This window comes from Homo sapiens, chromosome X (genome assembly GCF_000001405.40).
Source record: "Homo sapiens chromosome X, GRCh38.p14 Primary Assembly".
Classification (NCBI taxonomy): Eukaryota; Metazoa; Chordata; class Mammalia; order Primates; family Hominidae; genus Homo; species Homo sapiens.
Window position 1 is genome coordinate 104,222,474 of NC_000023.11, and position 71,654 is coordinate 104,294,127.

Here is a 71,654-nt window from a genome sequence, read left to right on the forward strand (position 1 = left end):
GTTCACTCACTCTATTTAATGTCTCTTCTTTTTCATCGTTGTTTGGGCCTTAATTTTAGTCTAGTTAGTAAAGCTAACAGTGGAGAGGATTTTAGAGTAGCTCTTTCCACTGAAAGAGAATCTGTTGGTGAACTTATATTTTAATTTCTTGGCTTGCTTGACGTATTCTTTTCCATCTCTTTTCTTGGGTCTCCTGTTTACTCAATGCATATTTGACAAGGAATTGCTATAAATACCCAGAATTATCTGACTATAAAAAATCACTTTCAAATTATTTAATTGTTTGCATCTTTCTTGGTTGGTAGAAACATCCCAGAACACTTAGTAGTAAAGAGGGAAGAAGGAAGTTCCATTTTTCCATTTATCCATTTAAGATTTTTCTTTTCTTTTTGGTGGGGTAGATGGGCAGAAATAAAATATAATAAAGTATTAATAGTGAAAGGATAATAAAAAGAACACTGGTATTGTATATTCAGGTGACTTAAAATTCTCTGTTATAGAATTAATTTTATTCTTCAGGAAATTCTAGCAAGGTAGTAATAATGTGGATGAGATGATTCAAAAGGTACCCAAGGAACTGTCAGCGATGTCCTAAAGGTGGAGGATGTGAACCTGTTTTATTTTGGTGGAGAGAGTTGGAGGGGAGTTAGGAGGCAAAGAATTGCTATCAGGATTTCTAGACAGATGTTGTCATGTGTAATTAGTATGTCACCTATTTTTCTTTTCTTCACTATCAGTCAAATATTACTGAGTAACAACCAAGCACAAAATCTCAGTGAGACACAGTGATATGCTTATTTCTTTCTCTTTTTTTTTGGGAGGGAGGGGGGAAGACAGGGTCTCACTCTGTCACCCAGGCTGGAGTACAGTGGTGCAATCATGGCTTACTACAGCCTTGACCTCCCAGGGCTCAAGCGATCCTCCCACCTCAGCCTTCTGAGTAACTGGGAGTACACCACCATCCCTGGCTATTTTTTATAATTGTTTTTATAGATGAGGATCTCACTATGTTGCCCAGGCTTGTCTTAAACTCTTAGGTCCAAGCCATCCTACTGCCTCAGCCACGCAAATTGCTGGGATTACAAAAGTGAGCCACCATGCCAGGCCTAATTTATTATATATTAATTAAGCGTTGGCTGATCAAGGCAGCTTGGCCGGGCAGCCATGCTTCAAGCTATGGATCTGACTGGGGTTGGTTCACCACTGCTGGTTAGTTCTGATCTGCTCCAGGTGTGTTCATTCTGGGGCTCAGGATGAAGGTGCTCTGGCTACCCACGGAAAGCCCTTCTGGCCATGGCAGAGACACAGAAGTAAGTGAACAAAGGATCTCTTTAGACATTTGTCAAAAGACAATATACAAATGATCAATAAGGACATGAAAAATTGTTCAACATCACTAGTTATTACATAAATGCAAATCAAAACCACAATGAGATACCACTGCACACACACTAGGATGGCTATAATAAAAAAGTTAGATAGTACCAATTGTTGGTGAGCATGTGAAGAAATCATATACTGCTGCGGGAATGTAAAATAATACAACCACTTTAGAAAACTGTTTGATAAGTTCTTCAAATGGTTAAACATAGAGTTACCATATAACCCAAGAACTCCACTCCTAGATATATACTCAAGAGATCTGAAAACATACATCCACACAAAAACTTGTACACAAATGTTTAAGTAGCATTATTCATGATAGCCATGGAGATATAGAAACAACCCAAATGTTCATCAACTGACAAATGGATAAATAAAATGGGAAGTATCCATATTATAATGGAATATTATTTAGCCACAAAAGGAATTAAGTTCTGATTCATGCTACAACATGGATGAAACTTGAGTACACTGTGCCAGGTATTAAGAGGCCAGTCGTAAGGATTATGTATTGTGTGATTCTTTTTATATGAAATGTCCAGAATAGGCAAATCCATAGAGACAGAAAGTAAACTCCTGGTTACCAGAGGCCAGAGAGGGGAGTTGGAGAGAATGGGAAGTGGCTTCTAATAAGCATGAGGGGGTTCTGTTTGGGATGTTGAGAATAAAATTGATTGTGGTGATCATTATATGACTCTACTTTACTAAAAGCCACTGAATTATGTACTTTACATGGGTGAATTATATGTTATGTGAATATCTCAATAAAATTTATATACATACATACATACATATGTACATAGAGAAACATGCACTGACTCTTAAAGTCTGGTCTTGAAATTAGCACACTGTCACTTCTACTTGTATTCTAATGAGCAAAGTAAGTCACATGGCAGAGCCCAAAGTCAAGAAGTGGGGAAGTGCATTTGGCCTTTACTAGGAGGAACAGCAAAGTTACATGGCAAAATACATGGACACAAGGTGAGGTGAAGAATTGATGCCAATAATTTAATCTACCACACCACACTAATATTTTCCCTTTTTCTTCCTATTCATGTTCTAGGCCTCATTCAAAGACCACACAACAGCTGGCCATTACTGCTACTGTATTGAAATATTCAATATGGATACCTGAAAACAACACTTAAATAACTATAATTGTTTTTCTTTCCTTATAAAGATTGCATCAAGAATTGTGCTTCTTTAAAATGTTTTATTTGGACAATTTTTCCCCATACTTGGATTTTCTCTGCAACATCTGGTTAAAATGGGCTAAAATTTTCATATTCAAAAAGGATCATGCCCTTTTTTTTTTTTTTTTTTTTTTGAGATGGGGGTCTCACTCTGTCACCCAGGCTAGAGTGCAGTGGCGTGATCTCGGCTCACTGCAACCTCCACCTCCTGGGCTCTTGCAGTCCTCCCACCTCAGCCTCCTGAGTAGCTGGGAGTACAAGTGCGTGCCACCATGCCCGACTAATTTTTTGCATTTTTGACAAAGACGGGGTTTCACCATGTTGTCCCGGATGATCTCAAACTCCTGAGCTCAAGCCATCCCCCCACCTTGGCCTCCCAAAGTGCTGGGATTACAGGTGTACTCTGTGCCCAGCTAGGATTATGTACCCTGTGCCCAGCTAGGATTATGTTCTTAAGATACATCCTCCAGGGCAATACAAGCTTTCGTGAAATAAAAACAAGTGGAAATTACCTAATTACCTGCTTCTGTCTCTCTCTCTCTCTCTCTCTCTCTCTATATATATATATATATATATATGTATATATATATAGACACATAGAGACACTCTATATATATAGACACATAGAGACACTATATATATATAGACACATAGAGACACTATATATATACACACACACATACATATATATATATATAAAATAGTTACCTAATTACCTGCTACTTTCTCTCTATATATATATATATGTATATATACACATAGAGTGTAGGAGGTAATTCATATATATAAAATCTATATTGATAGATAGATAGAGTGAGTGAGTGAGTGAGTGAAGGTCTTTCTCTGTTACACATGCTGGAGTGCAGTGACATGATCGTAGCTCACTGCAGCCCTGAACTCCTGGGTTCAAGTGATCCGCCTGCCTCAGCCTCCCAAAGAGCTGGGATTACAGACATGAGTCACCACACCCAGCCCTGCTACAAAATATTTAAAACAACTTGGTTAACTCCAGTGCTGTTCATTGTAGTAGTTCAACTGGGACTTTCATCTGACACTTCAAATAAAAAAAATGTAAATACCCTTGCTGGACAGTAAGAGTAGATCCCAGGGAAACCCAAACTCTTTGACTGCAGTGAGATTTTATTTTTCTTTCAATAAGTATATGAGACTTAAACTCTTTGTGGGCATTTATTTTTCTATATAAAACATAAAAAAATTTTATTATTCATATTATTCAACTTAATACATACATCTCTGTGCCAAACTCTGATTATTGCACTGGGATAAATTTCTAGAAGTGGAATTGGCCAGGCATGATGGCTCACGTCTGTAATCCCAGCACTTTGGGAGGCTGAGGCAGGAGGATCATTTGAGCCCAGGAGTTTGAGACCAGCCTTGACAACACAGTGAAGATAGCATGTAGAAAAAAGTAATAACTTATTTCTAGCTTGTAGTACTTACAGTGGATTAGGTGGTACACATACAGATTTTATGGTGTATTCCTGCATTGCTTTTTTAAACAGGTAAACACAATTGCCCAAACATTAGATGAATACTTCTGATACTTGCTAATCTATATTTCTCTCTACAGTATCATGAGGAACCTCAGTGATACAGAAGAAGTGCTTTAAAAATAAAAGTTAATAGGCCGGGTATGGTGGCTTACACCTGTAATCCCAGCACTTTGGGAAGCCAAGGTGGGTGGATCACCTGAGGTCAGAAGTTCCAGACTAGCCTGGCCAATATGGTGAAACCCCATCTCTACTAAAAATACAAAAATTAGCCTGGCATGGTGGCACATGCTTGTAGTCCCAGCTACTTGAGAGGCTGAGGCTGGAGGATCACTTGATCCTGGGAGACAGAGTTTGCAGTGAGCTGAGGTTGCACCACTGCACTCCAGCCTGGGCAATAGAGCAAGACTCTGTCTCAAAAATAAATAAATAAATAAATAAATAAAAGGTAATAGAGATCAATTCTGAATTTTGTAAAACGTTTCAAGCTTTTGAAATGTTCATACCTTCCTATCCAGTAGTTCTACTTCTATTTTTTAAAATTTTTTGTAGAGACAGGTCTCACTATGTTGCCCAGTTAGGTCTTGGACTCCTGGGCTCAAATGATCCTTCTGTCTCAGCCTCCCAAAGTGCTAAGATTACAGACATGAGCCACCACACCTGGCCAATTCTACTTCTAGAAATTTATTCTAATGCAGTAATCAGAGTTTGGCATAGAGATGTATATATTAAGTTGAATAATATGAAATTGCTGATATTTGACCATTTTTCACCTTCAACAATGACAATTATATATGGTTTAATCTAATGCAAAGATGTTAATCACAGTGTTAATTATGATGTGGATAGCTAGGGATGAGTGAAATGTCCAACAATAAAGTATTGGTTTAATAAATTATGGCAACCGATATACTAGAATTCTATGAAGCCACTAAAAATTGTAATGATTGAAATGTATTTTTATTGTCACAGAATGAGGAGGTTCCTGATGTATTAGGAGAAAATGATATCATAAAACAGAATGTATAATAAGATCTAATTTTTATTTAAAATTATATAAACATATATTTAGATTAAAAAATTAGAATAATATACACCAAAATGTTCATGGTAATTATCTCTTAGTTGTAAGATTGTGATATGGTTTGACTCTGTGTCCGCACCCAAATCTCATCTTGAATGGTACCCCCATAATTCCCACATGTTGTGGGAGGGACCTGGTGGGAGATAATTGAATCATGGGGGCAGTTTTCTCCATACTGTCCTCTTGGTAGTTAATAAGTCTCATGAGATCTAATGGTTTTATCAGGGGTTTCCACTTTTGCATCTTCCTCTCTCTCTCTTTGCCTGCTGCCATCCATGTAAGACGTGACTTGCTCCTCCTTGCCATCTGCCATGATTGTGAGGCTTCCCCAGCCACATGGAACTATAAGTCCAATTAAACCTCTTTCTTTTGTAAATTGCCCAGTCTCGAGTATGTCTTTATCAGCAGTGTGAAAATGGACAAATACAGATTGCCTGTCATTTTTACAGTCTACATTAGGATTTCTGTTTTTTTTGTTTTTGTTTTTTGTTTTGTTTTGTTTTGAGACAGGGTCTCATTCTGACACCCAGGCTGGAGAGCAGTGGTGCAATCTCAGTTCACTGCAACCTCTGCCTACCGGGCTGAAGCAATCCTCCCACCTCGGCCTCCTGAGTAGCTAGGACTACAGGCATATGCCACCATGCTCAGCTAAATTTTTATATATTTTTTGTAGAGACAGAGTTTCACCATGTTTCCCAGGCTGATCTCAAACTCCTGGGCTCAAGTGATCCACCTGCTTCAGTCTCCCAAATTGCTGGGATTATACATGTGAGCCACCGTGCCTGGCCTGTATTTTCTAATTTTTGACAATAGAGTATAATTTTATTATATAAAAATCAATTCCATGAGAAAATAATAAGTCATGATCATCTGTGATAGGAAGAGACAGAAAGAATTTTGGCCCCATCTCTACAAAAAAGTTTTAAAATTCGCCAGGCCTAGTGGTGCAGGCCTGTAGTCCTAGCAGCTCAGGAGGCAAGAGGATCACTTGAGCCCATGAGGTTGAGAGTACAGTGAGCCATGATGGCAACATTGCACTCCAGCCTAGGCAACAGAGTGAGACTCTGTCTCAAAGGAAAAAAGAAAAGAGTTTTGGAATCTGTATGGTTGAACCCAGTATTATTTTAAAGTATGATGTACAATGAAAAAGGTTGCATTTAGGAAATCTTGTTTCTAGCTTATAGTACTTACAACAGGTTAGATGGTACACATACTTCTTAGCTAGGGATTCAGGCCACCCCAAAGTTGTATTATACGACACTGTTGCTTCCCAAATTCTGTTCCCACCCTCAACTTTGCTCTTCTTTTCTCCCAAACATACTCCAAATGGCCTCACCTCTGTTCCTTTGAGTAGGCTGCTCCTGCTACCGGAAATTTTCTGCCCACCTTCTCTGTTAGTTGAAATGTCATTTATCCTTCAAGGTTTAAGTAACTGTCACCTCTTCCCTGAAGCGTCCCCTAATCCCTCCATTCAAAAACGAACCACTTTTCTCCTCAATCCCTTCCAATAACATTCGTTAGCAACCGCTGGCACTTGCCTAATATCCCACTGGTTGCTGTCTGCTGCTGGAGGGCAGGGACTAGGTCTGAGCCATGTCTGTAGCTTCTAGAGTCTCCAGAACAGTGTCACGAACCCACTGGGCTCTCCAATTTGGGTCTGGCAAGGCTTGTATGATCTGGCTTTTGCCTGCTGCCTTAGCCTGATTTCTAGCCACCCTCCTCCTTTCTGCAGCTACACTGGCCTTTTGTCAGTTCCTCAAATGTGCCAAGTACTTTCCTCCCTTGGGGCTGTTGCCCACACTGTCCTCTCTGCCTGAAATGCTTTCTCATCCATTCTTCATCTTGTTAACTCTAACTCATCCTTCTCTCTCTGCTTAAAACATCACTTCTCAAGAAAGCCTGCCCTGACCTCTCAGAAAAAAACCTGCATAGTTATCACCCAGCCACAATCTCATAAGCTTGTAGTCATGGGAGAAGGGGTGAATGAGGGAAAGTGGAGGACTCCAAACAGACTCACCCACTCTCTCCACCACCATGACTAGGAGACGCACACTAAATGCCTGCCCTGTGGGCTGTCAGTCAGGAGGTTAACACAAGACCTGCTCCTTTTCTAGGATGCCCTATGCCTCCCAGCCTATTCCTTTGCTCCTTGGGGCATAATGATTTTTAAGACTCTCCCAAGCTTCTCTCATTCAGAAGAGCAGCAAAATGTGTCAGAAAGAAGGATCAGATCATGTGGGTCCTAAATCTTGATTTGCTGTGGAGAGGCCTCACATCTTGAAACCTTGTGAACTTTTGGTCCTTGGCGATCAGGAATTTGAGATTGGAACGAAGTAATGCAAGTGAAGAATAAAGTTATTGGAACTCAAAGGTAAGGGTGGAGAGTAGAGAAAAAGCACATACAGGAGCAGGACCTGTACTAAGGAATATTAGGGCAGAACGACGGCGTTCTAGTTTTGTTGGTTTTGGAAGGGCATCCCATGACATTCGACTGCTTCAGAGTTGTGAACATTGCCTAAAATTAGCCTCTTATGCAGAGGTTACAAATTGGCAATTGCAGGCAGAATCTGGTCCTCAGACTTGTTTTATTTTTTATATTTATTTATTTATTTATTTATTTATTTATTTATTTATTTTATTGAGATAGAGTCTCACTCTGTTGCCCAGGCTGGAGTGCAGTGGCACAATCTCAGCTCACAGCAACCTCCGCCTCCCGGGTTCAAGCGATTCTCGTGCCTCAAGCTCCCGAGTAGCTGGGATTACAGGCTCACTCCACCACGCCCAGCTATTTTTGTATTTTTAGTAGAGATGGGGTTTCATCATGTTGGCCAGGCTGGTCTCGAACTCCTGACCTCAAGTCATCTGCCACCCTCCTGGGCCTTCCAAAGTACTGGGATTATAGGCCTGAGCCACTGCGCCCGGACTTCAGATTTGTTTTAATTGGCTGGCACAGTGTTAATAAAACATATTTTAATTAGTCACCAACATTAAAGATTGGAAGATTTCATATAAAATGTTTTACTTCTGGCTTCTCTTGAAAAACCAAAAACTCTGGCACCCAGCTCCACATTCCCATCCAGGACAACATTCAGCTGGAGTTGAGTAGGGGCTGTTCATCACCCTTTTTTTTTTTTTTTTTTTTTTTTTTTTGAGATGGAGTCTCACTCTGTCACCCAGGCTGGAGTGCCGTGGCAGATCTCGGCTCACTGCAACCTCCACCTCCTGGTTTCAAACAACTCTCCTGCCTCAGCCTTCTGAGGAGCTGGAACTACAGGCGTATGCCACCACGCCCAGCTAATTTTTGTATTTTTAGTAGAGACAGAGTTTCACTATGTTGGCCAGGCTGGTCTCGAACTCCTGACCTCAGGTGATCCACCCGCCTTGGCCTCCTAAAGTGCTGGGATTACAAGTGTGAGCCACTGCACCCAGTCTGCTTCCCTTTTATGTTACCTGACTGGCTCTGTAGACATTTGGGTTTGAAACCCTTTATTTATTTATTTATTTTTTTTGAGATGGAGTTTCACTCTTGTTGCCCAGGCTGGAGTGCAGTGGCCAATCTCGACTCACTGCAACCTCTGCCACATGGGTCCAAGTGATTCTCCTGCCCTAGCCTCCCGTGTAGCTGGGATTATAGGTGTGCACCACCAAGCCCGGCTAATTTTGTATTTTTAGTAGAGATGGAGTTTCACTATGTTGGCCAAGCTGGTCTCGAACTCCTGACATCAGGTAATCAGCCCACCTCTGCCTCCCAAAGTGCTGGGATTACAGGTGTGAGCCACCATGTCCGTCAAAACCCTTGATTTTTTTTTTTGGAAGGGATTTGTTGTGGTGGTGGTGGTGGTGGTAGTTTTTTTGTTTGTTTGTTTGTTTGTTTTTGTTTTGACAAAGTCTTGCTCTGTCACCCAGTCTGGAGGGCAGTGGTGCAATCTAGGCTCATTCAAGTCTCGACCTCCCGGGCTCAGGCGATCCCTCCTACCTCAGCCTCTTAAGTAGCTGGGATGACAGGTGCACACCACATGCCTGGCTAATTTTTGTATTTTTTGTAGAGACAGGGTTTCACCATGTTGCGCAGGCTGGTCTCAAACTTCTGGGCTCAAGCAATATGCCCGCCGTAGCCTTCCAAAGTGCTCGGATTACAGGCGTAAGCCACCACACCCAACTTTAAGAGTTTTATTATGGGAAATATCAATCATACATTAAGGTTGAAAGAATGGTAAGATTAGCTCCCATGCATGCATCACCCTCTTTCAACAATACTCATTCATAGCCAATCTTATTTCATTAATACCCTCACCCATTCTCCAACTCCCCGTCTTCCCCCACCCTGTTATTTTGAAGCAAATCCAGACATCATATTATTTTATTAGCAAATATTTTAATATGTTTCTCTAAAAGATAGACCCTTTTAATGAACAGAATCACAGTATCATTATCACAGTTAAAACATGGCCAATTCTTTACTATTACCAAATATCCAGTCTGATCACTATTTAATTCTTCTCTATGTTATTCACCACATTTGATTTCATTTCTTTGAGGAAAAAGAAGTGGGAAAGGTAGGTCTGGGAAAGGGAAGTGGGAATAGAAATATGAATATGACACTTTGATCTCCAGAAGGCCATGGATGAAATGATTCCTTATGTCTGTACAATACGTTTAACTCTTTACACTTTTCTGATTTTTTGAAATATGTCTGATTTCACTTGATCCCTAGAACAACTTTGTATACACAGCGAAGAGTATTGTGCTTAAAATTTTGTCAGACAAAATAGATACAGTGGGTTAAGTGGTTTAACTTACAGAGATAGTAATAGAACTGTAACAAGAACCTAGACCACCTGACTCCTAATTAGGCCTCTTTCCATCTTGCCACATATGAAAGATGGCAGGAGAGGTTATGATGTGATGATAGGAGACAGTATGGAGAGATAGTAGTGAACATTTCTGGAGCACTTACTCTGTGGCTGGGGGTTATACTATCTACATTACGTATGTTATATCATTTATTCTTCTCATCCACTGTCTATGATTCCACTCTTATAGAGAAGGGCACTGAAGATATGGAGGTTAAAATGTTCCCGGGAACAAACAGCTGGGAGATGGCAGAGCTGGAATTGGCAGCCAGATCATTGTAATACTAGCATCACAGTGCATGACCACTATGTTACACTTGACAAAGCACAAGTTCTGGAGTCAGACGGACTTGACTTTGAATCCTGGCTTTTAGTCACTTTGTGACTGTGGGTAACAGCTTCCTCATCTTTAAATGGGATTCAGAGTACCTAACTCTTAATGTGAGGATCAAATAAGATCATCTGTGGGCCAGGTGCAGTGGCTCACGCCTGTAATCCCAGCACTTTGGGAGGCAGAGGCGGGCAGATCACTTGAGGTCAGGAGTTCGAGACCAGCCTGGCCAACAGCAATCCTCCCACCTTGGCCTCCCAAAGTGCTGGAATGAGCCACTGTGCCTGGCCCCCAGCTAACTTTTATTGGCCTCAGAGATGGGCTGGTTGCTTGAGGTCAGGAGTTCAAGACCAGCCTGGCCAACATCTCTCTAAAAATACAAAAATTAGCCAGGCATGGTAGCACACACCTGTAGTTCCAGTTACTCGGGAGGCTGAGGCATAAGAATCGCTTGAACCCAGCAGGCGGAGGTTGCAGTGAGCTGAGTTCGTACCACTGTACTCCAGACTGGGTGACAGAGCAAGATTCCATCTAACAAAGAAAGAAAGAAAGAAAGAAGAAAAAGAAAGAAAGAAAGAAAGAAGAAAAAGAAAGAAAGAAAGAAAGAAAGAAAGAAAGAAAGAAAGAAAGAAAGAAAGAAAGAAAGAAAGAAAGAAAGAATCACCCATGTAAATTATTTAGTACATCACCTGGCACAGAGTAAAGGCTCAATAAATGTAAGCTACCGAAAAAGGGAGGAGGGAGATTATAAAAGCACTATCTCCACCAATGTGTCCCAGCCAAAGGAAATTTATCTCCTTTCTGATCAGCCCCTTAAACTAGTCCCATCTCATATTATCCCAGCAATATGTGATTCATAATCAGCGTTTCTCTACATTTTTATACTTGGAATAAAATGACAGTATATTTTATACTTTGAAATTAAAGAGCGTTTTAATTCTAAGGATTTCTATTCTCAAAGGCACAATAGGTTTGCTGTGGAAATTCCAAATCCAGTCTGCTATAAGCTGCATGGGCTCTTGTCCTTTCATCTTATGAAACATTTGAAAACTAGTACCAAGTGATTCTGGGAAAACTTTTCTGTAGTTGAAGGAAAAGATGTATAACTGAGAAAGTCCTTGGATGGTGTGAAAATTGTACAAATTTCATAAATGTGGTGGGGGTGAGGGAGTAAAAGAAGTGTGATTTCCAGCTTCCCCTATTGCCCCCTATCTCTGAGCACCTACAGATTCCCAAGTATTTTAGGCAGGAAAGTAGGAGTACAAAAGTGGTTAGGCAGGACTGAACAAAAGTGGTGCAGCATGTACCAAGCAGAAGCAATTAATTTCCAGAAAGATGATTCCTATGTTCCAAGAGCCAAGAGCCAGAAGAGGCAGGGGCCATGGCCAGGTCTGTTAACTTTTTTTTTTTTTTGACAGAGTCTTACTCTGTCACCAAGGCTGGAGTGCAGTGGCATGATCACGGCTCACTATAGCCTCAACCCTCTGGGCTCAAGCAATCTTCCTACCCTAGCTTCCTGAGTAGCTGGGACCACAGGCGCTGCCACCATGCCCAACTAATTTTACATTTTTTGTAGAGATGGGTTCTCTCTCTGTTGCCCAGGCTGGTCTCGAACTACTGGGCTCAAGCGATCCTCCCACCTTGGCCTCCCAAAGTGCTGGGATTAGAGGAATGAGCCACTGTACCTGGCCTCCTGCTAACTTTTATTGGCCTCAGAGATAGGTTGAGGGCAGAGAGGAACAAGGTCAGTGAAAGAATAATCCTTTGCACAGCTTTTACTGAGCAAACGTATTAGTTTCCTGTAGCTGCTATAACATATTATCATAGATTTCATGGCTTAAAACATAAACTTATTTAGCATATGAGCCTGGGTATGCTGGCTCATGCCTGTAATCCCAACGCTTTGGGAGGCTGCAGTGGGAGGATCCCTTGAGGCCAGGAGTTTGAGACCAGCATGGGCAACAAAAAGAGATCCTGCCTCTACAAAAGATATAAAATTTGCTGGGTGTGGTGGACATGCCTGTAGTCCCAGCCTCTTGGGAGGCTGAGGCGGGAGGATGGTTTGAAATCCAAGAATTTGAGGCTGCAGTGAGCCATGATGGAATGATTGTACTCCAGCCTGGGTTAGAGTGGGACACTATTACTAAGTGCGGGGGGAAAGGTATCAGTGGCACCGCATTCACTTCTGGAGGCTCTTGGGGAGAAATTGTTTCCAGCCCAGCCCACATTCCTTGGCTCCTGGCCCCCTCCTCCATCTTCAAAGCTAGTAATTGTGAGTCTAGATTTTTCACATCTCATCATTCTGACCTAGCCACCTATTCTTCTTCCTTTCTCTTTTACTTTTAAGGACCCTTGTGCTTACATTAGGCCCACCTAGAGAATCTCTCTTTCTCTCTCTTTTTGACAGATGAGGTCTCATCTCTCACTCTCCATTCTCTCTCTCTCTCGTTTTTGTTTGTTTGTTTTGCTTTGTTTGTTTTTTACAGATAAAGTCTCATTGTGTCACCCAGGCTAGAGTGCAGTGGCGTGACCAAAGCTCACTGCAGCCTTGAACTCCTGGGCATAAGCCATCCTCCTGATGCTCCCGCCTCAATCTCCCAAGTAGCTGGGATTACAGGTACACACCATTGCGTCTGGCTCTCCCTATTTTGAGGACATCAGATTAACAATCTTAATTCTATATTCTACCTTAATTCTCCTTTGCTACGTAACATAACACATTCACAGGTTCCAGGGATTAGGACACAGACGTCCTTGGGAGACTGGGGTTATTATTCCACTTACCACAGCTGCTGAATGTTGCAGAGAATTGGCCCTTGTTACCAAAGGGAGAAAAGATTGTGGGCAATTGTGAGACTCCAGCAATACTGACAGAATATTTAGGTTTTAGGTATTATTTGTAAAATAGCTTGTTATTTATCTACTCTTGAATGGGAAGATAGCATATTTGTAAATACGGCAATTTGTGCCAAACAATTTTCTAATTTTAATACAACTTTAATTAAAATGGAAAAATAAGCAAGAAAACAAAATAATAATTTAAAGAGTAATAAGTACAGATTCATCTCACCACATATTAGAACAAGATACAAAGCAGTAATGCTTAAAACTGTGATACTGCCTCGAAAGTGAAGTATTTATCAATAGAATGAAGGCAAGAGGTTGGAAATAACTTTAAGCACATATGACATTAACAGATGTCAAACATGCACCATAACACAATGAGTGAAGTATTTAATATTAAGTGAGCACTTGAGAACAACTGAATAGTAATGTGGAAAAATAAATTTAGAACTACCTATTTCCTACTATAGGGCACAATAGATCTCAGTTGGGATTTTAACTGAGTTAAAAATCAAGTAAAATTAAATCTAAAGAATAGAATAGATAGCTCTTCATAAACTCAATTATTTGAGGAAGTATAAATCCAGCTGTGAGAGAAGGATAATTTTTAAAGGATTAAAGCAATAAAAAAAACCCAGAAAGCGGCTGGGTGCCGTGGCTCACGGCTGTAATCCCAGCATTTTGGGAGGCCGAGTCAGGCAGATCACTTGAGGTCAGGAGTTCGAGACCAGTCTGGCCAACATAGTGAAACCTGCCTCTACTAAAAATACAAAAAATTAGCCAAGCATGGTGGCACGCCTGTAAAAACAAACACAAACAAACAAAGAAAACGAAACAAAACAAAACTCAGAAAGGAAAATGTGGACCACAAAGCGAAGAAAAAAATTCTATCCCACAATAGAATGTGGGGAATAGTGTGATAAGTGACAGATAAGTATTAGTTATTTTAAACATGTTTAAAAACTTGGCCTGGCCCGGTGGCTCATGCCTGTAATCCCAGCACTTTGAGAGGCCCAGGCGGGTGGATCACTTGAGGACAGGAGTTAGAGACCAGCCTGGCCAACATGGTGAAACCCCATCTCTACCAAAAAGATTTTAAAAATTAGCTGGGCGTGGTGGTGGGTGCCTGTAATCTCAGCTACTCAGGAGGCTGAGGCAGGAGAATCGCTTGAGCCTGGGAGGCAGAGGTTGCACTGAACCAAGATCGCTCCACCACACTCCAACCTGAGCGACAGAGTGAGACTCCATCTAAAAAAAAAAAAAAAAACCCAAACAAACAAACAAACAAAAACAAAAAATGTACTGAACTCTGAAAGGATACCACAAAATCCTTGAAGGTAAAATGTTTTAAAAGTAAAAGAATGACAATTTGCAGAAAAAAAGGTACAAAAATTAAATACTTGAAAAATATGTAAACCTTATTATGCGACAAGGAAATACAAACACAAAAAAGTACTGTTTTTATACCTATTTAATCAACAAAAAACATTTCTTTTTATTTTTGAGACAGAGTCTGTCTAATTTAAAAAATTAGCCTGGCTAATTTTTTGTATTTTTTGGTAGAGATGAGATTTTGCCATGTTGCATAGGCTGATCTTGAACTCCTGTACTCAAGCCGTCCACCTGAGGCCAGGCACGGTGGCTCATGCCTGTAATCCCACCACTTTGGGAGGCAGAGGCAGGCAGATCACCTGAGGTCAGGAGTTTAAGACCAGTCTGGCCAACATGGCAAAACCCTATTTCTACTAAAAATACAAAAATTAGCGGGGCATGGTGGCACAGCCTGTAATCTCAGCTACTCAGGAGCCTAAGGCAGGAGAATCGCTTGAACCCGGGAGGCAGATGTTGCAGTGAGCCGAGATCGCTGCCACTGCACTCCATCTTGGGTGACACAGTGAGACTCCATCTCAAAAAAAAAAAATTGATAAAATCCAATGTTCATGAGGCTGTGGGGAAATATGTATGTTGGAAGTGAAAATCATAACAACAGTAACCAACACTGTGTCCACCTTCTTCATAACATTTCTGTGCAAGGGAACTATTATTTCTCCCATTTTATAAATGAGGTAACTGCGACTCAGACAGGTGATGTAACTAGTCCACCATCACGTGGCTAGTATGAGCAGAACCAGTCTAAAAAAACTTTGTTGAAGTCCAAACCCTGTTTTTTGTTTTTTGAGAGAGTCTCACTCTGTCGCCCGGGCTGGAGTGCAATGGCACGATCTTGGTTCACTGTAACCTCTGCCTCCCAGATTCAAGAGATTCTTCAGCCCACCACCACGCCCGTATAATTTTTGTATTTTTAGTAGAGACGGGGTTTCACCAGGTTGGCCAGGCTGGTCTCGAACTCCTGACCTCAAATGACCCGCCTGCCTTGGCCTCACAAAGTGCTGGGATTACAGGCGTGAGCCACCGTGCCCAGCCAACCCTGTGTTCTTAACCAAAGCTCTATACAGCTCTCTATGGCAATATGTAACAAGAACAATGAAGAGATTCATACATTTTGACTATTCTAGCCCCAGAAATTTATCCTAAGAAAATAATTTCAAAGCATAAATCTCTTTGTTCTTAGATATGTATAGATGTATGTATATATATTTACATATATACACAAAGATGTTTATTAATTTAACAAATATCTGTTTGCTCATTATCTACCATGAAATAATATAAACAAATTATAATATATGAATGCAGACATTAAAATAATCAGTGTGAAGAATACTATAAAATATGCAAAAATAGGCCAGGTGCAGTGGCTCACACCTGTAATCCCAGCACTTTGGGAGGCTGAGGTAGGAGGATTGCTTGAGGCCAGGTGTTTGAAACCATAGCGAGACACTGTCTCTACAAAAGAAAAATAAAGAATACTAGCTGAGCATGGTGATGCGCACCTGTGGTTCTAGCTATTCAGGAAGCTGAGGCAGAAGGATCGCTGGATTCTGGGAGGCAGAAGTTGCAGTGAGGTCTCTTCTCACCACTGCACTCCAGCCTGGGCAACAGAGCAAGACCCTGACCCAAGTAAATAAATAAATGGCAAAAATGGACATCCTATATGTAAAAACAATTAGTCACAGGGTGAGAGATCCAAGAGCTAAATTTAGGCAGAGAGGTTATGAGACTTGGGATGGGGGTTGGGGGAACTGTCTAATAACATTTTGAGGGGTGACCCCTACCACTTGACATTTTTGATGCCAGGGTATACACTTTCACCTCAATTGCCTATAAAAACAAACTTTGCAACAATGGGTGATCTATGCGACCTGCATTTGGTGGGTAAGTCCTTTAGTTCGTCAGAGAATACCCTCTCTCCCCGTCCCACGAGCAGTAAGATGCTCCTCTTGCCGGGTTTCCCTAGAGCAGCCTGTTTTTTGAATGGGAAGTAAGGGGAGGCCAGAGTCCACTGGCCGACAGGCTCAGGTGACCAGTGGAGTCGGGCTTTCGGAGGGCACCTCCTATGGAATTTCAGCCCAGCCCAGAGGAAGGAATTATTTTCATTTACAGTGACTACACTGATCCCTTCTCTGGAATTAATTTGTGTTATGAGCTACCAGGGCATTCGACTTCCATTAACTGCCCCTCTTGACAATCTGAGACCCTCCAAAGAGCAGGTGATGGCTGTCATTCAGTGCACCTTGGAAGGGTTCTGAGGATGGTATTGAGCAGGGGGAGTGGTGGGGAGAGCCCTTTCATAGGTAGTCCATTTGAATTTGTAGACCCTTTCCAATTATGCCACTAATTGTTTAAAAGGATTGCAAGACTAAAAAAAAGTTTTAAATCACTAATCTGTTATTGAAAGGTCTTTTAAAAGTTAATTTTCTTCCTGAATACTTCTTAGTCAATACAGACTTGCAGGCCAAGATACCCTGCTGGGGTGCTGGCTAACACCTGGCTCAGCAGGCTTTCTTCTCTGATAATGAATTCTTCTTGCTTTTTGTAGGAAGGAGTTTGATGATATTAGGCCACTAGATTTAGGAAATATTTCCAGAAGTCCTGTGTTAGCCAATTGGAATTTCTCATTGGAAAAACTCTGCCATCAACAGACAATTTTTTCTCATATGACCTCATCTGGGGGCAGCTTGACAGCTATATCTGCCAACAGGTGGAAATGATGTGGCTGGAGCTTGTTGAGGGCATTCTAATGACCAAAAGAAGGGCAGAAGGAAATGAACTGATGTGATCATTCCAGGATATTTTCAAGTTAAAGATCTGTTGTGTGCATGGCACACTTTTACCTATGTAACAAACCTGCACTTCCTACACATTTATCTTGGAACTTAAAATAAAATAAAATAAAATTTAAAAAAGATCTGGTGTGTGCATATGTGTGTGTGCACATATGCATGTGTATGTGTGGAAAAGGAAGAGGGAGTGGGAACAGCCCCAAATGCAGAGCTCGCCATGAGACTTGGGAGGAGCAACTGAGTGCTCTGCTGCATACTGGGTCCCCAGAGGAAGAGGTTGTGGGTTGACCATCCTAGAGGTCAATGCTTAGTGTGGGGAAGCTCATCTTCACTATCCAAAAAGGGGTGGAAATTGACGTAGTTCCAAAATTTGGCCAACAAACTGGATTTGAAAACACAGCCAAATGGACAGTGGTGTCACAGATTCCAAATAAAATTTAACAACTATAGATTCACATCTACTGGGTGAAAGGGGAGAAAATGGAAAAAAGTGAATTCAGACATAAGTAAGATACAGCCCTCTGGTCCTGCATTGCTTAATTCCAGTTTGTGATGTTTATAATTTGCAGCATTTAAGGTACAAAACTTTTGTTGTGGATATATTCAGAGATAAATGTGCTGCTTATTTGCTATTTCTTTTTTACAATTTGTTTATTTTATTTTTTTCTTTTTGAGACAGAGTCTTGCTCTGTTGCACAGACTGGAGTGCAGTGAGGTCATCATGGCTCAGTGAAGCCTTCGCCTCCCAGGCTCAAGTGATCCTCCCACCTCAGCCTCCCAAGTAGCTGGGACTACATGAGTGTGTCACCACACCCAGAGAATTTTAAAATTTTTTGTAGAGACAGGGTCTCACTATGTTGCTCAGGCTGGCATTTGCTATTTGAGAACAATGCAGACATATTAAATGTGGAAAGCTGGACATGGTGGCATGTGCTTGTAGTCCCAGCTACTCAGGAAACTGAGGGCAAGAGGCTCGCTTGAGCCCAGGAATTTGAGTTCAGCCTAGGCAACATAGCCAGACACGGTAGGTATCTCAAAAGAAAAAAAGAAAAGGCCCGGTGCAAAGGCTCACCCCTATAATCCTAGCACTTTGAGAGGCCAAGGTGGGTGGATTGCTTGAGCTCAGGAGTTCAAGACCAGCCTGGGGAACATGGCGAAACCCCTTCTCTACAAAAAATACAAAAATTAGCCAGGTGTGGTGGCATGCACCTGTAGTCCCAGCTACTCAGGAGGCTGAGGTGGGAGGATCACTTGGGAGGTCAAGGCTGCAGTGAGCCATCATCGCACCATTGCACTCCAGCCTGGGTGACAGAGTGAGACCCTGTCTCAAAAAAAAAAAAAAAAAAAAAAGGATTAAAATAGGAGAGAGTGTGTGAAAATGCCTTCCCTGTACTTGGTTCCATATATAAGGGCTTTTCAGGTACAGTGACCTTGGGGAGGTGGGAAAAAAGTAGGACTATGGCATTTGATACACTCAAGACAGTTTTCTTCAAAAATAAAAGAACAGGACTTCCTTTGAATACAGGAGTGTAGAATTGCAAGAAACGCTCCACAAACTACTTTTTCATTTAAAAAATTATGGTGAAATATACATAACATGAACGTTTCCATCTTAAATTAGCTGGGTGTGATGGTGCTTGCCTGCAGTTCCAGTGCCTGTGGTCCATTAACTACTTTCATAGCTATTGTCTGATAAACTTAAAAAAAAACAAAAAACAAAAAACACCGCCAGGCGCGGTGGCTCATGCTTGTAATTCCAGCACTTTGAGAGGAGGAGGTGGGCAGATCGCTTGAGCCCAGGAGTTTGAGACAAGCCTGGGCAGCATGGCAAAACCCCATCTCTACAAAAAATACAAAACTTAGCAGGGTATGGTGGTGCATGCCTATAGTCCCAGCTACTGGGGAGGCTGAGGTAAGAGAATTGCTTGATCCCGGGAGGTTGAGGCTGCAGCGAGCTGAGATCGCGTCACTGCACTCCAGCCTGGGTGACAAGGAGACACTCTGTCTGAAAAAACAAACAAACAAAAATCACCAAAAGAGACACCCTTTGATTCAAACAAGCAGAGTTGGCCATATTCATGACTCGTTTTACCTTTCTTTTGAAAATATGAAGCTTCCAGATTCCAATGATATGGTTTGTTCACAGTCTGTCCTCCATTCACCTAGAAAAGGGGAGATTGCTTTCTCTTTTAAAAAGGAAAGCTTAAAACAGAGAAAAGGTTCAGGTAGAGGAACAAATGAGATCAAAATTCCCAATTTGATACTCAATGATTTTAAATGCTGAGTTTTTATCCAGAAATATTGCATGATGATATATTAAAATAAATCCTTAATAGAACAGAATGCTCAAGAAATGGGGATTATTCTTTTTAATGGCACTTTCTGATGAACTGAAAATTAACAAGAAACCCATGTTTTGTCTATTTCTATCCTTTACGTTGAAAAAATTGTGAAAATATGCATTAGTCCATTTTCCTCTCAAATTTGAAGAGTCTAGCAAACAAAATTAAACCTTTGATTCAAAGTCTTTGGCTTGAATTCTATCATAGGCACTTATCAGCTGTGTGATTTCAGGTAGGTTATTTAATCTCTTTTGTCTTAATTTCCTCATCTGCAAAATAGCGATAGTTATTAATTCATGCATAATGCATAGCATGGTATTTGGCATATTGTAAGCCCTTAGCAAATTTTAGCTCTTACCATTATCACTATTTATTATTGTTAAATGTACAGCACCATCGTAGGTGCAATGGGGGAATAAGAAAAGTAGGAGAACCAGATGGAAATTCCAGGTGCTTACTGCGCAGGTAAGGTATACAAGAATTACATCCACAAAACAGTTTGGTTTTAGCGGGATGCTGTAAGTTATGAAGGTTCCTGTCAAATGAGTGATGCACACTTCAGGCCCACAGGGGTTCAGGGAGGGGAGAAAAGAGCTGGGAAGGTAAGGTTGAGAAAGGGAAGGAAGAGGAAGGAGGAGAGTTGAAAGGAGGAGGAAAAGGCATGACAGAAGCAAGCCCAGAATGATTCAGCTAGACGAGGAAGGAGGATGGAACAATACCAGCTAAGAAAGGTGTGGGTCAGAAATGAGCATGGCATATTCTGGAGGTCTGCTGTGTGGTTGCAGTGCCTCAGGGTCATCATTTTGGAGATCAAACGTCCTTGCTAGGACTGTAACTGAAAAAGAAGCGGACAATTGGATCGAATGGATGCTGACCCCTGGGACTTCTCTAAATGGTATACAAAGCACAACACAATGAAAACCACAGCAAAATAATTTTAAAAGACTTAAAAAGGAAAAAGGGATTAAAAGAAAAAAGACTTTCCTGGTGATTTACCTTACCCTGCAATAAATACACAATCCTGATGAACCAATGTTCTCTGCAAATATGATCCTATTTAATTGAGACATTGATATATAATTTTACAAGGCTTATCAGCTATGGGAGAGAACAAGCCACACTTGTGCAAAGATCCCTGAAATGTCAGGGAGTGGGGCTATGAATAGAGAAATTCAAAATGCCATTTGAACTTTGCCTGTGGGTTGAGACCTTCTCAGGGTTCCCCAGGGAGGAAATGATAAGGAGTAGTGTGAGGTGAACAGACCTTGATTTCTGGCCTAGGCTTTGCTTGTTACCCTTGTACAGGGACTTCATACTTGTGAAGATGACCTTCTTATCTTTTCATGTCCTGCCTGTTGACCATCACAATTGATGATCAGCCTTCTTGCTTCCTATTTAGAATGAATGGATTGAGCCCTCAAGCAGAGTTTTAAGACTATAGATGTTCATTTAATGGAAGAACAGGTTGGGCCATGGAGATGCCCTAAAGTCTAAGGCTCTATGTTAAATAAACACCAGAAGAACCAATTCAGTACCTTGCAATATTTCTGTGTGACTGTGACTCCCTGTTGGAATTGAGGTTTTGATATGGTAGGTGGGCCCATGAAATTCATTGGACATGCTTGGAAATTCCTTCTGGTTAAAGTGAAGAAATAGAACCATCCTGGGTATTTCTTGAGGTACTGGGGCTGGGCACCTTGGCCAGGGACAATCATATCATAGGACCCCCTCTCTATCCTGGTTTTCCCTCTTTCCTCATGAATATTTCAGTCCTGGAGAGGCCCCTTGGGATGATCAGTTGAGTTAATGAAAGGTAGGAATGAGAGGAAAAGAGAAAGGGTAGCCGCATTGCTTTGCCTTGTGATGGGGACTGGGGAAAGAGATACTAGGGACTGATTTGCATATGAACCTGTGTTCTGTTTTTCCTGTCTTCTCTTCTGTAAAGCCCTGCTGGCTAGAGCCACCTCCTTGAGCCCCACTGGCTACCTCCCAGAGACACTATACAGTTGGCAGTGCCAACTTACCACCTATCTCCCCACACCACAGCAACAGCTTGGTCCCCAGCCATGGACATGGCTTTCTTTCTCCCCTAGGTCACCACAGGCTGATTTCCTACTCCTGACTTCAAACATCTGCTTCATCTCTTTGTCTCTCTTGTTCAAAGGGAATTGGTCAGAGACTCTTCCTTGGTCTCTACTCTGCCTCTTATTTATTTCCTGAACCAAGATTCTTGAGCCTGGAATAGAAAATTGTGTTCCAACTCCACAGTTTTCATAGAGACCCTAGTTTTGTCTGGGGGCTGTGTTTCAGAAGGGTCCAGGTGTATCAATTATGCTGCCCATGCCTGTATGCCATCTCTTCAATCACTTGTGTCCCCTTGTTTGTGAAGCACAACAGAGTGTGCTTTCAGAAAGAGTCTTTTGTATTCCTAGAGTCTAAAAATATTTGCATGTAAATGTTGGGAATCCAGACAGTCTCCTTAAGATCTGTGCTTCTCATGGGGAGGCACACAGACCATTGGGGTGCATTTGAAAATTAAATTTACACAAATTGCACCTTGGGTCCCTGCCCCATAGTGCTGTGCTAACATCTGAGAAGGAGAGAGTGTGACATTGATCAAGGCAAAGCATAAATAACCACATTTCAAAATGAATACAAATTGCATAATGACAGTTTCCAAACTATTAGCCTACTTTACAAAAAAAGTTAATTCAACACAAGCCCAGAACTGGCTGTTGCTTATGTGCTGTGCTGCCAGTTGGCAGGCACAGCTTTGCAAGGGGATTGGGGGAAATGAGGATTATTGTAGTGGAAGCACACTCGGCCTTTTGTGAGGAGGGTACAAATTGCATCACTCTCTCAAGCCCCTGCTGTTCAGCCGTTCAAGAGTGGACACCAGGATACTGCATGCCTTCAGGGGAAGTTGCTTACTTTTCCTAGAGGTAAAATGGCCCAGTGCCGAGGCTTGGGGAGGAGCCCTGAGTTTATAGCCCCTTGAAGGAAAAAGGTCTGGGCAGCTGGAGGTGATACGCACTGAGGAGCTACACCTGCAATGGTATGTGCTGCCCCTAGCTGGGCAGTCCTGGGCACCAAGGGAGGCCATGGCGATACAGAAGCTGGCCTTCTCTGGGATGAACTCTGCATGCTATCTTGGGCAGACCATTCCGCTGCTCTGGGCCTGTGTCTCCTCATCTGTAAAATGAAGAGAGTGCACTGGATGGCTGTGAAAACCCCCTTCCGCTCGAAAAGAATGCCATGGTCTCTTCCTTTAAATTGCACGTCCCCTAGAAAGAGAAAGGCCCATTGCTTGGAAGAGTGGCATGAAATGATGGTATTGGTTCCTTGTGGTCGCCATACTTTTACTGCAGGACTCAGGAATGTTTGTTTCATTTGCAAAGGAACATGAGAAAGTGCCTGCTAGGAAAAAGGAGGTGTCTGGGGCAAAGGGTTCATTCTCTTTGGGTCACCCTACTGCCTTGACTAATTGGAAGGGAGCATTAGGAAAGTCCCAGATGAATTCCCCCAATTTCATGCAGCATTCTCAGAAAGACGAGTGTGTGATGAGGGTTATGCTATGATATGTACTGCCTCCAGAGAGCCTCCACTCAAGGTTTGAGAGCCCTGCTCCAGGATCTATGCACCACTTTGTACTAACTCCCCTACTTCCATCAGTAGGAGTCCCTGGGGTACAGAAATTTGAATTAGACAAAGTTGGATTTACCAATTAGGAAATTCAGTAAAGGACTCAATTTTTATTTAATCATTTATTTTTAGAGACAAGGTCTTGCTGTGTTGCCCAGGCTGGAGTGCAATGGTGTAATCATAGCTCGTTGCAGCCTCAAACTCTTGAGCTCAACCCATCCCCCTGCCCCAACCTTCCAAGTAGCTGGGACTACTGGATAAATTTTTTAAAAAAATTGTAGAAACAGAGTCTTGCTATGTTGCCCAGGAGGGTCTCAAGCACTTGGCCTCAAGCGATCCTCCGGCCTCAGCTTCCCAAAGTGTTGAAATTATAGACGTGAGTTGCTGCATCTGGCCAGGACTCTATTCAAGCACCATATTTTACCTTCAGGTTTTCAACAATTCCTAGAGCTACCAGCTCCAAATGATTGGGTAGAAAAACAGTACATCCATACATGCTCAGCACATGCCCAATTTTAAATATAACACCCCATGATCAAAATTCGGGCAAATGTCTGTTCTTTTGAAAAAAAGTCAAACCACTCTGTTCTTCTATTTTGTATATATTTACAGTAATTTCTCTCTTTGTTTAAGAAGTCACCTTTCACACCTATCTCAAGGGAGACCCTTGTATTCTCAGCTAAAGAATTATTTCTAGTCCCTTCTTTCTTTGCCCCTTTTTTCTAAGTACTTGTAGTCCAAGTAATGGCTTAGAATTTTGATTCTCAGGCACTTCCAAGTTATACCTCTAAGTTCTGATGACATCTATTTGAAACAAGATCCAAGTTATATAAATCTAGTTTTATTCAAAGAGGCTTCTTGTCCCCCTAAATAGCTCACCTTCTCCCTGCTTAATTTGACCATAAAAATTACTGTTGTGAAAGCTCCTTGGCATATGTTCTTCAATGTGAAACAATTTTAGAAAGCAATAGCATATCCAGAATTATTAGAGTACTGCACAATGCTGAAGCTCCTGCACCCCTCCTGAGATCACATTCATAACTTTTCAGCTAAAACTAACTTCTGCAAAGACCATCTATGAAAGGTAAATGTTATTTGCTGAGAGCTAATTTCTAAAGGCTTTTTATAAATTAATTTCCTTATATTACAATAATTCTTATCCATGTCTTAGGGAATTGGAAACACGCTTTAAGAGAAATGCTGTTTAGAAGCCAGGCGCAGTGGCTCGCACCTCTAATCCCCAAACATTGGGAGGCTAAAGTGGAAAGATTGCTTGATGCCAGGAGTTTGAGACCAGCCTGGGCAACAGAGTGCAACCTTGTCTTGACAAAAACAAACAAACAAAACAAAACAAAACAAAAAACAAATTAGCCTGGTGTGGTGACACGCGTTTGTAGTCCTAGCTACAGAGCGAGACCCTGTCCCTAAAAAGAGAGAGAGAGAGACATGCTTTTTCTGAGATTATTGTAGAAGACCTCCTCCTTTTAAAGCCTAGACTGAGAGGAAGGTTGTTTTTTGTTTTTGTTTTGTTTTGTTTTGGTGTTTATTTTTCTGTTGTTGTTTTTTGAGCCAGGGTCTGGCTCTGTCGCCCAAGCTGGAGTAAAGTGGTTCGATCATAGCTCACTGCAGCCTCAACCTCACAGGCTCAAGTGATCCTCCCACATCAACCTCCTGAGTAGGTGGGACTATAGGCATGTGCCAACATACCCAATTACATTTTTAAAATTTTTTGTAAAGATGGGATCTCACTATGTTATAGAGGCTGGTCTCTAACTGCTGGGCTCAAGTGATCCTCTCACCTTGTCTTCCCAAAGTGCTAGGATTGCAGGTGTGAGCCACCGCGCCTGGCCAAGAGGAAGTATTTATCTGCAGGAATGTTTTGCATATTTCCTGTCCCCATCCCACTATCCCTCCTTAAATCATCTGGAACCTGGAAGAAGTAGATATGACTTGAAAATAATATAAATGTCTCTTGAAGACTCTATTCATGTATGCAAAAGAATATTTGTATTTTTGCTTCTTCCAGGCTGCCTGAGATGAAAAAAAATGCTCTATGTTTGTGTGTGTCCAATTGGTTATGAATTAACTGTGGGATTCGTGTGCTGGATGCTGTTTGGCTTTGAGTCTCAGGGTGGCAAGGCTGGATGGGGTATTGGCACCTTTATTTGTACAGACCCTGTAGCTCCAAGAGGACTTAAAGCATTGAGAAACTAGATGTTAACAAAAGGGAAACAATGGGAAACAAGAAAGGCTGAGTTTCAAAATCACCCGGTGAGGTTGGCAATGGGCATCACAGATGCATTCCTGGATGTTTCTCACTCCCATCAGAGACTGGGACTCTTGGGGAGGTAATGACCTCCTTGCTGCAGAAATCTTAGATATAATCTAATCTAAGACTCTAACTGCTTTGCTAATGCTTGACATCCTTATGTGTGAAGGGAGAGAAGAAAGGAATAAAAAGTATCAGGCGGACCCGGTGTGGTGGCTCACGCCTGTAATCCCAGCACTTTGGGAGGCCGAGGGGGAGTGGATCACCTGAGGTCAGGAGTTCGAGACCAGCCTGGCCAAAGTGGTCAAAGCCCGTCTATACTAAAAATACAAAAAATTAGCCAGGCATGGTGGCAGGCGCCTGTAGTCCCAGCTATTCGGGAGGATGAGGCAGGAGAATCACTTGAGCCCGGGAGGCGAAAGTTGCAGTGAGCCGAGGTCTCTCCACGGCACTCCAGCCTGGGCAACAACAGCGAAACTCTGTCTTAAAAAAAAAAAGTATCAGGCAACACTGCAAAAAAAAGTATGCTTTTCTGAGAAAACAGAGCTGCCCTTCAAACTGGGAGCATGTAACTGCTGTGAAACTTGTCTTTGATAACCCCCTCAAGCCCGCCTCCTGTGAGAAGAAATTCTGGTATAACTATGACACCCTTATCTGAAGCCATTGTTATCATTTCATAGCATAAAATGTGTTCATAAAATTACTGCAAATGGCTAGAAATTGCTCAAAAGTAAAGGCTCTACGAAAAAGTTAAATGTTTAAAAAATAGTGGGCTTGGCCTCCTCCCACTCCCCCATTTTGGTTTTTGTTGCTTCCTACCGAGGCAGATTTGCATAAAGACTGCAGACATAGCAAAGGTCTGACCACTTCTTTTCAGTGAGTGATTATTCTGGAACACTGCTCAGGGACCATCTCTTGCTTTGAACTAAACCAAAAGGTTCCCTTTCAATTTAATTGGCAGGAACCAAGATTCTCTCAAAGATGTTGAAGGTGAAAAACACACTGGAAGGTGTGACTGCCCACTTCTTAGCTGGGGAAGCTACAGTAATAGGTTCTCCTGGCCTAATGGTGGAGAAAAGACAGAGCACCTCTTTCTGGTCTTGATGGAGCCCCTTCTTGTGTCTCCTTTGAAGTTGCAGAACCTCTGGGCCAGAATAGTTCCTATTCCTCTGTCTCCTCCACAAAGCAGAGGGCAGGCTGGGTGTAGTGGCTCACACCTGTAATCCCAGCACTTTGGGAGGCTGGAGGCAGGAGGATCGCTCAAGAACAGGAGTTTGAGACCAGCCTGGGCACTGCAATGAGACCCCTATCTCTACAAAATATACAACAGAAACTAGCTAGGCTTGGTGGTGCACCTGTAGTCCCAGCTACTCAGGAGGCTGAGGCAGGAGGATCGCTTGAGCCTAGGAGTTCGAGGGTGCAATGAGCTATGATCATGTAATTGCACTCCAGGCTGGGCGACAGAGACCTGTCTCAAAAGAAAAAAAAAAGGGGGCAGGGAGCAGAATTTGGAGAGTACTAGATGCACATTTGGCTGCCCCGTTCCCTCAGGGCTCTGTGAGTAGCGTCTTAGTAAGTTTCTCTTAGAGTCCATGATTTAGCCTGAGCTCCTTAGCATGAATGGAACGTGGCCCTCCCTGGAAACGCACTGTTCTCTTACTAGACTCCCATCCTGCACATTTATATGCTCCCAATGGGGCAGGGTAGAGGGGTGAGGATGGGGTGGGGGGAGGTGTGGAGGGAAAATGGGTGGGTCAATGTAAACCCATCATGGGCACTTGGCAAACTGTGATGTGCAGGACATATTGATGGTGACTCAGGGATATTACCTGATGAGAAGAGGTCTCTTCACCATTCTATTCAAATTGCATTCCCTTAGCAATTCCCATCCATATTCTACTGACCCCATTTGGCATACAAAACCAACGTACTATTAAGTCACATCTTTATTGAAAATACTACAATTATGTGGCCTACAAAAATAACAGGGCATTCGTTAACTTTGTTCACCTACCCACTTCATTTAACAAGCATCTAACGAATTACTTGATGCTGTGCTGTGCACAATTTCTATCTGGCAGGAAAGAACTTTGGAAAAACTGTTATGAATACCTTACTTTAGAAAAAGGGACATGCATAATAACTGTTGATGACAGGGGCCCATGTGATGTGTACAGGAGCCAGGCCAGTGTGAGGCACATGTGACCTGGGTGGCAGAGGCGCCATGGGCGGCCCGGGTGGCAGAGGCGCCATGGGCGGCCCGGGTGGCAGAGGCGCCATGGGCGGCCCGGGTGGCAGAGGCGCCATGGGCGGCCCGGGTGGCACACGCGCCATGGGCGGCCCGGGTGGCACACGCGCCATGGGCGGCCCGGGTGGCACAGGCGCCATGGGCGGCCCGGTTGGCACAGGCGCCATGGGCGGCCAGGGTGGCACAGGCGCCATGGGCGGCCAGGGTGGCACAGGCGCCATGCGTGGCCCGGGTGGCACAGGCGCCATGCGTGAGCCGGGTGGCACAGGCGCCATGGGTGGCATAGGTGCTATGGGTGGCCTGGGTGGCATAGGGACCATGGGTGGCCTGGGTGGCATAGGTGGCACAGGCAGCACAGGTGGTCTAGGTAGTTGTGGCACCAGATGAACACACAAAGCAGGATCCAGAGCAGGAGCAGCATAATAGGCCCCACCCAAGAACATGTCCAAAGGGTGGGCCAGGTCAGCAGTAGCAGTGTTTCTCAACATTAGCACCCTCTGATTTCGTTTCCACTTGGCTCTTCTGTTCTGAAACCAAACCTTCAGAGGGGAAAAATGAATTGGTTTAGTATTTTGAACAGTTAACGTCATAATAGAAAAAAACATAACATGGAATTCTATATGCCACTGAGACTTTAAACTGCAACAGGTGAAGCTATTTTCTTATTGCTGAAATATCTTAGAGGAGTGAGGGAGGGGCTCAGATGTGCTAGTGGTCACCCCTGCCTAAACATAACCAAAGCCAACAGATGGCAAATTTTGGTATGGGCCCATATTGGGTCTGCATTCTCAATACTGATTTCATAAAATAAGTCTACTATATTTGCAAAGAAAAGGAGGGGAGTGTCTATTAAAAGTGTCTTTGGGGGATATTCATGCTATAGAATTTGGAAATAGATGAGAACACTGTCATTTTTCCTTCTTTGTATTTTCTGGCTCTTTCTTCCTTCCTTCATAAATCCATTGAGAGGCCTATGCAAACCCTGGGAGGGAAAAAAGCAGCTCAGCAAACCTTTCTTCTTTTCCTCTGAGTTTACCTTGCTTCCCTGAGAAGGCAGAGGATACGTCATCCCAACCTGAGGCTATGGGCCCCTGGCATCAGGACTCCAGCATTCAGTGGTCTACTTTGTTGGGCTGCTTTTCCAGACATCACACCCACAGGCGTGCAGTGCAGTTCCATCACTACACTCACACACACACCCTGAGGCAAAGCTAATAAGCCCATTCTAACTTTTATTTATTTATTTTTTTGCAAATACTTCCTTGATGCAGCTATGGTCTTCTGTAATTTCAAACAGTCACCTTTTGATCCCATGACCTGCAAAATTAGTCATAACTGCCTGAGTAAATGAAAAGGTATTTTAAATCAACACAGGTAAGAATCTTGCCTGAACTGAGAGAACCCCCTAATCAATCAAATTCCAGAAAACCCACCTTTTCAAAATAATATCACCAAAAAGAATAAAACATCTAAGATGTTTTTTCTAAGGTGTTTACAAAAAAGCGAACATTCTCTTATGCATTTGGTAGTTTCATAAAGTTGAATTTGTGTGACATCTGCAATGCATGTGTTTGACTGTATACAATTCTTCTCTAATCTTTCCACCCTTCTTAGGTAAGGGAATTTTATTCAAATTCTTCTTTCTTTTTTTGTTTCATTTTTTAAAGACAGTTTTCCAAAGCTTACAAATGTTTTCCCCATTACCACTTAATTGAAATATGTTAGCAATGTTTTCAGGCTGACATCAAAATCTTCCCAAAAAATTAAAATTTAGGGCTGCCACTCCCTACTTTAGTACTGTGTTCTGTGTGTGAATTACTCCTTCACTCCAATGCCTAAATATAAATTCACTCATTTAGCTAAGTGCTTGTGCTAGGTTTTAAATATTTTAAATAATTTAGTACAGTGAACCTTCTTATAAAACTGAGCTATTCTGTGCATTAATTTGAATACTTCCGAGGTGAGACTGAGCCCCGAACATGACTCCATATAGAAGTAATCCTTTAGGGAAAACTAACATTCTCCCTAGAGGATACCAGTGTTAGAAGAAGGTTAATCTTATTTATTGGGATATATGTATGTATGTATGTGTATACATGTGCATATATGTGTACGTAAATGTGTATATGTACATATACATGTGCATACACTATATGGAGAGAAAGACAGATACAGATATAGAAGGAAGATGAAAACACATCTTTTTTTCCTTTAGGAAATCATATTTCCTCTGTTTATGAGCAATTTCCATAATCTGAAGTTTACACATCCTATTTTCTACCACTAAAGCCCCTACTGTTCAAAACTTATTTGTCAACCATGGAAAAGACAACAGAAAACACCAGCTTGAGAATGTCCAGGACAAAACCTAAAGCATGCTTTAGAATGGCTGTCCTGCCAAATTGCTTTTTCAAGATTTACTGACCTGCACTCTGTCTTCAGTCAAATTCAGGCGTGCTGCAAGTCTCTCTCTTAGGGGAGAAAATTACAAATATTCAGTATTTGGAGTTGTGGATAAAATGCAATAATATGAACGTGGCTCGGCTCAGCACTTTGGGAGGCCGAAGAGGTTGCTGAGGTCAGGAGTTGGAGACAAGCCTGGCCAGCATGGTGAAACCCTGTCTCTACTAAAAATACAAAAATTAGCCGGGCATGGTGGCACATGCCTGTAATCCCAGCTACTCGGGAGGCTGAGGCAGGAAAATCGTTTGAACCCGGGAGGTGGAGGCTGCAGCGAGAAGAGATCGCGCCACCGCTCTCCAGCCTGGGCGACAGAGTGAGTCTCAAAAAAAAAACATATATATATATATATATGAATGTACATTATTTCTCTCCCCCACCTCCCAGTGCAGTTTTCTGTAATACGGTTGGGACTCGCTTTAGGGAGGTTTTTCCCATTAACAACTTCGCTGTTAAATAAGATAGAAAAAGGAAACATATGTAAAAGCGCCCGATGGTTTGTTAGCTGAATATGACTCAATTCTTCTGTTTGTGAAACAGCAGAGAACAACCCTGGAAATCTTTCCTTGGGAAGTCCGTCCGTGAAAAAAAAAACAAAAAAAAATTAAATGCCAAAACACCTTTAAAGCGCTGTATTGAACCACAGTATTTCTGTTTATCGTAAAAAGGAGAGGTGAACTCTCAGGGAGGGAACTCCAAACCACATCGGCCAAGCGCGCCCTAGGGAAATTCTTTTTTGCTCTTTGCCGGGCGAAGGCTAAGTACAACGAAGCCAGAAAGGTCCCCTTAACCCTACTCTGACCTGTCCAGGTGCCCCCCGCCCCCCATTCCAGCCTGGCCAGAAAAGGCCTGCCCCTTCGTACACTACGGGTCGGTATGAGGAGGGCTCCGATGAGGCTAGCGAAGGAAAGGGGTCGCTGGCTACCGAAAGCTCAAAAGTCCGCCCCCTGGTTGTAAAAGTGCGCTCCACGTGGCAGGGCGGTTACTAGGGCGAAAAGAGTGAGGCGCTCGCCACGCGCGCACAATGTAAATGGCGCTAAAAAACTCGATAATCAAGACAAATAATATTTTAATGCAATATTAAAACGTATCAAAATTAATGCAAAAACAACCCATGGTGAGCAAATTGCCAAAATTTTAAATAAAGGCGGGATCCCACCCTGCCTCACTCGCTTTACCCTAGTCCCGCCCCAGTCTTTTACATCCTCCGCGCCCCGCCCACCACGTCCCCCAAAAACCAAGGGCGGAGGCAGCGCCCGTGAGCCCCCTACGTGGCTTTTAGCTCCGGTGAAAGGGTCCCGGGATGAACTGGGCGCCTCCGGGGCAAGCCACTTACCGCGCCACAACGTCGGGATATTGAGATTCATCGAAAAAGTTCTCTAGCTCCTGCAGCTGAAACTGCGTGAACGCGGTGCGGCGGCGGCGTTTCCTCTCTGGGGGCTGTGGTCCCTCAGCGGTTTGTGGCCCCTCCGCCGGCTGTGGCCCCTCCACGGTCGTCTGGGGCGGCTCCTCCTGCTCTTGCTTCAGCTCGAGCAGGGGCGGCTCCTCCTGCTGTTGCTCCGGCTTGGTCAGGGGCGGCTCCTCCTGCTGTTGCTCCGGCTCGTGGCCGCCGCCACCCTCACGGTCTTGGTCGTCCGAGGGGACGGACCCTTCCGTGCCAACGTTGTTTTCCGCTTCTGTTCCGTACTCAGGTTTGGACCGTGTATTCTCCTCGTCCTCTCCTCCCCTTGCCATCAGCGAGGTCACGGTAAGTTTCTCATCTGGGAAGGGAGGAAAGCAAAAGAGACACCAGGGCGTTGGAGCCCACGGCGCGTGGGCTGGAGGAGGCAGGGGACCCGCTATGGAAGAGCAACTGCGACAGCCGCGCAGCGTCTCCTCCGCTTGCCTCTCCCAGGGAAAAATTCCTCTTTTGGAGTTCGCGAAAGCTCCCGTCCCTGTCCAAGCACTAACCATTCACTTCCTCGATGTCCTCGCCGACTGCCAGGCTGCGGTAGCCAATATCACTGTGGGTGTACCCGCGAAGAGACTCCATGCTTCAAGCGCTGTCGATAAAGCTGTGCACTTCTGCAGACTCTGTGCGTGGTTCCGCGGCGATCCCGGGGTTGGAACTGGCTCTGGGACCAATGGCTCGGGCGAGCGCTTTTCTGGCGCCGGGACCTCTTTCTGGCGCCGTCTGGCACTTGCGCGCCCTATATAGCGGTACGGTGCCTTCCGCAGGTTCAAAGCGTATGCACACGCGTCGGTTAAACGCCCCCTATTAGCATTCACAGTACATCTAGTTGTGAGTGCGACCCCCGGGGGACGCATTCGTGTCCAGGGCGTACGAAAAATAGGGCGAGCGTGCGCAAGCATGGTGCAGGTAGTGAACATGCTTTGCGGGGAACAGTGGCCCCAAATTGCTGCTTAACTAACTACTCCCAACTTGAGCAGAGACCCAGATTGGAAAAAGCGGCTGGGTTGTGAAAGCCGATTTGGGGGCGAGGAGACGAGGGGGCGAGGGGGCGAGGGGGCGAGGGGGCGGGGTGAGACCTCGCACCAGCCCGTGGAGAGGTATTTTGGCAGTGTTCCTCCGCCCAACCGTCTTTACCCCGCAGCACTTGGGTGGAGCGATGCCCTTTGCTTCCCCCACGGAAAAGACCGAGAGATGGCGTTGAGGAAAGCGCGGAAAGTTCAGCAGCCCAAACATGCGAAAGTGAACTTGTTAGTCTACCATGCAATTGGGTTCTGAGCACGACTCTCCCCTGCTAGAAATTAGTGACAAATGGATAGGACTATCTAGTTCTGTACAGTTCGCGCCAAAGTCAGGATAGTGATAAGGTGCAATGATTGGCTAGAAGGCTGCTTGCTCTGGATTTTTGAATTCAGAACCCACCGTGCATTCCGGGAGCGGGAATTTGGGGCTGAATTTGAAGAGCAGTCCGCTGCTCAGGTGCACGCTGCAAGAAACCCAACGTGCTTTTTGAGAAAGCTCCAAGGACTTAAGCTTTTTAGTAATGAACTTATGTCAGAGTGCAAGTATAGAAATCTGCTAAGTGCATAGTGCATCCAAGAATGCTTACACTACGGGGGCCCCGTCTTTTGATGCGCGGCACTTGAAACGTCTGCTGTACTAGGTTCCTGCGCTTCTTATTGCAGCGCGCTTTGCAGAAGCCCGTTCTGCAGGCTCCTAAAGCGCGCGTATTCCCCGGGTTTGTGCTGTGGACCTGGGAGAGTTCCCGCCTTCCCCACTACCCCTTCTTCCTCCTCCCCCTCCCTTTTTCTAGAACTATCTTCCTGAATTCTTGCTCCATAGTGATGTATCACATTAAAAGTCCTGGGCTATGATTGAAGGCTGTATGGTTCTCCCTCCAATAAGTGTTTGCAGGTTCTCCAGGACGTGTTAATATCCGTAATATTATAAAAATAACTCTGTAGACTTAGTTACTAGGGAGGCTGAGGTGGGAGGATCGCTTGAGTCCGGGAGGTCAAGGCTGCAGTGAGCCATGATCAGGATACTGCACTCCAGCCTGGACGACAGTAGACCCTGTCTCAAAAAATAAAAAAATTAAAAAAATTTTTAAAAGCCTGCTAATAATTGGCCCTATGCTTGCCACTGTACACGATTTATCTTACTTTCGCCTTGATAACCACCATTATCATCCCCCCCCCTTTTTTTTTTTTTGAGACGGAGTCTCGCTCTGTCGCCCAGGCTGGAGTGCAGTGGCGCGATCTCGGCTCACTGCAAGCTCTGCCTCCCGGGTTCACGCCATTCTCCTGCCTCAGCCTCCCGAGTAGCTGGGACGACAGGCGTCCGCCACCGCGCCCGGCTAATTTTTTGTATTTTTAGTAGAGACGGGGTTTCACCGTGGTCTCGATCTCCTGACCTCGTGATCTGCCCGCCTTGGCCTCCCAAAGTGCTGGGATTACAGGCGTGAGCCACCGCGCCCGGCCTATCATCCCCCATTTTTTAAAAAAAATACAGAAGACTGGGGCCCAAAGAGCCAGGCAACTTGCCAATGGCAATACAAGCCAGTTTTAACTACAAAATGTGTGCATTTTTCACTATATTACGGCTGTCTTAATTCAAAGGAGTAAATAATAGTGGGATTTCAGGTAAGAGTAGAAGGAGGTGGCATTTGGGGGAGGCATAGTCTTTACAATTCCTGGGTGTGAGGGGTCTCCTCCTTCTCTTGCACACTAATTCAGGCCTCTTCCCCTTGCTTCAGGGCCTCAGCTGGATGTCCTTAAACCACAGGGTTGGGATCCAGCACTGCTGGGTTCCCGCAGCCCACCACTTCACGTTTGCTCAATACGGAGAGGATATTAACGGGCAGGATGCTGCATGCACTAGTTGCTGAGCTGGTGTCTGGAAGACCTGCTCAGGAGGCAGAGGTCATGAGGCTCACCCTCACTCTCACCCTCATGTCAGGGCCACATTATGACTTTCGTGGGCCCTAGGCATTTTTGCCTTCCTGGGCCCCTTCCTCCATTAAGAAAAAAAATATATATTTTACAGCTGTGTTGGTATAAGGATGAATATAATTTGGGATGGATTATATTAATTTTTTCTTATGATTTGAAAAGAAATTAAGACCTTTTCTTTTCTTTCTTTTCCTGAGATGGAGTCTCCGTCTGTCGCCCAGGCTGGAGTGCAGTGATGCCCTCAGGGCTTACGGCAGCTTTTATCTCCCACGCTCAAGTGATCCTCCCAAATAGCTGGTACTACAGGCTCGCGGGACACTGCTCTCTGCAAATTTTTTTGTTGTTGTTTTTAGTAGAGACGAGGTCTCTCTATGTAGTTCCAGCTGGTCTCTAACGCCTGGGCTCAAGCGGTCCTGCCTCCTCAGCCTCCCAAAGTGCTGGGATTACAGGCGTGAGCCACCGTGCCCAGTCAGTTAAGACATTTTCACAGGCCCCTAAAAGTGCGGTGGGCCTAGGGCACTTCGACTACAGTGCCTAATGAATAAGTCCTCCTGCCTCGTATTCACTTGCAAAAAGATTTCAAGGGTTACAACCCCACAGCCTTTCTGATTTTAAGCAAGACATTTCCTCCTAAGGCTGGCTCCTGCTGAGTCTGCAGGCCTTCTTCTCTTTGGGCTCCATACCCGGCGAACAATTTTTCCCTGGGATGTTATATCACACAAGAAATCCATACAGGGTTTAATCAAGGTGTGAAGTAGCCTACCTAGTATATTGGCAACAGTATGGGTGTGTTCTGTCACATCTTAGATTTCCACGGTTTACCAATGTTTTCTAAACCTCAGTCGTTCATGTGTCCCTTTGCAAGTTTTGCCATATCTGGGTACCAGAGAGGACGGTATTTACTTAACACCCTTACTTAAATTGATTTACTTTTTGAAAACCTTAAATACCTAATTAAATCTCATCCTAGGCAAAAATAGCTACGAATTCAAGATTTATGAATGCCAGATTTATGTATACCAGATTTATGTCAAGCACAGCAATAGTTGAGAAATAGGGACCCTGAAGCCAGACTGCTGGCTTTGCTTGCCACTTGTTAAATAACTAACTTGGTGAGTTGCATAATCTCCTTGTGCCTTGGTTTTCTCATCTGTAAAATGGAAATAATGAAAAACACCTACTTCATGGAATTGTTGTGAGGATTAATTGAAATGATAATAGCTAACACTTAGCTAATTCTTACTATTCAATATATACTGTTAATATATACAAAGGGCTGTTCAAAGTAAGATTAAATATTAACACATTTAACCCTCATAACCCTATGGAGGTAAATACTCTAATCCGCATTTTACAGATGATGTTACTGAGTCACAGAGAGGTTAATTTACCTAAAGGCATGCAGCTTGTATGTATTGGACCTTGGATTTGAGCCTAGCTTCTTAGAATGATGCTTTGTAGAGAGAACATGCTGTGGAATGGTAACTATTATGATTTTTAAAAATTAAGTGTGCTATTCAGTGATTTCTAGTATAGTCACAATGCTGTACAACCATCACAATTATCTAATTTCCGAACATTTTCAACACCTTATGAAGGAAGCCTGTAAAACCAATAGCAGTCATTCCTCATTCTCTCCCTCTCTGTAGGCCCTGGTAACCAGTAATGTACTAGTTCTATGGATTTTCCTATTCTGGATATTTCATGTAAATGGAATCATACAGTATGTGTCCAATTATGTCTGGCTTCTTTCACTTAGCATAGTGTTTTTGAGGTTCATTCATATTGTAGCATGTGTCAGCACTTCACTCCTTTTTATGGCTGAATAAAAATCCATTGTATAAGCTGTACCACATTTTGGTTATAGATCCATCAACTGATGGGCATTTGTGTTGTTTTCACCTTTTGGTGATTGTGAGTAGTGCTGCTCTGAGCATTTACATACAAGTTTTGTTTGAATATCTGTTTTTCAATCTTTGGGGCATATACCTAGGAGCAGAAGGGCCGAATCATACCGAAATTCTATGTTGAAATTTCTGAGGAAATACCACATTGTTTTCCACAGCAGCTGTACCATTTTATGTTCCCACCAGCAGTACAGGAGATTTACAATTTCTTCACATCCTTGCCAACACTTATTTTCCAGGTTTTGTTTTTATTAAATCCATCCTAGTAGGTACGAAGTGGTGTCTCATTATTGTTTTGATTTGCATTATTCTAATGACTAATGATATTGAGCTATTGAGCTTTTTTTTTTTTTTTTTTTGAGACACTCTTGTCGTCCAGGCTGGAGAGCAGTGGCGCGATCTCAGCTCACTGCAACTTCCGCCTCCCGGGTTCAAGCAATTCTCCTGCCTCAGCCTCCCAAGTAGATGGGACTACAGGCGTCCACCATCACGCCCAGCTCATTTTTGTATTTTTAGTAGAGACGAGGTTTCACCATGTTGGCCAGGCTGGTCTTGAACTCCTGACCTCAGGTGATCTGCCCGCCTTGGCTTCCCAAAGTGTTGAGATTACAGGTGTGAACCACTGCGCCCAGCCTATTGGCTATTTTTATATCTGAAGTTGCTGTCCCATACAGAGGCTCAGGGTGCCCTAAGTGTGGCTTTGGCACTACCACACCGAGATGGCACACCTGCCTGCTTTCCCCTGGCTGAGGGCTAGCTGGCTCATGCAGGCTCTGATGCTTTACAGTAGGGACGTGATCTTGAAAATGAAATTTAATGTTAAACTACTCCACTTATGAGAATTCCTTCTGCCAGGCAATATCCTCTTTGTAAAGGAACTAATGACAGACCAGAGATCTTTTTTTTTTTTTTTTTTTAAAGACGGAATCTTGCTCTGTTGCCCAGGCTGGAGTGCAAGTGGTGCGATCTCGGCTCACTGTAACCTCCACCTCCCGGGTTCAAGCGATTCTTCTGCCTCAGTCTCCCGAGTAGCTGGGACTACAGGCGCGCACCACCACACCCGGCTAATTTTTGTATTTTTAGTAGAGATGAGGTTTCACCATATTGGCCAGGCTGTTCTCGAACTCCTGACCTCGTGATCTGCCCGCTTAGGCCTCCAAAAGTGCCAGGATTACAGGTGTGAGCCACTGAGCCTGGCCCCAGACCAGAGGTCTTTATTCTGGCCTGTAAACTGAGGCAATCTCTAGATGGTTTCTAGAGAACCTTACAGTCAAGAGAACTGTAATATTATGGAAGTTTTGTGTTCATAGATTACGTTTCTGCTGCGGGTGAGGGTCCCCTGTCCCAGGTATGGTCAGTGGTATGGGTAGGGTAGAGGAGCTTTCTGTTCCTTAAGGTGAGTGGCAGCTTATTCACAGCCCTATGTGCTTTCTGATTCTTTCTTCTTCCTACAAGGGCACTCTGTAGTGAGGGAAATTTTTTCAGTCCTTTGCCAAAAGACCCTACAGCCCACCTCTGATTATTCACCACAACTGACAGCAAGAGTGGGGTGACTTCTGATGAAACATCAGTGAGGTGATATCTTTTTTTTTTTTTTTTTGAGGCAAGGTTATGCTCTTGTTGCCCAGGATGGAGTGCAATGGCACAATCTTAGCTCACTGCAACTTCTGCCTCTCAGGTTCAAGCGATTCTCCTGCCTCAGCTTCCCAAGTAGCTGGGATTATAGGTGCCTGTGACCATGCCCAGCTAACTTTTTGCAGTTTTAATAGAGATGGGTTTCGCCATGTTTGTCAGGCTTGTCTCGAACTACTGACCTCAGGGGATCCACCCTCCTTGGCCTCCCAAAGTGCTGGGATTACAGGTGTGAGCCACCACACCCGGCCATGTTATATCTTTTTATTAAATGCCATGAATAAATTATTCGTGTCAGAAGCCAACACTATGGCTTTTAAAAAAACTGGTATTACTTCTTAAAGATGTAAGGGGCACATGGAGGCTTCTTATACCCACCATTGGGAGAACCACAGTTCTCTGTTTCCTTCAGACTTTTTTTTTTTTTTTCCAAACAAGGTCTTGCTCCGTCACCCAGGCTGGAGTGCAGTAATACTATCATGACTCACTGCAACCTCCACCTCCTGGGCTCAAGCGATCCTCCCACTTTAGCCTCCCGAGTTGCTGGGACTACAGGTGCGCGTCACCATTGCCGGCTAATTTTTTTTTTTTTTTTTTTTTTTAGAGACGGAGTCTCTTCATGTTGCCCAGGCTGGTTTTGAACTCCTGAGCTCTAAGCAATCCACCTGCCTTGGCCTCCCAAAAAGCTGGGATTATAGGCGTGAGCCACCGTGCCCGGCCCCTTCAGACTAGAGATAGTGTCTGCACTGATGGAAGAAGAGGAAAAGTCGCCGAGGCTATTTACATATTTATTCCTAGCCTTAGAGAAGAAAAGAGGGAAGGAAAGACAGCCTGAAGATATCTGTTACTGCTGATAATTTTAAGTAGCACTAAGTGATTGATTTTTGCATTCCCTATCCTGTCCTGGAACACCACAGTCGTCTCAGTTTTTTTCCATGAAACCGAATCATTTGTACACTAAATCCTACTCCAGAGGCTAGGACATTGGGCTTCTTTGCTGTAACCAGGGGTTAAGGGTAAAATTCCATGATTTTTCTTTCTGTTTTGCCTGATCTCTTTGCTATTGTGACCAGAAAGCTTGTAGAATGACTACTATTAATGGCTACCATCATTATTGCATGAATTGGACGCCATCCCTAGGATTTCTTTGATCTAACTAGGGTACCCTGGACTCAAGCCTCAAAAGGCCTGCTTCCTCCAGCTATATTCTCTGCACAGATCCTGTAGAGGGGATACCTTTCATGACCTTCTTGATCCTTGCGATGATCTAGGTAAATAATTTGCTTTTAGTCTACTTCATGGTGAAAGAAAAATGCCATGTGCTAATTACCACTGGCTTTCAGATATTTCAAGTTCTAGCTTAATGCCCACCTCTTGTAGGAAGTCTTCCCAGCCCACAGCACTCTTGCCGTTTTCTGAGCCATTATAGCATTTGCAGTTTGAACTATATTCATTTTATTCTTATCACGCATCACCTCAGGCACTATGTGAGATCTGTCATATAATTTTATTAACCATTTTCTCCAATGTTTAATGTTTAGAATTTTCTCTTTTCCTTTTATTTTTATAACCAGTGCTTTTTTTGTATGTGAGTTATCTTTAAATACATGCAGACATGAATGCATGGATGTGTCGGTATGTATGTATACGGATGTGTGTATCCATTCCTTAATTAGATTGCAAACTCCTTCCACTTCATACATTTCTTAGTATTTTCAAAGCAGTACTGAGTACATAATAGACATTCAGTAGGGATTTGTTGATTGGCTGGCAAATATGGGGACTATGGGTAGGTGTGGTTGGCATTAGCCAAGGCAAAGACTCCTGCAGAACTTAACTAGCTCAGCGTGTTCACTGTTGCCCCTGCCCTCTCACTTTCCTTCCAGCTCTTCTGGCAGTTCAAAGGGCAAACTCTGGGGTGGCAAAATTCTTCCAAGGAAGAGTCTGGGATTTACTTCGTGATCTTGGTGTGTGTATGTGTGTGTGTATTCCAATTCAGTGTCCACATATTTTGTACAAGGGCCACAGACATGAGCAAGACATGGAGAGAAAGAAAACACATAAGAGATTTATTTTAAGTGAAAGCAAGTTTATTAGAGAAGTAAAGAAATGAAAGAATGGCTACTCCATAGGCAGAGCAGCGCATAACATATTTTAATATAAGGTGGAACAAGGCACATGCAAGAGAGGAGCAAAATAATCCTATGGGAGTTCAAAGGAAGAAAAGGTCAGTATATATTGGAAATATATGGAGGAAGTGAAATTCAATATTAATGTTAAAGTATAGTTGAGAATATGTTTTCACCTTTTTTTTTTGAGACAGAGTCTCACTCTGTCATGCAGGCTGGAGTGCAGTGGTGCAATCATAGCTCATTGCAGCCTTGAACCCCTGGGCTCAAGTGATCCTCCCACCTCAGCCTCCTAAATAGCTGGGACTACAGGCAGGAGGCAGGTGCCATGATGCCTGGTTAATTTTTAAAGAAACTCTTTTTTTGTAGAGATGGTGTCTCACTTATGTTGCCCAAGCTGGTGTTGAACTCCTGGCCTCAAGTGATCCTCCTGCTTCTATTTCAAAAAGTACTTGGTGTTACAGGCCTGAGCCACCATGCCCAGCTTTTTTTTTTTATTTTTAAAAAATAACTACTTGTTTGCTCTTAATCATAAAAGTAATGAATGATTGTTGTGATGAATTTGGAAACTATAAAGAAGCCAAAAATAACATAATATAAACTCACTCATAACCTGTTGATTATCTATAGATGATAATGAAAAATTTCTTTTTTCTATAATTTTTATATGTACTATATTCAATATAACTATCTGATATTCTGTCTTTGTGATCTTACGTTATATCATAAGCATTTTCTACACATTAAAAATTATTGGCCAGGCTCAGTGGCTCATGCCTGTAATCCCAGCACTTTGGGAGGCTGAGGTGGGCAGATCACCTGAGGTTAGGAGTTTGAGACCAGCCTGGCCAACATGGTGAAACCCTGTCTCTACTAAAAATACAAAAATTAGCCAGGCGTAGTGGTGGGTGCCTGTAATCCCAGCTACTTGGGAGGCTGAGGCAGGAGAATCGCTTGAACCCGGGAGATGGAGGTTGCAGTGAGCTGAGATTGCGCCATTGCATTCCAGCCTGGGTGACAGAGTAAGGCTCCGTCTCAAAAAAAAAAAACTACTAATGGAAAATATAGAATAAATTCCTGGGCTGAAGCGATTCTCCATCGTCAGCCTCCTGGCTAATTAATTTTTTTTAAGAGATGGGTCTTACTATGTTGACAAGGCTTCAGTATATATTTTTTGAATGAATAAATAGGTGCCAAGCACTATGCTAAATCTGTGACATACATTTATTAGCCATTTTCTCCAACGTTGAACGTTTAGGATTTTTCCTTTCCTCCCCTATTTTTTATAACCAGTGCGTTTTGGGCATGAAAAATTTATGGGAAGAATTTCAATGAGTAGAATTTAGGGATGGGAAAGGGAGTCTAGGGAGATAGCTCAATATAAAGAACATACTTACAGGCCAGTAAATAGTTCAGTTTGGCTGGAGATGAGCTAGGGGACACACGGGAGTCAGGGCTGGCAAGTGCTAATAGGTCTTCCCATTTGTATTACAGCTCCTAACTAAAAAGTGCCTTCACGACATGATTTTACATAATTCTTACAACATTATTATTTCCACTATATAAATGAGGAAGCCGGGCACAGTGGCTCACGCCTGTAATCCTAGCACTTTGGGAGGTGGAGGTGAGTGGATCACTTGAGGTCAGGAGTTCAAGACCAGCCCGGCAAACATAGGAAAACCCCGTCTCTACTAAAAATACAAAAACTAGGTAGGCGTGGTGGCACATGCCTGTAGTCTCAGCTACTCGGGAGGCTGAGGCAGGAGAATCGCTTGAACCCAGGAGGCGGAGATTGTAGTGACCCGAGATTGTGCCACTGCACTCCAGCCTGGGGGACAGAGTAAGACAAGTCTCAAATAAATAAATAAATAAATGCATACATACATACATGCATACATACATACATACATACATAAGAAAACTGAGAATCAGAGAGCTTGAGGGAACATTTGGCAATATCTGGAGATATTTTTGGGTGTTACAGCTGATGGGGGCTTGCTACTGGCAAGTGAGTAGAGGCCAGGGGTGCTGCTAAATATCCCACAATGCACAGGACATCCCCCAGAACAAAGAATTATTGGCTCCAAAATGACAATAGTGCTGAGGTTGAGAAGCCCCAAGTTAATATAGTATTGTACCAAGATCAGTTTTTTTTTTTGTTTTTGAAAACGTACAGTGGTTATGTAAGTTATTATCATTGGAAAAAGCTGAGTAAAATGTACAAAGGAGCTGTCTATACTATAATTTTTATAACTTCTGGTGAGTTGAACTATTTTAGAATAAAAAGTTACACTAAATAATACTAAACACTACTACTACTACTACTACTAGTAATGACTCCTCATTTCTTTCAAGATAAAGTCCAAATCCCTAAACATATGTTTCAAGGCCCCATTGTCTCTGGGCCTGGTGGCTCATACCTGTAATCCCAGCAAGTTGAGAGGCTGAGGCAGGCAGATCACTTGAGGTCAGTAGTTCGAGACCAGCCTGGCCAGCATGGTGAAACCTCATCTCTACTGAAAAATACAAAAATTAGCTGGGCGTGGAGGCTCATGCCTGTAGTCCCAGCTACTCTGGAGGCTGATGCATGAGAATCACTTGATCCTAGGAGGCAGAGGTTGCAGTGAGCCCAGATTGCGCCACTGCACTCCATCCTGGGTGACAGAGTGAGACTCTGTCTCAATTTATATATATATAAATTTATATATGTAAAAAATATATAATATATATAAATTTATATATGTAATATATATATTTATATATGTAAAATATATATAAATTTATATATGTAAAAATATATATACATATACATATATATTTTTATATATATATTAGATATATAATATATATTAGATATATAAAATATATATATATATATTAGCCCTCAAGACTGCCAGTCCTCAATGCTGTAATCCCTTTGGCTTTAAAAACAAAAAACAAACAAGCAAAAAACGGATTCTCACTCTGTCGCCCAAGCTGGAGTGCAGTGGCACGATGATCTGGGCTCACTGCAACCTCTGCCTCCTGGGTTCAAGAGATTCTCGTGCCTCAGCCTCCGGAGTAGCTAGGATTACAGGTGCCCGCCACCACGCACAGCTAGTTTTTGTAAAATACAGAACTTAATTGGATTTCTGTGTGTGTATGTGCGTGTGTGTGTGTGTGTGTGTGTGTAATTCTGTGAAATTTTATCACATGTATAGACCCCTGTTACCATCATGACAATCAGCATACAGAACTGTTCCATCACTCTAAAGAAACCCCTGGTTTCTTTGAAACTACCCCTCCATGGTGCTCTAATTCCTGGTTCAACTGATCTAGTGTCCATCTCTATCATTTTATCACTTCAAGAATGTTATATGAATGGGATCATGCAGATAACATTTGAGACTGGCTTTTTTCCCCCTCACTCAGCATAATTTCCTTGAGATTCATTTCAAGTTGTTGCTTGTATCAACAGTTCTTTCCTTTTTATTCCTGAGTGGTTTTATTAACCCATTCACCTGTTATGGAATTTAGGTTGTTTCTAGTTTTTGGTTATTGTGAATAAAGTTGTTATCAGCATTTGTGTACAGGTTTTTGTGTGCACATTAGTTTCATTTCTTTGGTATAAATTCCCAAGTGTGTGATTTCTGGGTTGTATGGTAATAGCTTGGTTAGTTCTTTTAATAAACTGCCAAACAGTTTCCTGGGGTGTCTGTACCATTTTATGCTCCTTTCAAGATGACTGATAGAGTTTCTTTGCATCATCGCCAACATTTGATGTTTCACTGTTTTTTATTTTAAGCCATTCTGATAGGTGTGTAGTGATACCTTGTGGATATCTAAGAAAATTTGGATTTTCCTAATGGCTGATGATGTTGCATATCTTTTCATCTGTTTATTTGCAATCTGCATATCTTTTTTTTTTTTTGAGACAGAGTCTCGCTCTGTCACCCAGGCTGGAGTGCAGTGGCTCGATCTCTGCTCACTGTAGCCTTCATCTCCAGGGTTCAAGCAATTTCTCCTGCATCAGCATCCTGAGTAGCTGGGATTATAGGTGCCTGCCGCCATGCCCTGCTAACGTTTTTTGTATTTTTTTTTTTTTAGTAGAGACTGGGTTTCATCATGTTGGCCAGGCTGGTCTCAAACTTCTGACCTCAAGTAATCTGCCTGCCTTGGCCTCCCAAAGTTCTGGAATTAGAGGCATGAGCCACCGTACCTGGCCCGAGAAAGAATTCTTGAAGAAGGAACCTGTAGAGGCAAGGAGATGAATTAGAAGGCTGTTGCAGTCAGCTAGGTGAGAGGTGATGATGGCTTGGACCAGATGACAGAGGTGGAGAGAAGAAACTGGCTTTGAGGTTTATTTTTGGGTGTTTATTTTTGAGGTGGAAATAATAGGGCTTGCTGATGGACTGAATGTGAGAATTGAGGAAGAGGAAAGTGTCAAAGATGATTCCTTAGTATTTGGCTTGAGCCAGAACATGACACCATTTACTGAGAGGAATATGGGAAGGACCAAGTTTTAGGGAAAGAGGGTGAATTCAATTGTGGATGTTTTTAGTTTGGGGGCTGATGGGCCTTCCAGATGTCTGTTATATCTAATAGATGGTTGGAGATACAGTCAGAAGCAAAGAGGAAAATCAGTGTTCTACATATTGATATCTATACTCACACACCTGTGCCCTTTGTATCATTTCAATGAAAACTGGATAACTTTGGTACTCAAAGGTGGAAATTGGCTGGTTGTGTTGGCTCATGCACTTTGGAAGTCCCAGCACTTTGGAAGGCCTAGCCTGGAGAATTGCTTGAGATCAGGAGTTAAAGACCAGCCAGGGCAACATGGCAAAACCCCATCTCTACCAAAAAACTACAAAAATTAGCCGGGTGTAGGGTCACCCACCTGTGACCCTAGCTACTGGGGAGGATGAGGTGGGAAGATTCCTTGAGTCTGTGAGGTTGAGGCTGCAATGAGCTGTGATTGTGCCACTGTACTCCAGCCAGGCAACAGAGGCGACCCTGCCTAAAAAAAAAAAATAAATAAAAATAAAAATAAATGGAAAGGACTTCCAGGCCCTCAATAATTTTAAAAGGACTACTGTTTGCATTACTTAGCTCATAGGTGGAGGTGTGAGTAGAAAGGGATTTGTAACCTGGTTTCTTGAGGCATGGGCAGTAATTATACAATAGCTGATGCAAATGAACGTGAAGAAGTCATACAGACAATGAACTCAAAATGTCTATGTGCTGCTTTTAAAATCTACTGCTGAGGTATTTACCTGGCATATGCTATGTGGACAGGTAGAGCTAGTTTTCATTTCTGGCAAGAACAACTGGAAATGCCTGAATCAGAGTTCTATTTATACTTTTGAGGGTGGTGGTGGTTTGAGGGGAGGCAGGGTGGAAATAAAAACTGTAACTCATTTTGTCTGTGCTCTTATTTACTCAAAGAGGCAAGATTTGGGAACTACTACTGTATTCCAATGAGTTGGGTACAAGGTCCTGCTTAGGAGGAGACATGAGATGAGGCCTGTGGATTGTTTGTCATAGGGAGGGTGAATTACAGACTTGGGGCTGGAGTGCAGTTGCATGAATACAGCTCATTGCAGCCTTAGCTTCCTGGCCTCAAGCGATCCTCAGCCTCTTAAGTAGCTAGGACTACAGGTGTGCACTACAACATCTGCCTAATTTTTAAATTACTTTTTGTAGACACGGGATCTCACTCTGTTGCTCAGGCTGGTCTCAAACTCCTGGCCTCAAGTGATCCTCCAGCCTCAGCTTCCCTAAGTGCTGGGATTATAGGCATAAGCCACCACACCTGGCCCTTGGGGCTTCTAAAATGTGTTCTCTGGGCAGCTGGGCGCCATGGCTCGTGCCTCTAATCCCAGCACTTTGGGAAGCCAAGGCAGGTGGATCACCCGAGGTCAGGAGTTCGAGACCAGCTTGGACAACATGGTGAAACCCTATCTCTAATAAGTATATAAAAATTAGCTAAGGTATAACGTGTATAATATGGAAAATTTTAGTACAGAAGCAGGTACAATCCCAGTGGTTGACTTGGGCAATGTTTTAGCTATTTGTCTTCCTGTATTTTAAGAAAAGTGATTTGAACTAGGAGTTAAATAATCATGTACTAATTCAAAATACACAGTACCAGAAATGTGCAAAGTGCAGGAAATCCAATGACAACAAGGTACAGGCTTCTTAATGAAAGAGGCACACTTCCTGTCCTCCAAGTGTTTGTAGTCTAAGACATTTCACCAGACAGCCTCGCTATTTTGCATGAACAAATACATTGGTTTGCCTCACTGGAGGGGGATCTCAGCAGTTCCAGGCTGAGTGGCATCTCAGTCGAGGTTGGATGGTGGGAGCTGGGGGAAAGGTAAGACCAGCCTGGGGCTTAGGATTTGATGGATAATTCCTGAAGTTCATTCACAGAGACAATTGGAGTAAAACGGATTGACCTAACTTGAACTTCTTAAAAGGTGTCTAGACCGGGCACGGTGGCTCAAGCCTGTAATCCTAACACTTTGGGAGGCTGAGGGGGGCAGATCACCCATGGTCTGGAGTTTGAGACCAGCCAGGCCAACATAGTGAAACGTCGTCTCTACTAAAAATACAAAAATTAGCCAGGTGCAGTAGTGCACACCTGTATTCCCAGCTACTCAGGAGGCTAAGGCAGGAGAATTGTTTGAACCCGGGAGGCGGAGGTTGCAGTGAGCCAAGATCATGCCACTGCACTCCAGCCTGGGCCACAGCGCGAGACTTCATCTCAAAACAAAACAAAACAAAACAAAAGGTGTCTAAAATCCAGGTCTACACTTAGTGAATGGATAAATAGTTTACATCTAAAATTTTTTAAATTGGTGACTTTGGATCTGTATCGATAGTCCATTTCTCTTAAAATATATGGTGATACCAGATGTTTTAAAAGAACGTTCTTCTAGGGGATGAATGTTCCCTTTGATAGACTTTAATCTCATGACATCCCCATTTCTCCAGGAGTCATAACCCCCAAGATTGCTCTACCAAGGGAGCTGTCTGCTTTATAATACAGGAGATTCCTACAGAGAATGGTGGTTATCAGAGACTGGGAAGGGAAGAAGGAGGGAAGAAGATAAGTTGGTTAATGGGTACAAAAATACAATTAGATAGAATGAATAAGTTCTAGTATTTGATAGTCCAGTAGGGAAATTATGGTGTGCAAAATATATTGCATACTTCAAAACAGCTGGAAGAGAAGAATTGTAATGTTCCCAACACAAAGAAAATATATATGTTTGAGGTGATGGATATCCCAATTACCTTGATTTAATGATTACGCATTGTAGACAAGTATCAAAATATCATATGCATCCCCCAAATATATACAACTGATATATATCAATACAAATAAAATAAAGGAGGTTCTCCTTTTAGGAGGTGGAAGAATGGCGACTAAAACAGGGTAAGCAATCTATGCTTTCTACTTGTGCTACTCAACTTTTTCTTAGGTTGTGATAACCCTGGGGACTTGCTAAATCCCCTAGTGGTGACCGTTCTTCACTCCATCTGCCTTTCTATCTCACAGCCAGTGCCCTTCTAGAGCTCAGTTTTCAGCCCTGAAACTTAAAGCCCCCACCTCCCGCTTCCCGCCTCCTGCCTCCGCTAATTCCTCACCAGTCCCGGCCACCCTGTTTTATTGCCCACCTGAGTGATAACCAGACTTGAGTTAGGCACTCAAGGTGCCATTTCAGGAGAGTAATAAAGGCTCCTATGATCCCCCCAGTCTCCTTCATCAGCTTTGAGGCTTTAAGGCATGGAGTCTTTTCAACATTCAAATCTCCCTTGAGAGGGGCACGTTCTGCCATCATGCTTATCATCATTATCAATTTCTTACACTCCCACATCTGTTGTGGTGATTATCATCATTATCAGTCTTACACATGAGTGGAAATGAGTGCTTTGGGCAAAAGTATTTGAGGAAGGGGAAAGAGGCCAAGAAGAAAAAGGGGTGTATGGGGAATCGAAAGCACTCCAGCAATAAGGCAAAAGGGGGCCGGCAATGCAGGCCGACACTGAAGCTGAACTTTGAAGACATCACAGTTTTGCTAAGGTTGGAACTATCACTGCATCCCTTTTCTATCCCATCAGGAGGAATCTGCAAAGTGACCTGAAGATTCCCAGGACTCAGCGCTCACGTAGATACCTTCCTCAGTTGCTGAAAAATCCCTGAATTACAAAAAGTAATTTTAGCACGCCCTCAGGTGGCCAAATGGAATACTGTGGCAATGGCTTTTGATGGAAGTTGGCACTCTGGAGGAACATCTCAGAATAGACGCTGGTTCTTGGCAAGCTGCTAGGCACCCGGCAGGGCAACTTGTGTGTAGATGGCACTCTTCCCTTTAGGGCACCGCTTCCCAAGCTGATTGGTATAGCAGCCCTGAAATAATCTTACCAGGTTTATTTTGAATTCTGCATCTCTTCCTCTTCCTCTTTCTCCTCACAATGCTATGTGATATAGGTCTGTTTTTGAAATTAAAGTGAACTTTTTTAAATTTAAAATTATTATATGTTTTTAAACTAACTGCAGCGACCTCTAGTAGCACCAAAGATAATTTGTGTATGGATTTCCCATCTAAAACAGACTAGAGGGACAAAGATGGATTTTAAACTTTTGAATTTTGGGATATTTCAGATTTACAGAAAAGTTGCAAAGATAGCACAAATAATTGCCATTATACTCTTCACTCAGATTCCTTCAAGTTAAAATTTTACCACGTTAGTTTTATCATTCTCTCTGTAATTATAAATATGTATATATTTTTCTAATTCGAATATAAATTATATTCATGATGCTCTTTTATCCTCTAATACTTGTGTGTGTATTTTCTAGACACAAAGACATATGCTTATAGAACCACAATGCAACTATTAAAACCAGGATATTGACACTGATACAATACTATTTTCTAATCTTCAGACTTTATTCAAATTGGCAAATTATCCCACCAAGGTCCTACATAGAAAATATAAATACAGGATCCAATCCAGTATCGCTCATTGCATTGCATTTAGTTGTTGTGTCCCTTTAAGTGTCCTTTCATCTGAAATATTTCCTCAGTCTTTCTTTGTCTTTCATGACCTTGATGTTTTTAAAGAGTATATGCCAGTTATTTTGCAGAATATCCCTGAATTGGAATTTGTCTGATGTTTCCTTATGATTAGCTTCAGGTTATGCATTTTGGGTGGGAATATCACAAAAATTATGTTATTTGCTTCTCATTGTATATGATGTCTCTTTGTTTTGACCACAGGTTTTGACATGCAGATGTCAGAATAGTTAATCTTGAAAACCGCACATTCAAATAAGGTTTCCTGTAGACTCATGGGAATTTGTTATGGGGTGGGACAAAAGCAAGGAACCTGGAGAAATCATCCACTTTCCTTTAATCAATCTGGGAAAGCTTTTTGGAGGAGGTGGGATTTCAGGAATTTCGAGCTGAGACAAGTGGTAATTTTTTAGTGGAATATTTTGATATGTGAAGATCTTAGTTCTTGAGTTCTCAGGGTTTTTTTTTTCCTAATCTTCCCTTGAGAATCAGAAGCCAAGGCTCCTGTGTTTTAGTTTAATTGCTGCATGACACTGGGGAACAGCCAGGTGGTTCTTTTCCTGATTCCCTAACCTGGGAAATGACGATTACTCACATAGGTGGGGAGCCCTTTGAAAGGTTTGTCTGGAGAAAGGGATTGAGGACATGAATGTTCGTAAGCCAGATTCGCTGTGGCACCTAACTGAACTTGCTCCTCTGGGCTCTTGTTCTCTACTACAATCAAATTTAATGTGTTTCTCTATAGTTTTTTATTTTATTTTATTTTATTTTGAGACCAGGTCATGCTCTGTTGCCCACGCTGGAGTGCAGTGGTGCCATCATAGCTCACTGCGGCCTTTAACTGCTGGGCTCAAGCCCTCCTCCTGCCTCAGCCTCCCAAGTAGCTAGGACTACAGATGCATGATTACCACCATGCCTGGCTTTTTTTTTATTTTTTATTTTTTTGAGACAGAGTCTTGCTGTGTCGCCCAGGCTGGAGTGCAATGGCATCATCTTGGCTTACTGCAACCTCTGCCTCCCGGGTTCAAGCGATTCTCCCTCGTTCAAGCGATTCTCCCACCTCAGCCTCCCCAGTAGCTGGGATTACAGACACATGCCACTGTGCCTGGCTAAATTTTGTATTTTTTTTTGTATTTTTTTGTATTTTTAGTAGAAACGGGGTTTCACCATGTTGGCCCCAAAGTGCTGGGATTATAGGCATGAGCCACCACATCTAGCCTTTTCAATAAATTTCAAAAACAAGATAAAAGAAAAAAGCAAGAGGATTTTTGTTTGTTTGTTTGCTTGGTTGGTGGGGTTTTTTTGATAGTTTTTGAGACAAGGTCTCACTCTATCGCTCAAAGCAGAGTGCAGTGGCACAATCACAGCTCACTGCAGCTTTGACCTCCTGGGCTCAGGTGATCCTTTTGCCTCAGCCTCCCAAGTAGCTGGGACTACAGGTTTGTGCCACCATGCCCAGCTATTTTTTTTCTAGGGATGCGGTTTCGCTATGTTGCCCAGGCTGATCTCGAACTCTTGGGCTCAAGCCATCTACCCGCCTAGACCTCCAAAAGTGCTGGTATTACAGGTGTGAGCCACTGCCCCCAGCCGAGGATATATATTTTAATTCAATGTGGTGGTTCAATATTGTGATTCTTTAAGAGAAGCAGGAGGATATGAACAGGGAGGAACTTAGAGAAAGCTTCAAATCTGACCATGTGTTAGTTCTTCAGGAGGCTGGGAAATTCATAGATGTGATGGCTTTATTGATGTGGGAACTCTGCTAGGCTATAGTTCCCAGTTATTCAATCAAACTAATCTAGGTGTTTCTGGGGAGGCATTTTGCAGATATATTTAAAACCCATAATCAGTTGACTTTAAGTAAGGAAAATTCCCCTTGGGTAATCTGGGCAAACCTAACTGAATTTGTTGGAAGGCCTTAAAAGCAGGTTTGAAGTTTCCCTGGAAGAGAGAAAAGAATCTGCCTATTCCTGTAGGGGTCCCTACTGCTCATTATTTCCCCTTCCTGACTGCTGCCCTATGGTTTTGGACTTGCTTAGCCAATGCCCATATCGCATAAGCCAATCCCTTGTAATGAATAATACATATATCCATCCTAAAAAATAATAAGTAACTAAATAAAAAACATCGCCCCAAATTTCTAGTTCCTGGTTTAAAGTTCAGAACTATATCATGACCACGCACAGAGGCTCATGCATGTAATCCCAGCACTTTAGGAGGCCAAGGAGGAAGAACTGCTTAAGGCCAAGAGTGAGACCAGGCTGGGCAACATAGCAAGACCCTGTCTCTAAAAAGAAAATGTTTTAAAAAATTAGCCAGGCGTGGCCGAGCACAGTGGCTCACACCTGTAATCTTAGCACTTTGGGAGGCTGAGGCAGGCAGATCACCTGAGGTCAGGAGTTCGAGACCAGCCTGGCCAACATGGTGAAACCCCGTGCCTACTAAAACTACAAAAATTATATGGGTGTGGTGGCGGGCACCTGTAATCCCAGCTACTTGGGAGGCTGAGGCAGGAGAATCACTTGAACCCTGGAGGAGGAGGTTGCAGTGAGCCAAGATCGTGCCATTGCACTCCAGCCTGGGTGACAGAGCGAAAATCCGTCTCAAAAAAAAAAAAAAGCAATTTATTTAAAAAATGATGACACTATATTTATCTGAGGTATGCTGTTTTCACCTAACAGATTTCTAACATGTATACATTTTGGTGTGAGTAGCTGATGTTATTCATTTTTACTGCTATGTATTATTACATTATTTGAATGCACCACCATTCCTTTATCTATTATCCGATTTATGGTTATTTTATTTGTTTAGAATTATTTGTTATTCAATCAATAACTCTTTGAAGCTTTTCATACATGTCTACTGGGTCACATATTTAAGGGTTTTTCTGGGTCAACACTTAAGATTAGAATCCCTGGGGATTATGTTGTAAATCCGGGTTGAATTTACAAGATATTTATACAGTAGTAATATCAATTCACTTTGCCTTCCTTAGTATAAAGATCTAGATCTTTGCCAACAACATGATATTATCAGGCTGTATTAGTTTTCCATTGTTGTCACAACAGATTACCACAATTTAGTGGCTTAAAACAACACAAATATATCCTCTTAGAATTCTGGAGGCTGTAATTCCGAAGTCAGTTTCACTGGGCTAACGTCAAGGTGTGAGTAGGGCTGATTTCTTCTGGAAGCTGTGGGGGAAATACCAAATATCTGTTTCCTTGTCTTTTTCAACTTCTAGTGACTGTCTATATTGCTTGGCCTGTGGCCCCTTACTCCACCTTCAAAGTGCATTGCTCTAATCTCTGCTTCTGTCATTGCATCAGAAAGATGTTTGTTTGTTTGTTTGTTTTTAAATAACAGCAACAGTCATAACTTTTTAGGCTCCAGTGCTTAGCTGCATGTGCCATTTTTTTTCTTTCTTTGTTTTTGAATTTTGTTGGCTGTTTTGGGATCCCATAAGTTTTGATCTGCCTAAAATTTATTTCTAAAGTATTTCCTGAGCTGTGACTGGTGCTATAGAACTGCACTGACCATTACCTAAAGATGTGGAGTGCTTCTGGCCACTGACCTTTTAAATGCCATAACAGCCTGATTGAATATTTGATTGCTTATAAACCTCTCTCTGGCACTGCACTTATAATCTTGAACTTTTAATATTCTGACACTGTGAATCTTTAATCAGGTGTGACTGTCATAACAAGGCAATGTAATTTTCCAGTCTTTGCACAGATGTTTTCATAGTTTAAATAGAGGTGCTTATAATATTAGTCTACAAAGGAACTTTTTGCATCAACCAAAGATCAGAATAAAACCACAGCAGATTAAAAGAAATATATTTTCACTGGATGGGTGATGAATACTACCCTGATAAATGACCTGGTTTATATAGTTAGTAAATTTATTTAATAATAAATATTATGAATATTAAATATGTTTATTTACTTAATAAATGTATTGAGTCACTATTCTGTGCCAAGCATTGTACTATGGGTTTTGATATGATGTTATATAAATACAGGTAAGACACAAATGAATGAATGTTTACAATATGGGGCATGTAGCAATGGGGGTAAACATGAGGTGCTCTGATACCTAATCTAATATTGGGGAGATCCAGGGAGAACTTTGTGGACACAATGATGTCTAATCCATCCTATCCATCACCAAGTCCTACCTACTGCACCTCCCCCAAAAACGCATCCCAAATCCTACCAGTTCTCTCCACTTTCACTGCCTTAGCCCAAACACAAGCCTCCATCATCTTCCATAATAGCTACATAACTGGTCCCCACTAGACTGCAAGCTCCAAAGGACAAATATTTTTGTCTGTTTTCTTCGCTGAGAGATCCCAAAGACTGTCTAACATGTAGTGGGTGGTCAATACATATTATTAATATTATTATTTTTTTGAGATAGGGTCTTGCTCTGTTGCCCAGTCTGGAGTGGAGTGGTGTGATCACGGATCACTGCAGCCTCGACCTCTCAGGCTCAAGCCATCCTCCAGCCTCAGCCTCCCGAGTAGCTGGGACTACAGGCACACACCACCACTCCTGGCTATTTTTTTTTTTAATTTTTTTGTAGAGATGGGGTTTCACCATGTTGCCCAGGCTGGCTTTGGACTCCTGGGCTCAAGAGATCCAGCTACCTCGGCCTCCCAAGGTATTGGAATTATAGGCTTGAGTCACCGCGCCCAGCCCCATAAATATTCTTTTGTTGTTGTTGTTGTTGCTGCTGTTGTTTTTTTTTTGAGACAGAGTCTCATTCTGTTACCCAGGCTGGAGTGCAGTAGCACAATCTTGGCTCACTGTAACCTTCTCCTCCTGGGCTCAAGCGATCCTCCCACTTCAACCTCCTGAGTAGCAGGGACTGCAGGTGCATGCTACTGCACCCAGCTAATTTTTGTTATTATAATTATTATTACTGTTTTTCAATAAAGATGGTGTTCTGCCATGTTGCCCAGACTGGTCTCGAACTCCTGGGCTCAAACCATTAGCCTGCTTCGGCCTCCCAAAGTGCTGGGATTATAAGCGTGAACCACAGTGCCTAGCCTCCATACATATTCTTGAATAAATAAATAGTCTTTTGTCTTACACTACTGGCCCACTGCAATTTAGTAGCCAAAGAGGTATTTTTAAAAATGCAATTGCATCATCTTCTACCACCCCCATCTCCCTCACCTCACCCTCTTACTATATAGTCCAGCAGTTCCGAAGTAGTTTTTCAGTTCTTGGAACATTCTCATTTCTCATGAATCCATTAGGCAAACTGCTTTTAATTCTAACAGTTCAGATCAAATATTCTTGCCCTCATGGAGCTTACAATCATGTGAGGATGATAGGCATCAAACAAGTAAATAGATTAACAAAACAATTTCAAAAGTGATGAGTGACGTACAAAAAATAAAGCAAGGTTAAGTGAAAGAAGAATTGGCTATACAGTAGCTACAGCAGACCTCTCTGAAGAGGGGACCTGTGAGCTGACACCTAAATGGTTTGAAGGAGCCAGGCGAGCAAACTGGAAGAACTTTCAGGACTCTTCAGGAGGGAGGAAACAAAATGCAAAGACACTGCAGGAGGAGCAGCTTTGCTTATTGAAAGTAGCATGTGAGGATGGAACAAAGTAAGCAAGAAGGATAGGGTGAGGGTGTTTTAGTTCATAGCAAAAAGTTTGGATTTTATTCTAAATGTGATGGAAAGCCTGAAACCATCCCATCACCTGCAGAACAAATCTCAAATTCTTTACTATGGTACCCCAGCACTGAGTGATCTTCCTTCTTATCAACTTTTCTTCCCCTCTCCCTTCTTGGCCAGCCATACTGGTCTTATTTCTCTTCTTGGAATACCTCAAACTTGTCCCTGCCTCAGGACCTTTGCACTTGCTGTTCCTGATCTGGAGTGCATTTTCCCTAGATCTTCCCATGCTGACTATTTCTTGTCATTCCTGTCTCAGCTTAAAAAGTATCTCCCTGGAGCTGGGCGTGGTGGCTCCTGCCTGTAATCCCAGCCCTTTAGGAGGCCGAGACAGGTGGATTGCTTGAGCTCAGGAGTTGCAAACCGCCCTGGGCAGCATGGCAAGACCCTGTCTCTACAAAAAATACAAAAATTAGCTGGGCATGGTGGCGTGCCTGTAGTCCCACCTCACCTGGGGAGGCTGAGGTGGGAGGATTGCTTGAGTCCAGGAGGTTAAGGCTGTAGTGATCTATGATCACACCATTGCACTGCAGCCTGGGCAACAGAGCAAGACTCTGTATCAAAAAACAATTATCTCCCTGGCTATATTCGTTTCCTAAGGCTGCCATACAAATTGTCACAACTGAGTGACTTGAAACAACAAAAAATTATTCTTACAGTTCTAGAGGCCTGAAGTCCAAAGTCTAGGTATCAGCAGGCCCACACTCCCTCTGAAAAACTCTAGGAAGAATCCTTCCTTGCCTCTTCCAGTTTCTGGTGGCTCCAGGTGTTCCTTGGTTTGTGGTAGCACAGCTCTAGTCTCTTGGCTCCATCTTCACAAAGTCTTCCTCTCTGTCTGTGTGTCTCTATGCCTTCTCCCTTTCTGACTCAGAAGGATGCCTGTCGTTGGATTTAGAGCCCATCTTGTCCAGGATAATTTCATCTTGAGGTCTTTCCTAAATTACATCTGCAAAGTCTTTTATTCTAAATAAGGTCACATTCTGAGGTTCTAGGTGGACATATCTTTCTGGAGACCACCACTCAATTGACTACATTTACCTTTCAATCTAAGTTAACCATCCAGTCACTTTCTAGCACATCACTGTACTTGATTTATTATCTGAAAGTACCTTGTCTATTTATTTTTCTTACTTATTGTCTTTCTTCCCTAGACTATAAGCTCTGTGAAGGCAGAGACCTCCTGTGTCTTGTTCACTGTTATATCTCCAGTGCCCAGCACAGTGCCTGACACATACCAGACTCTCAGTAAATATGTGTGGAATGAAGAGATGAAAAATTTAGATCTGAAGGGTGAGTGGAGTTAGTCACATAAAGAAAGATGGGGAACAGGGAAGTGTCTTTCCAGGCTGAATGGGCCAAGGCTAAGGCGTGATAGAGAACATGGCTGGAAAATAAGATTTCCTGGGGAATGGGGTATGGGACAATCAGATCCTGGAGTTTTGTAAGCAGTGTTGAAGGGTCTCTCTGAAGTCTCCCAGACCAGGTGACTTCAAGGTCTCAGCCCCATGTACATACGGGAGCGATCCTCTCTGGGTACATTGCCTTCTCACATGGATCCTCACTTTTTCTGTGGCGCCTTAGCAGACTGTTAACTACCTGTTGGAGCTGGAAGCTGAGGAAGTTCTCCTTTGCAGGCCTCTGAAGGTGCTAGTGCCACTTGGCTTCCTTGTTGTTTCTCTACAGAGGCTATTTCAAAACATGAGCGATTTCATCAATTGTCTATGCCACGACCCCTCTCATCCTTCTTAGCAGTTGATCTCATAACCAAAGAGAAAATAGAGGCCAGCAAGAAAGAATTTCTTGTCCAGAGCTCTGGGGCAACTCAGCTAACTAAGCTCTGTACAAAATTCTGTAATTACCAGGGCCTAGAGTTTGACAAATGTAAAGTGGCAGAGATGAGGTTGGAGAGGTGGACAGGGTCCAGATCAGGTAGGCACCTATAAAAGATGTTTACCTTTCTTATCAAAAGTGTATGGGTCATATGCAAAGTTAGGCAGATATGGTATCTGCCTTCTGGCAGTTTATCTGAAATTTGTCTGCTGGGAAGTTTTCAGTGGTAAGGCTAAAACTAATTTTTTATTTTTATTTTTATTTTTGACAGAGTCTTGCTCGTGTCACACAGCCTGGAGTGCAGTGGCGCTATCTCAGCTCACTGCAATCTCCGCCTCCCAGGTTCAAGCGATTCTCCTGCCTCAGCCTCCCGAGTAGCTGGGATTACAGGCGCCTGCCACCACGCCCCACTAATTTTTCTATTTTTAGGAGAGACGGGATTTCACCATGTTGGCCAGGCTGGTCGCAAACTCCTGACTTCAGGTGATCTGCCCATCTCGGCCTCCCAAAGTGCTGGGATGACAAGTGTGAGCCACCGCACCTGGACAAGACTAATCTGGATTAATACATTACTGTTTTCTGCTTTTATTTGACCAAAAGGTATGTGAAAATCAATAGTGTAGTTTAGGCCAAGCACAGTGGCTCACTCCCATAATCCTAGCATTTTGGGAGGTCAAGGTGTTAGAATCACTTGAGGCCAGGAGTTTGAGATCCACCTGGGCAACATACTGATAACTCATCTCTAAAAAAATAGAAAAGTTTGTTGGGCATGGTGGCAGATGCCTGTAGTCTCAGCTCCTCAGGAAGCTGAGGTGGGAGGATCCCTTGAGTCTAGGAGTTGGAGGCTGCAGTGAGCTGTGATGGTGACACTGCATTCCAGCATGGGAGACAGAGTGAGACCCTGTCTACAAAACAAGCAAGCAAACAAAAAAGTGCAGTTTAATGAATATTTATTGTGTACCTGGTAGGAACCAGTGCTTTCCTAATATACTACCTTAAATCAGCACACATTTATTTTGAAGTCTCTTGCTCGATTTTTAAGAAAATCATGAGAATTTTGCATTCTACTCTATAATATTTCTGGATTTATTTTGATACACAAATAATTTTGTTCCCTCTCTTTTCCCTCCTTGAGTCAAATGGATGCTCCAGGGAGATCCATATGCATCTTGTGGCTTTTTGCATCCCAAGTTCAATTCCTCCAGTTCTACAAGCACTTTCCAACCCTCTTAAAAGCATCTCTCTTATACACGTGAGCCACCTGGAGTTCAGGGATGTCCCAAAACTGAGTCAGTGTCATAAACCTACTACACGCTGAGTCAGGATTTTAGCTCAACTCTCCCAAGGATTGTTTCCAATACATCACAGTCATGCAGGTTCTGGGGGTTTCTATAGAAAACAGAAAATTGGTTTTCGTTTGTTTGTTTGTTTTTGTTTTTGTTTTGGAGACAGGGTCTTGCTCTGTCATCCAGGCTGGAGTGCAGTGGTGATCATAACTCACTGTAACATCGAACCACGGGCTCAAGCGATTCTCCCACCTCAGCCTCCCAAGTAGCTGGGACTACAGGCACATGCCATCACACTTGACTAATGTTTTAATTTTTTTATTTTGTAGAGACAGGTCTTGCTATGTTTTCCAGGCTGGTCTCAAACTCCTGGACTCAAACAATCCTCCCTCCTTGGCTTCTGGAAGCAATGGTATTACAGGTATGAACCACCATGCCCAGCCAATAAAATTGTTTTTTTATTTTTATTTTTATTTTACTTTTATTTTTTGAGACAGGATCTCATTTTGGCACCCAGGAATCCAGTGGCTATCATAGTTCACTGCAGCCTCGACCTCCCGGGCTCAAGTGATCCTCCCACCTCAGCCTCCCAAGTAGCTGGGACCACAGGCAAGTGCCACCACACCCTGCTAATTTTTATATTTTTTGTAGAGATGGGGTTTCCCCATGTTGCCCAGACAGGTGTTGAACTTCTGGGCTCAAGCGATCCACCCGCCTCGGCCTCCCAAAGTGCTGACATTATAGGCGTGAGCCACTACGCCCATTTGAAAATTGTTTTGTCATTATAAAACGTTTGGGGGAGACAGCCCCCGATTTTCAGAAATCACTGCGAGACAATGGAAAAACATGGCCAGTATCTTGTTGGGTGGAGTATTTTATGAATGGATAAAGCAGTCCTTCACTTCAGGCAGTTGGTTTTAAATGGCCCATATGCTTGAACCTTCCCCAAGCCCAAGGCAATACTGAGTCACTGCTATTTCCGATAGCGTTTCTCACCTTTTTCTCTCCTCCCTGTGCCAGGACATGCCTCAGCACTTTATGGTTTCTTGATAGTTCTTTTGTGACCCAGGAAGATACCAGGTGAAGTAAGAAAGTGCTCAAGAACTCCATCTTGGCAGCTGCCAAGAGTTGCCACTGAGCTAGGAGGAAGACACATTTACCTTGCAGTCTTTCTTTGTGTGCCAAGCCCAGCTGCCACCCTGGTGGTCTATTTGAGGGGCTCTTCTGAGCACTACAGAAAGGTGGTAGTAAGCAGCCCAGGGTTTGGAGGAGAAAAGCAAGCATTTCTGGCCTCTCACAGCTTTGGTCTTGCTTTTGCCAGGCCTGCATGCCTCCTTTCGGCATGGCTGGGATGCTTGAGAAGTCATTTAGCTTTGACTGGCAAGGGCTTGCTATTTCTCGATTTAACTAGATTTAAATAGAGTCTAACCGGGGCAGTTGCATTTCTTCACTTTCTAGAGCTATATTTTTCTCTCGTGGGTTAAAAAAAAATGCACACGAAAAAGCCCCAACTTCATTATGCTTCGGTCACAGCAGGGAATTTATAGCAAGAGCCCAGCTGTTTGCAGCTCATGCCAGAGTTTTTTGATCCTAATGTAATTGAGCTCACATTTTTGAATCGGAAAATAATATTCAGAGGAGCCGACTCCTGAGTTTTCAGGTTTCCAGGCCAAGCAACGGGTTCCTGAATCTATTTTGGGCTGTTCTTTCCTCATACCTTTTCCTCTTCACCCTCAGAGCCCTTTGCTCCTTTCCTGGAACTAGACCTATGACTGTGCAAGTCTCTTTCTGTGCACACAGTGTTCTAACTATTCTTTTGAAGGAAAAAAAAAAGCCCCATTATTTTATTCCTTAACCCTTGCCTTCGCTACTTAAAACTCCTTGCTATTAATTGTGCTTCATACATTCAGCAATAATACATCCAAACAAAACTACTAAATGTAACTCATTTCTTTGGCATGAAGCCAGACACCGTGCTAAGGGCTTTATGTGCTTCTCCTCTTTTGTTCCTCCCAACAACTTTCTGAGGAAAGTCCTGTTATTGTTTCCATTTTGCAGATTGTGTATTTGAGGCTTAGGGAGGTGAACTGACTTCTAAAGGTCACACAGTGGTGGAGTGTGGCTTCAATCTCACTTGAACCAGGTCCAGAATTTTAACCCTGCTGCTGTACTGGATTCGCCTCCTGAAACTGTTAAAAGGGCAAAAAAGACATAGTTCTTGCCCCCACAGAGCTTGAGCAGGAGTTGGAGAAAGCACTAAGCACAGTGACAGGAAGAGCTAGCACCTCACTTCTGCCACACTTAAGGGTTCCTCGTGAGGGCCAAATGAAATGACATTTAAAAGCACTTGTTTCAGGTCAGGCGTGGTGGCTCACACCTGTAATCCCAGCATTTTGGGAGGCTGAGGCGGGCGGATCACTTGAGGCCAGGTGTTTGAGACCAGCCTGGGCAACATGGTGAAACCCTGTCTCTACCAAAAATACAAAAATTAGCTGGGTATGGTGGCACATGCCTGTAATTCCAGCTACTTGGGAGGCTGAGGCAGGAAAATCACTTGAACCCAGGAGGTGGAGGTTGCAGTGAGCTGAGACTGCGCCACTGCACTCCAGCCTTGGTGACAGAGCAAGACTCTGTCTCAAAAAAAAAAAAAAAAAAAAGCACTTGGTTCAAAGTGCAGTGCTAGATGGGTGCTTGCTATTTCTATTGGTGTTATACCAGCAACAGCCCAATCCTGAGCCAGTCACCTGCATGGCTGGAAGGGCAGGTGTAGGAGGGTGGCATGGTGAAAACTGTTAAAATCACATTTATAGAGTCTCATGAAGAATGTGGAATTTTGTCTGTCACATTCTGGCTAACCTAGCATTGCATACTTCCAGTTTGGCTGGGAAGGTAATAACAATAATAGCAAGCACATATATAGCTCTGATTATGTAGCAGACACTGTTCTAAGTGGTTTACAAATATTAACTTATTTAATTTTGTTATTTATTTTTTACATTTTAATTTTTTTAGAGATGAGGGCTCACTCTGTTGATCATGCTGGAGTGCAGTGGTGCTGTAAGTGCTCACTGTAGTCTCAATCTCCTAGGCTCAAGCAATCCTGCCTCAGCTTCTCGAGTGGCTTGGACTACAGGTGTTGAAGGATTGTGTGTCAGTATTGCACTCCTAGATTCCCCTCCTCAGTGCCCCCTTCCCCATCAGTAACTAAGTCCTGTTGATTCTACTTCCTGAATGTCTTTTCTTTTTCTTTCTTTCTTTTTTTTTTTTTTTGAGACAGAGTTTCACTCTTGTTGCCCAGGCTGGAGTGCAATGGCGTGGTCTCAGCTCACTGCAACCTCCCCCTCCCAGGTTCAAGTGATTCTCCTGCCTCAGCTTCCCAAATAGCTGGGATTACAGGCACCCGCCAACATGCTTGGCTGATTTTTGTATTTTTAGTAGAGACGGGGTTCACCATGTTGGCCAGGCTGGTCTCAAACTCCTGACCTCAGGTGATCTGCCTGCTTCGGCCTCCCAAAGTGGTGGGATTACAGGCGTGAGCCACCGTGCCTGGCCCCTAAATGTCTTTTCTATTCATCCCCTGCTCTCCCTCTGCACTGCCCTCACTACTGCTTTGGTTAGATTCACATCATCTCCCACCTGGAGGATTCTAGCAGCAGCCATCCTAGGCTTTGCTGGTACTACTCTCACCTCTTCACATTCCCAAGGCAATAAAAATAAATAATTCTTTTTGTTGTTATTCTTGCTGTTTTGGTTCTTAGTCTCTCTGTTATTCTATTGCACTTAATAGAGCCATGAATCATTTAAAAAAAAACAACTCTTGTCCAGTTTAATCTTTAAGACTTGGCTCTCTGTTGTTACTGATCAGATGGAAAGTTTTATTACTACTGTCTAGGAGGGAAGAATTTAGGTTGGAACTCCCAGTGTGCCATGAATTATTTTCCCTGTGGTTACTCAGCAGTGATTCCTGGCCTCTCCTCCCACATAAGGCTCAGGCCTGCATTCAAGCACCCACAGGTGGGGGCCAGGACAGTTGCAGTTCCTGTCTGCATGTTAGCCGGTTCCAGCTGCTCTGCAAAGGGGAGATGGGGCATTAGGAAACGATGCCTGCTTTGGATGAAGCTCAACTTTTTCTCCAGAAGAACCCAGTGAATAATGAATCAGACCCTGAACATCCTGGAACACTACACCCAATGCCACTGTCAGCTCCCTCCCAATCACAGTCATTTCCAAGTAATGGCTCAGCCTAGGCCTGGTTCCCCAAACCATCCAAATAGAGAGGGGGAAAACCATCCTCAACACGCAGAGCGCAATTTTACGGAGGAGATTTATTTTTACATTGACTTGGAACATAAATACTGTAAATATCCTCCACCCCACTGGCTTTTTTTTTTTCAGAGCTCTAGTTAATGGGGTAACTTTCTGGCTTGCACTTTATCAAGTTGATAGAACTGTTTAATGAAACCCACGGAGATTGGACAATTTAGTCTAACGGTCAGTTGCAACCCTTGATGTAAGTAATTTCCAGCAATACTGTATGCATCAAACGTCCAACCTAACAGTGGTTATCAATATCCATTATGCTTTTGGTTGGCTTGAACCATTAATAACCTGTCAGATTAAGCAATTAGGCTGTCTCTACTTGCCAGGGGAAATTGTTTTCCCCTAAGTGATGATATTGGGTTTGTGGTTGTGCAGATAAGTACTTGGTCAAAATGTTTGGCGCATTCCTAGCTGAGTCTTTTTGATAGATAGGGAGTAAGAACTAAAATTCAAGGGGCTGAGAGGAACCTGCAGACAATCTCTGAGAAAAAGCATCTCAGTCATTCCAGTTCACTTTATAAAAGTAGCTTAATTATCACTGGTGCTCTCTAGTGAGGGACTTCATTTGATGTGTCACACAGATGGGACCACATTTCTCCACAGAGCTCCAGCTAAGTCGGAACATTCAGGTTTCAATTTGAAATGTGAACTATCTCGGATTCTTTAGAAAGCCCATCAGGGGCACTCTTGGGGCTTTGCCATTTTGCACACTTTAAAAAGCAAGATGAAGAAGGGAAGAGAGAGGGGAAAAGTTCAATGGAAACCTATTATATAATCCTCTCCTATGCTGTTTGTGGTCTTCCCTGAATTTTTTTGGTTTTGTGATTTTCCACTTACATTTTCATGTAACAGCACAAGAGCACATGTTACTTTCTACCTTCATGTCTTTGCACATTCTAGTGCAAAGGTGCACCTAGTGCACCTCACCTGCTATGTTCTTCTTTTCCCCTTTACCAGTTTACACACAACCATCAGTTTGAAGACCTGGTCTGAAAACCACTTCCAAGGAGACCTTGCAGAGTAACTCCATGCATTCCTATCATGCGTTTACTCAAAGTTTTCTTATTCCTTTGTCATCATTTCATATTTATCAATACATTGCTTTTATCCTATTTTAAAGATTTGCTGGTCAGGTGTGGTACAAGCTCATGCCTGTAATCCCAGCAGTATACGAGGCTGAGGTGGGTGGATCACTTGAGTTCAGGAGTTCAAGACTACGCTGGGCAACATAGGGAGATCTCATCCTACAAACAATAATAATAAAAATTAGCCGGGCATGGTAGCATGCACCTGTAGTCCCACTACAGCCAAAAGGAGGCTGAGGTGGGAGGATTGCTTGAGCCCCAGAGGTTGAGGCTGTAAGTGAGCTGTGATTTCATCACTGCACTCTGGCCTGGGTGACAGAGCAGGACCCTGTCTCAAAAAATAGGGCAAAAAAGGGCACATTGTGCCATGAGAGTGCATGAGTTGGGGACCCATCCTGATTTAGACCTTAAGGAAGGTTTTCTGGGGGATGTGGAATTTGAGTTGAAATGTGAAAGAGAGAAGATCCCTTCAAGCAGAGGTGATAACATGTGGGAAAGCAAAATGCCAGTGCCTGGAAGTAATATGGGATGTTCTAGGACAGAAGTGGGCACACTACCAGTGTGACCTGCTGTAGCAGTTCCAGTTTTGTAAATTAAGTTTTATCTGAAGACAGCCATGCCCATTCATTTACCTATTGTCTGTGGTTGCATATGTGCTACAGAGGCAGAGTTGAATCGTGGCACAGTTGAATCTTTGCAGAGTTGAATAGTTTCTGAAGACCATGTGGCTCCTTTGCAAAGCCTAAGGTATTTGCTATCTATCCCTTTACAGAAGAAAATTTGCATAAAAAAATTAGCTAGGCGCGGTGGTGGGTGCCTGTATTCCCAGCTACTAGGGAGGCTGAGGCAGGAGAATCACTTGAACCTGGGAGGCGGAAGTTGCAATGAGCCAAGATTGCGCCACTGTACTCCAGCCTGGGCAACAGAGCGAGACTCTGTCGCCAAAAAAAAAAAAAAAAAAAGAGAAAGAAGAAAATTTGCCGACCTCTGCGGTGGGATGTAAAAGAAAGCTAAGATGACAGGAAAAAAGCAATGCAGGGAATGATGAGGGTGAAGCTGAGACAGGGACTAGACAGACCATGCAGGTGAAGGATTTTAAACTTCATTCTAAGAGGATGAAAAAAAAACTGAATGGTTTTAAGCAGGGGCGTCAAAAGGGCTATCCTTCTAGTATAATACATACTGGTTTTTAATCTTTTGTTTTTAATTTGGCAGTTTTTTTGTAACTAGTCCTATTCTTCAACCATATAATCTTTAATTGTGTGTCTACTCTTTCATCATAGGGTTGTATTGTAATTCAGAAAGTTGCCCATCTTTTGAAATTAGATGTACTCAGCAGTGAACATCTTTGTGCATATTGTTGTTAATTCCCTTATAATTTCTTAGAAGTGGAATCGTTGGGTCAACAGGTATATGCATTTTAAAGGCTTTTGCATCTCTTGTGTTTCCAGTCTTCCAGAAGTGATGTTTACTACCACCGTCAAGGGATGAGTGCATCTGACTCCCACACTCTTAGGAAAAATTTAAATATGTTTGCCAATTTTATGCAAGGAAACTATGTTTTCTTGTTGGTTTAATTTGCACTTCTGTGATTATTGAAGTGGGTAATATTACTTTCCCATATGCATTTCTTCTTTTGTGAAATTCTTGCTCATATTCTTTGCTTATTTTTGGGCTACTTATCTTTCATTGTTAATTTTTTATGAGCTTATTATATATTGAGGATATTAACTCTTTGACATCCAAATTGTGAATATTTTTTCCAAGTTTGATTTTTAGCTTTACATTTTATTTATGGGATTTTTGACATAATTTATAAATACTTATTTAATAAATAAATCATTTTTTCCTTTGGATTTTCTGCCCTTGGGGTTACGCTTGGGAAAACTCTCACCACACAGAGATTATGTAACATGCACATATATTTTCTACTAGTTTTAAACCAGTTTTTCTTTATATTTTAATCTTTAATCCATCTGGTGTTTATTTTGGTAGTGGCACGAGATAGAGATCTAACAGATTTTTTTTCAAGGGGGAAAACTCTTTTTAGGGGAGAGGAAGAAATATCTCTTGGAAAAAGTGGGAACTCTTTGATCAGAAACCCCAAACACTGTGTCTGGAAGAAAAATGGCTCTTTGGGTGATGTGATATTGTGAAACATATATTTGGTCTTTGACCCAGTTTCCTGGCATAGAACTCTTAAAATACTTAGAATATCCAATGTGAAGTCTTTTTTGTATGCTAATGATTGGCTTGATGGCTGGCAGCCTCTAGGCAGCTTCAGGATGGGGGATGGTCACTGGAAAGGCCAAGGCAGGATTAGAGGGTTGGGACTTTCAAATGGCTGAAGTTTAAGTTAATCGCCAGTGGCTTGTGGTTCAATCAATCATGCCTATGTAATGAAGCCTCCATAAAAACCCAAAAGGCCAGAGTTCAGAAGCTTGGAGGTTCCTGGGGGTAGTGCGCCCCCACGGAGAACACGGAAGCCCCGTACCCCTTCTTGTGTGCCCTTGCCTTATGCATCTCTTCATCTGGACCCTTTGTAGTGCCCTTTATCATAAACTGTTAAGTGTTTCTTTGACCTCTGTGAGCCGAACTAGCAAATTAATAGAACCCAAAGAAAAGGTCGTGGTAACCCCAGCTGGAAGCCGATCGGTTAGAAGTTCTGCAGGCTTGGATTTGTGACTGGTGTCTGAAGGGAGGACAGTCTTGTGGGACCGAGCCCCTCAACCTGTGGGATCTGACACTATCTCCAGGTAGAGAGTGTCAGAATTGAATTGGAGGACTCCCAGCTGGCATCCGATGCAGAATTGCTTGCTTGCTTCGTGTATGGGGAACCCCCTCCCCCCACACATTTGGTCACAGAAGTCTCTTCTGTGTTGATTGTTGTTGAATGAGAGAACAGAAAAAGAACTTTGAGTTTGCTTTTTCTACACGGACTTTGTGTCAGAGGAATAAAATTTGCTAGACCAGCCCAGGCTCAGGGAAGCATGTGGTTTGGGGAAAGAAAGGATAAAAATAGATGAGGGATGAGGAGCTTTTGATTCCTGGGTGGCCATGTGGTCACCCATGATACGGAGCTGCAACTGTGCTGTGCTCAGTTATTAAAGGTGAAAGTTACCAGTGGAATCTAGAGATGGATCTACCTCTTGGGGAGTTGGTTCACTGGATGCATAAGACAATGCAAACTAAGAAAAAAGTGAAACATTAATATCCTATTATTTGATTATTGTTATCAGTAATATGAAATTAAAAGACAGTGCTGGGTTGGACCATGATGTTAGACCAAGCTCAGATTTTAGTGAGTCTGAGCTTCGGCCTCTAGCCTCAAAGGGAAAAACTGCAGCAGAGACAACAGAAAAGTACCTCTAATACCAAGAAAGTAGCCAGTGTGGGGGAAGGGCCACACAAAATAACAATTGAAACTATTGAAACCATGGGTCTAGTGTGAAGGAATTGTTTCATTTTGTAGATCAGTATCATCAGTCTCCTGGGGAGCTTTTATTAAAATGCATTCTAAGAGTAATGGGTCAATTTAGGGGCAGTAGCTTTTGTTATGAATGTTGCAGAGGGGAAGGGCATGTTCTGGTTGATGCATGACCCACTGCTTGTTATGGTCACAGATGTCTATACATAATCCTGAGACACAGATTGTTCTTGAGGGAACAACAAGCTTGGTGGACTGGATAAAAGCCACTGTAAAATGTTGCCCTGAGAAGGGAGACTGTCCAGCTACCCCTGACTGTTTGCTGCTTCCAACCCCAGAGGAAGCAGCAGATAGGCCCCCTATGCAAGCCATGTGACTTTATGATGACCGGGATATTCACCAGGTCATTGTAAATGCTGTGGTTAAGGGGGCCCTTTTTGCATGGTCACCTCATGTAACTTTACTGTTACAAAATTGGAGAAGCCTTATTGAATTTGCTCTCAGATTCCTTTCATGGGTCTTATGGATGCTAATAAAAACATTAAGTTAATTAACAAGAGAATGAGGAAAGACAGAGGGGAGAGTAAAAAGCCTAATCCCAGGAAGGTGGAATTTTTTTTTTTTTTTTGAGATGGAGTCTCACTCTGTCGCCCAGGCTGGAGTGCAATGGCGTGATCTCGGCTCACTGCAACCTCTGCCTCCCGGGTTCAAGAGATTCTCCTGCCTCAGTCTCCTGAGTAGCTGGGACTACAGGCGCCCACCCACGCCAGGCTAATTTTTGTATTTTTAGCAGAGATGGGGTTTCACCATGTTGGCCAAGCTGGTCTCGAACTCCTGACCTCAAGTGATCCGCCCGCCTGGGCCTCCCAAAGTGCTGGGATTGCAGACCTGAGCCACCACGCCGGCCTGGAAGGTGGAAATTTTTAAACGGTTATTAAGAAATGAGGTGAATAAAGAAAACAATGATAAAGGTGAAACTGAGGAGAAAAAGAGAAGGGAGAGTCATGGGACTTGTCCCAGCAGGGTGGAAATCTTCGGACGGTTATTAAGAAATTGGGGGCTGGGCATGGTGGCTCATGCCTGTAATCCCAGCACTTTGGGAGGCTGAGGTGGGAAGATCCCTTGAGCCCAGGAGTTTGAGATCAGCCCAGGCAACATAGAGAAACCCATCTCTAAAAATAATACAAAAATTAGCCGGGCATGATGGTGCGAGCCTGTGGTCCCAGCTACTCGGGAGACTGAGGTGGGAAGGTCGCCTGAGCCCGGGGAAGTTGAGGCTGCAGTGAGACGCTGTCTCAAAAAAAAAAAAAAAAAAAGATGGAAATGCTCAGTGCTCATAAGAGTTCTATAATAAAGTGGAAATGGTTTATACGGGATCATGCTCCCTGGGGATTGCAAGAAAGAGATGCTCATGAGCAGGAATTCTGTTTTTTTCTAGGACTGGCTCTGGAACTGTCTGTGTTTGAGGAGCTGCTGGATTCTACAGTACCCTATAAGCAACTCCCAACAGACTGTCAAAGTGCTGCTTGGTTTGTGGATGACGGTTCCATGGTGAATGGACAACATCCTATTTGGAAGGATGCCACTCTGATCAAAGAAGGTAAAAACAAATCAGCCCAGTGGCTGAATTACATGTTTTTTCCCTAGCAGTGATGGAAGAATTGAACAGTGGTGAAAGTCCTTGTGTTTGGATTTTTACTGACTTGTGGGCAATGGCCAATAGCCTGGCCATATGGTCAGACAGAGGGCAGTAGAAACCTGGCCTTTTTAAAGGGATGCTTATGTGGGACACGCCCTTTGGAAACTGGAGGGGTACATTAAAGGGTGCATGTCGATGCCCATCAGAAGAGCCCCCTTCCAGATTTGGAAGGGGACTGGAATTGACAAACAAGTAACCCCGTGTGCTCCTTTGAGGTGGCCACCTGGGTTCATGAAATGAGTGGATATGGGGAAGCTGCAGCAGTATAGACATGGGTTGAATCTAGACATGTTCCTTTTGCACCCTCTCAGGAACATTATGCCAGCAAAAACTGTTTCTGTCTGTCAGCAAGAGAGACAGACACTGCCGATGGCTATGGGGCAGATTCCCTGGTGGGCAGGCCCTGAACACAGCTGGCAAGTGAGGCTGATGCTGGTAGCCCTGGAGGGCCACAAATGGGTCGTGACAGGAATAGACACTGATTTTGGACTGGGCTTTGTTTACCAAATGGAAGATGAAGATGCTCAGAATGGCCGGGCGCGGTGGCTCACACCTGTAATTCCAGCACTGTGGAAGGCCCAGGCGGGTGGATCACTTGAGGTCAGGAGTTCAAGACCAGCCTGAGCAACATGGTGAAAACCCATCTGTAGTAAAAAAACAAAACAAAACAAAACCAAACCAAAGAAAACAAAAACAAAATTAGCCAGGCGTGGTGGTGCATGCCTGTAATTCCAGCTACTTGGGAGGCTGAGGCAGGAGAATTGCTTGAACCCGGGAGGTGGAGGTTGCCATGAGCAGAGATTGTACCGTTGCACTCCAGCCTGGGCAACAAGAGCGAAACTCCGTCTTAAAAAAAAAAAAAAAAAAAAAAAAAGCTCAGAATGCCATTAAAAAAAACCAAAACAACCCAAAGATATTACATGGATTTGGCCATCCAACCACCATTTCTTCGGACCAAGGTACCCACTGTATAGCCCCATAATGCCCAGGAATGGGTAAAGAGATGTCCTCAGAGTGACAGTTTCATAGAGAAATTGAATGGGCAATTAAAACATTGGTTGTCTAAAGCAGGGGGACATAAAAGCATGAAGGGCTGGTTTACACGCCTTTATGAGTGTGTGCTCATACTCAAGATGAGCGAGCCCAAATGAGTATCCCCACTATATTTTCCTCCATTTTGCTGGTTGATTTGGGGAAGAGAGGATGGGGAAGGATGTTGGTATGATTATGCAATTTCTGCCAAGGGAGGAATATGCTGATATAATAACTATACTTTTTCCCTTTCTTCTTCACATCACCTTAATTGTTTTTTTCTTTACCTGATGCAGGGGTCACAGGACTACAGCTGCTGAAAGTAGGAATGATTTCTAGGAAAGCTTCTGCCAGAATTCCTAAGGGTCTGGTGGAGGTGGGGTGTGCAAAATTGGGACTAACAGTGAATGTCACTATATTCCCTGGTGATAAAAATAGCCCACTAGTACTGCACTTATGTCACCTCAACCTATCTAAATGGGAATGGACCGAGGGAAAGTACTTGTTAAAGACTAGTATTGCTGTCTGCAATCTAGACCAGCACAGTGGTGATTCTAACATCCCTTCCAAAGGTAAAAACAAGTTTGGATATTAATGGAGAGTAGGAAAAATAGTAGCAGAGGATAAAGGAATGAAGAAATTGATTATAAATTAAGGAAAATCTGATAAGAGATGACATTGTCTTAGCTGAATTATGCCAGATACCTGAAAGGGTGACGTATGTTCACTGAGACCACTCCTGCGAATGGAAGCCTGTCAATCTGAGTGACCTCACCCTGGGAGACATTCCTACAATATGATGGGCTGGACTCATTATTAATGATTGGATTGGATTCTAGTAATGTGGCAGTATCTTTTGAGTCATGTATCCTTTTGGCATAAGTGACCGGGTTCAAAAACTAGGTGAACTGTTATATTGTGAAGTATATATTTGATCTTTGACCCAGTTTCCTGGCATACAACTCCAAAAATCCTTGGAATCTCCAAAGCTGTGTCTTTTTGAATGCTAACGATTGACTGATGGCTGCCAGCCTCTAGACAACATCAGGATGTGGGCGGGTTACCAGAAAGAGCAGAGGAAAAACAGTTTGTGTTTATTTTCCCTCAGGTGAGGCACAAGCGTTTGAGACATTCGAGACATTTCAAAACCAAATGTTTACTTATTTAGAACGAACTTAATATATGTATTTTTTTCATCAGTCCTTCACCCCAAAGTTGATATCCCCAAAACACTTCTACCTCCAAACAGCCACCACTCCAAAGCCTCAAGCCTCATTATTCCACCCAGAAGGATGCTTTAAAATTACTTTGGTGTCTTGTGTCCATATGAGGCAAACATTTCCAAATATAACTGTATTTGTGACTTTAAATGTGTTTCCTTCATTTCTCTTTATTCTTTGTGTTGTCTATGTGGAGGACTTATTGTTTTATTTATTTCACGAACACGTGTATAGTGTTTACTATGTACTAGGAACGGTTGTTTTTAAATTAAATTAAATTTATTTTTTTGAGACAGAGTTTCGCTCTTTCGCCTAGGCTGGACTGAAGTGGCGTGACCTTGGCTCACTGCAAGCTCTTTCCCCGGGGTTCAAGTGATTCTCCCGCCTCAGCCTCCCAAGTAGCTGGGATTACAGGCATGTGCCACCATGCCCAGCTAATTTTTGTATTTTTGGTAGAGACAGGGTTTCACCATGTTGGCCAGGCTGGTTTTGAACTCCTGACCTCAAGTGATCCATCTGCCTCGGCCTCCCGAAGTGCTAGGATTACAGGCGTGAGTGGCCAGGAACTGTTCTTA

The 71,654-nt window shown here is 43.0% G+C and overlaps 1 protein-coding gene across 1 annotated transcript, besides 4 other annotated features; it reads right to left on the minus strand.

The window, feature by feature from the left end:
• Positions 14,235-14,446: a silencer, noted in NCBI's record as "fragment chrX:103481389-103481600 (GRCh37/hg19 assembly coordinates)". NCBI's record gives its function as "represses an EF-1alpha promoter that drives an FKBP-Casp9 reporter gene in an ReSE screen in K562 erythroleukemia cells {active_cell/tissue: K562}" and the evidence as "EXISTENCE:reporter gene assay evidence [ECO:0000049][PMID:32094911]".
• ESX1 (ESX homeobox 1) lies at positions 27,565-32,460 on the minus strand. The gene is made up of 4 exons (NM_153448.4): positions 32,295-32,460; positions 31,681-32,104; positions 30,310-30,355; positions 27,565-28,423 (listed from the first exon to the last, which is right to left on the minus strand). The coding sequence occupies exons 1-4, from the start codon at positions 32,374-32,376 to the stop codon at positions 27,755-27,757; spliced, it is 1,221 nt and encodes a 406-aa protein (NP_703149.1). The 5' UTR covers positions 32,377-32,460; the 3' UTR covers positions 27,565-27,754.
• Positions 31,090-31,905: an enhancer, noted in NCBI's record as "H3K4me1 hESC enhancer chrX:103498244-103499059 (GRCh37/hg19 assembly coordinates)". NCBI's record gives its function as "activates a minimal SCP1, AML or CMV promoter by ChIP-STARR-seq in naive H9 embryonic stem cells {active_cell/tissue: H9 hESC(naive)}" and the evidence as "EXISTENCE:reporter gene assay evidence [ECO:0000049][PMID:30033119]".
• Positions 34,864-35,655: an enhancer, noted in NCBI's record as "OCT4-NANOG hESC enhancer chrX:103502018-103502809 (GRCh37/hg19 assembly coordinates)". NCBI's record gives its function as "activates a minimal SCP1, AML or CMV promoter by ChIP-STARR-seq in naive and primed H9 embryonic stem cells {active_cell/tissue: H9 hESC(naive and primed)}" and the evidence as "EXISTENCE:reporter gene assay evidence [ECO:0000049][PMID:30033119]".
• Positions 48,676-48,860: a silencer, noted in NCBI's record as "fragment chrX:103515830-103516014 (GRCh37/hg19 assembly coordinates)". NCBI's record gives its function as "represses an EF-1alpha promoter that drives an FKBP-Casp9 reporter gene in an ReSE screen in HepG2 liver carcinoma cells {active_cell/tissue: HepG2}" and the evidence as "EXISTENCE:reporter gene assay evidence [ECO:0000049][PMID:32094911]".

Excerpts from the sequence above, each read along its gene's own strand:
- ESX1 (NM_153448.4), bottom strand. The coding sequence starts at position 32,376 with ATGGAGTCTCTTCGCGGGTACACCCACAGTGATATTGGCTACCGCAGC. Across the intron at positions 32,105-32,294 it reads GGACATCGAGGAAGTGAATG|ATGAGAAACTTACCGTGACC; the intron begins GTTAGTGCTTGG and ends CTCCCTTCCCAG. Across the intron at positions 28,424-30,309 it reads TGACTGAAGACAGAGTGCAG|GTTTGGTTTCAGAACAGAAG; the intron begins GTCAGTAAATCT and ends TCCCCTCTGAAG.